General features: G+C 42.7%; 1 protein-coding gene across 1 annotated transcript; it reads right to left on the bottom strand.

Annotated features, from left to right (window-relative positions):
- Positions 1-27,532: 27,532 nt before the first annotated feature.
- Positions 27,533-69,768, bottom strand: SEMA7A (semaphorin 7A (JohnMiltonHagen blood group)). The gene is made up of 14 exons (XM_063449346.1): positions 69,625-69,768; positions 51,203-51,336; positions 49,664-49,696; positions 49,193-49,285; positions 44,595-44,682; positions 43,487-43,606; positions 42,994-43,130; positions 41,880-42,052; positions 38,136-38,244; positions 37,460-37,652; positions 35,870-35,985; positions 33,716-33,870; positions 29,756-29,814; positions 27,533-29,635 (listed from the first exon to the last, which is right to left on the bottom strand). The coding sequence occupies exons 1-14, from the start codon at positions 69,719-69,721 to the stop codon at positions 29,490-29,492; spliced, it is 1,653 nt and encodes a 550-aa protein (XP_063305416.1). The 5' UTR covers positions 69,722-69,768; the 3' UTR covers positions 27,533-29,489.
- Positions 69,769-72,089: the final 2,321 nt, after the last annotated feature.

Raw genomic sequence — 72,089 nt, 5'->3', positions numbered from 1 at the left:
AGAGAAGAGAGGGACAAGGGGGGGAGAGAAGAGAGGGACAAGGGGGGGAGAGAAGAGAGTGACGAGGGGGGGGAGAGATTGACATCCATCACACACACACAATGCACCCCTTGCACACAGAAAAACACACAACGCATTACACACACAGACACACACACAAGCAATTCAACCCTTAGATACAATGCATCCCTTACACACACAGAAACACACAATGCATTCCAACACACTCAATGCACCCCTTACAGACGCACACACTGCATCCCGTACATACACAGAAACACACATTGCAGCCCTTACACATACAAACACAGATTCACACAATGCATTCCTTACACACATATCAGGACATCCCCATCTCCTGTGAACAAACTATTTGGTGGAACATGAAGGTGGACCCTGGGGCCCAGACCATGAGCTGTGTAAAGGGCCTTTAAAAAAATGGAGCTGCTTTCCGTTCTCCCAGAACACAAACAGCCTCCAGAGAGCCTGTTCTACACCAGACGAGTGGAGCCAGACTGCAGCTAGAGCCCATCACCATCCTCATCTGATTGTAAGTAGGCAATCTAGTATATTATTCGTGGCACTAATCTCTAATTTACCTCACATTAAAGGGACACTTTAGTCCCCAGAACCACTGCAGCTTAATGTAGTGGTTCTGGTGTCTATAGCCTGTCCCTGCAGGACTTTTAATGTAAACACGGCGGCACTGCAGCACTTGCGTTAGTTAACATGGGGCATTGTGATGTCATATGGGGGGGGAGGGGGCGGCAAACTTTACTTTTGCCTAAGGTGGCAAAAATCCTTGCACCGGCCCTGTCACTATGACTGTATGAAACAACTACACACAGTGCGAACTTGATAAACGTGCTGCCGAAAAGACGGAATTGCCTCTCGCAATTCTACACAAAGTGTTTTATCCCTAGAGTTATGGTATTTTAAGGGCACTTTATTGTGTGATCATGTGTTACATGGGCACATATATTCTTGTGCCTAAGAATATATGACTGGATATAATATTTGTGTGTAATATATTAATGTGAGTGCATTTCTGTGTGCTCTGTCTGTAAGGGTGCATGAGTGTATCTGTGTAATGTGTGTGTAACTGTGTTTATCGGTACAGAATGTAATTGTGACAGTGTTTCTGTGTATGCAATGTGAGCATGGAGGAATATGTGTCTGCAATGCCAGTGAGTGAATAATAATCAATGTTAATTGCAAGTGTATATATTTTTTAATGTACCGTATATAGAATTTTTCTGAAATGTGTCCATTTCGAATATTTCTCTCTCGCAACCTCCCCTTTGTGTGTATCTCTCACAGTCCTCCTTTTGTGTGTGTGTGTGAGAGTGTATCTCTCCTCCACAATCCCCATTCTTTGTGTATCTATTACTAAAACACCTTATGTGTTTGTTTGTTTGTTTGTTTGTTTATTTGTGTGTGTCTCTCCCATAACCTTAGCCTATCTGTGTTTCTCTCCCACAAGCCTCTACCCTGTGTGTATCTCTCTTAGCCAGCACCTTTGTGTGTTTCTTCACAACTAGCACCTTTGTGTGTATCTCACAGAACACCCATTAACATTTTCAGCCCCCTTCCACTTGCTGCGATGTCCCGCTGCTCCCTAACATGCAAGTAATATCAGGGGTCTGCAGTCACGTAATGTCAGGCTATATGTATGTACTTTCAGTATGTCAACTCCAGGGATGCGTATTTTATTAGTTGCAAACTGCAGTTCCTTCCATATGGATTCGCACCATTATGTGGAAATCTCAACCTTCGTCTTCAGTTATATCTTTGTGACTTTGTGAACTTCCACTCGGCCTCAAATATGGGGCTGTTTTATGAGGTTTCTCTCAAGCCATCATATGCCATTACCACCAGCAATTAACTCTAAATTTAGATAACATTTTTCCCAACATCTGCAAGATTCAACCTCAACATGTTTTTATGTTAAGACTAATTAAAGGATGAGGCATTCTGGGTAATGGAATTTGTCCAACCACATACAACGCATTTAAACACTGATCCTGTCTCAGGATATTTGAGTTTCAAACCAAACGTTAGATTTGTTTGTCAAGCTGTTAGGCTGGAAGTGCAAAATGATAAACATAAAAAACTACTGATCCTTTGTTGGATATTGTTTTGTATTCTGAAAGTATTGTTAATATTGGATTTGAATGTAATCACCAACTATGCTATTGGTTACACAAAAATAAAGAATTGAAAGAAAAAAACAAAAAACTACTGATAAGAGCATTGTTAAAGGGACACTCCAGATCCCTAAAGTACTAAACTTGCCAAAATGCTTTATGTGTGAAGAGTGTGTCCCCTTCTTTTCATACTAAAAGTGCAGATTTCAATAGAAATTGGCACTTTATAAATTAACCTTGTTACACCCCCCTGGCTGTCAATCAGACAACAAATTATGTTGTTTCCTGGTAGTTTAGTTGAGTGGAGCTATATAAGAGATTGTCTGCGTATGACATATAGTATAAAAAAGTGTAAATGTAGTGAGAGTGTGTAAAAATAATTAATTTATAGAGGATGAATGTGTGCATCGGCTGTACCTGAACTGGTATGTGCTATCATTTGTTAAATCGTAAATACCATATAAATTTTAAAACTCTGTTTAAAATGGAGAATTACAGGGAAAAAGATTAACACAAGTTAAATGTGATTTTCAATGGTTTAATTTCCAGAGAAAACGGTTTTACTTTAAAGCACTTTCATCACTTCATAGTTAAATATTTATTTACAGAAAAGGAGACCCTTGAAACAAGGGGATCCTGAGAAGCAACTTTGGACACGGAAAAGGCACTTGAATGCCCGGTAACAGGAAAGAGAGAGAGAGTAATAGGAGAATGAACAGGTGAGAGATAATGAATCATAACCTGTACCCCCAACTTGCTTGATATATCATACTAGTACAAAATAATAGTAAAACTAGATGAATAGCCCCGCACGAGGGCTAAGAGGAGTAACAAACAAGAGAACCCCCAAAAATATCTCTCCAATAGCTGCCTAGTATAATATGTGGATACAACCACCTTAACTAGGGCAAACACACTAAATGCCTGCTACCGTTGGCAAACCGAAAAGTCACCTAATAAAAACTATAAAGTGCTACCTAAAAGTGTAAGACAAGCGTGTAAGACGAGCGTTTCCTTTACTTTATTTTTCTTATGTTTGTCTTACACTTTTAGGTAGCACTTTATAGTTTTTATTAGGTGACTTTTCGGTTTGCCAACGGTAGCAGGCATTTAGTGTGTTTGCCCTAGTTAAGGTGGTTGTATCCACATATTATACTAGGCAGCTATTGGAGAGATATTTTTGGGGGTTCTCTTGTTTGTTACTCCTCTTAGCCCTCGTGCGGGGCTATTCATCTAGTTTTACTATTATTTTGTACTAGTATGATATATCAAGCAAGTTGGGGGTACAGGTTATGATTCATTATCTCTCACCTGTTCATTCTCCTATTACTCTCTCTCTCTTTCCTGTTACCGGGCATTCAAGTGCCTTTTCCGTGTCCAAAGTTGCTTCTCAGGATCCCCTTGTTTCAAGGGTCTCCTTTTCTGTGTATTTTCTCTGGGTTACCCCCTACTTTGCAGCTTTGAGGTAGGCAATGAATGGGGTCTTTTTCAATGGTTTGCATATAGCTATGTGAATTATTGGATCTACCCTATTCATCATTCGTTTCTTCGTATAAATATTTATTTAAACTATGTTTAAATCCAGCATAAACACAAAAGATGTAAACTAACACACTCTAAAAATATTTTTTGAGGCAATTTTCTTGTCTTGCAGGACATGAGTCAGAACTTGGTGCTTAAACTATATTTAAATGAGTTATTTTGGTATACCAAAAAACAAAAAAAAAAAAAAAAAAAAAAAGAAACCATCCGCATCATTTTCTTACCAAATGGAGATATAAAAAACTTGAGATTCTTCACCTGTGACTCGTGATTCCAAATTTCCTGCTATTTTAATAATATTCTAACAATATATTCAAGCTCTATTCTTGTTGTATATGTTTATTAATCTTTAAAGTGAAGAGTTCCGAGTGTTCTAAAAAATGTATTCGACAAGTACGGAATGCTTAAAAAATAGATTTGAAAATACAGTTGTATTTATTCGTTCATTCGTTTATTCATTCATTTGTTTGTTTTTTCATTCATTCGATAGTTACCAACTTGTGATTGATACACAGAGCCCCATTTACAAAATCAGCTTATTCAGTAGTTCCACTCATTCTATGTAATAAGCAAAATTATGGTCAGGTACTAACATACTGAACTATTTGTTCCAAAGACCTCTGCTGCACAGGGTTTTCCTCGAGACTTCCTTGTTCGGTACTGACTGACAAAATGTAAATGAAGAAAGGAATCCCCTTTACTACTTCTATCATTCTAAAGCTGATTCTTGTTTGAAAAGTTCAAGAGGTTGAGCAGGGAGTGACAACCCCATCTTGTTCGGCAAACAGGGCCGGACTGGGAAAAAAATTCGGACCGGGCATTTTTTTATCACAGCGGCCCACTAAGAAGGGGGCGGGGCAGAGAGAGTGTGTTTTGTCATCATTAATGACAAACACGCCCCCTCTCAAAGTGAGCATGTTGGTTCAATGCTCTTCCAGGGCAGACCATGCGCAGAGCTCTGCTGAATAGCTCTAGCATGAGAAAAAAGCCCTGTATTTGTTCTGCACAGTGCAAGCAAATTTAATAACATGCTTGCACTGTGTTTCCTCGCAACTTGTCTCTGGTGTCTCTATAAATGGATACCAGGAGACAAAAATGCCAGGAAAGAGTATTGTCCATGTTTTTGGAGCCTGCCATTGTGTGTGTGCAGATTGAGCTGTGGTATTGTGTTATAAGGTCGGTTTTAGTCGTGTTGTGTTTGTGGTGTAATAAAATGCATATGTGGCTAGGGGCTGAAGAGAATGTGTGTATAGGGGATGTAGCAAGAGTGTGCATACAGGCTATAGTGTGTGTGTGTGAATATTTATATTTTTATATATATATATATATATATATATATATATATATACATATATATATATATATATATATATATATATATATAATATATAAATATGTTTGGAAGTATTGTGTATGTGTGTGGTGCAGTGTGTCGAGGGGGGGGGTCTGTGTGTATGTGAGGGGTGCAGTATGTGTGTGTGAGGGTGCTGAGTGTGAGGGTGCTGTGTGTGATTGATTTGTGTGAGGATGCTGTGTGATGTGTGTGTGAGGGTGCTGTGGGTGATTTGTGTGTGTGGGTGCTGTGTATGATGTGTGAGAGAGTGCTGTGTGTGAGAGAGTGCTGTGTGTGTGAGAGTGCTGTGTGTGTGAAAGTGCTGTGTGTGAGAGTGATGTGTGTGGGAGTTCTGTGTGTGATGTGTATGTTAGAGTGCTGTGTGTGTGAGTGCTGTGTGTGATGAGTATGTTAGAGTGCTGTGTGTGAGAGTGCTGTGGATGATGGGTGTGAGAGTGCTGTGTGTGAGAGTGCTGTGTGTGAGAGTGCTGTGTGTGAGAGTGCTGTGTGTGAGAGTGCTGTGTGTGAGAGTGCTGTGTGTGAGAGTGCTGTGTGTGAGAGTGCTGTGTGTGAGAGTGCTGTGTGTGAGAGTGCTGTGTGTGATGTGTGTGTGTGATGTGTGTGTGAGTGCTGTGTGTGAGAGTGCTGTGTGTGAGAGTGCTGTGTGTGATGAGTATGTTAGAGCCATGGCAACGCGCCGGATCTCGCGAGAGGAACCCAGCGGAGCTGCAAGATAGAGCTCCGCCGGGTCCTCTCCTGGTTCCCTCCCTCTCTTCCCGCTGGCGGCCGGAATATACTGTATGTGGGCCGGTGAGGGAGATCTTTGATCTCCCCACCGGCCCATCATTGAAAACAGCGGGGCCGGCGCTCGGATAGTGCTGGCCCTGCATAGACCGGCAGGGGAGATCCTGGGACTTCCCCTGCCGGCCTCGGCCCCACGGCCATCGCTGCCCACCGGGCATTTGCCCGGTGTGCCCGATGGCCAGTCCGGGCCTGTCGGCAAATGTAGGACCACGACAAGAGAGAGACTCAAGTAATGAAAATAAAATAGGTGCAGACCTTGTGGTCTCCGTTCTGCTATGTCTGTAATCAGGGGAGGGCTGGCAGCCTTAGGCCTGGGGGGCAAATTCAGTCAAGTGGCCAATTGCACCAAGAGGAGATAAAAACACCTTTCCCATGTGATTGAAAGGGGGGGCAGCCACCTAAACAGACACACTCACTGACTGTCAGGATTCTCCAGCCAAATCGGCATTTAGCGATTAGGCCCCACCTATACTTGTGATGTCATCCATTCCTGAGTTAAAAGGAAGCTGCCAGGTGTTCAATCAATTTTGTTTGGTTTGTGCCTCTCACATACTTGCTACTTTGTTGTTGCTGGAACGGAGCTCCACTATTTGATTTCCTCTGAACCCTCCTGCTTGATTCTGACTACGCTTTACTCAACTCTCTCTGACTGGATACAGACGACATTGGATTCATACCTTCTCTGCGTACTACAGGGAACCATAATCCTCACTATCCTGGAATGGACTTCAATGCTCATCATCCAAAGATGCACCCCATCCAAGGATGCGCGGCTGCCTTATGGTAGCACTGGCCCTGCGGACAGCCCTGGATTTAGAGAGGCCTGGGGGACAATTACCTCCCTGTCCCCCTTCCCAGCCCGCCCCTGTATGTAATCCGTAAAGTGCTTTTATTTATTTATAATTAAAATTAAAAAAAAATAGATTTTCTCACCCCTCCTGGGTGGTATGTTTATTCCTCATTCTTCGGTCCTCTACCAGAGGCCTGGGAGTTTGAGGGTTCTGCGCAGTATCTATGTCCCACCTGAAATCTGTTGAAGCCACTCCCTCAACTTGAGTGTGAGACCCCTGAGTGCTCCTATCACAACTGGGACTACTACTGCCTTCACTTTCCACATCCTTTTTAGTTCTTCTTTCAGTCCTTGGTATTTGTCCACCTTCTTCCTGATGTTATAGTCACTGGGTATTGCCACATCCACCATGACTGCAGTCTTTTGTTCCTTGTTTACCACCACGATGTCTGGTTGGTTGACCAGCACTTGCTTGTCTGTCTGGATCTTGAATGTGAGCCACATCCACTATCTGCAGGTGGTACACCCCATGGAGATGTTTGTCTTGCCAAGGAACCTCCTTTTTTTCTTCATCGTTGATCTGTGGAAGTCTCAGGCATTCCCTTAGCAGTTGATCTTTGGGAGCCATCTTCATGATGTACTTGTGGATGCTCTGTGTTTCATCCAGGACTGTGGCCTTGACATTCATCAGGCCCAGACCTCTTTCCTTCCGGCAGGTGTACAGTCTCTGGATGCTGGATTTCGGGTGGAATCCTCCATTCACAGCGAGTAGTTTTCTGGTCTTGACATCTATGCTGACCATTTCTTTATTTGGCCAGGTTATTATTACAGCTGGGTTCCTAATGACCGGTAGGGCATATGTGTTGATGGCTTGGATCTTGTTCTCCCTATTGAGCTGGGACTTCAGGACCTGTCTGACTCTTTGGATGTACTTGGATGTTGGTATCCTCCTTGCCTCTACCACCTGGTTGCCATGCATTTGTGGTACCCCCAGTTACTTGTAGCTGTTCTCTACATCTTCTATTTTGCCTTCTGGAACTTTAACTCCTTCTGTCCTGATCATCTTCCCTCTATTTGCTATCATCTGCCCGCAATTCTCTAGTCTGAACAACATTCCGATGTCCTTGCTGTATATCCTAGTTAGGTGGATCAGTGAGTCACTGTCTTGCTCATTCCTGACATACAGCTTGATGTAATCTGTGTAGAGTAGGTGGCTGATGGTAGCTCCACTCTTGAACCTGTATCCGTATCCACTTTTTTTGATGATCTGGCTAAAGGGGTTGAGGCCTATGCAGAACAGCATTGGGGATAGCGCATCACCTTGGTATATGCCGCATTTAATGTTCACTTAAGTTATTGTCCTGGAATTGGCTTCTAGAGTTGTTTTCCACTTGCCCATCGAGTTCTTGATGAAGGCTCTTATTGTCTTCCTGACCTTGTAGAGAGCCAAGCATTCCAGTGTCCATGTGTGTGGCATTGTGTCATAGGCTTTCTTGTAGTCAATCCAGGCCGTACACAGATTGGTCTGTCTGGTCTTAGAATCTTTTGTGACTGCTTGGTCTACCAGTAGTTGGTGTTTTGATCCTCTGGTGTGGTTTCCAATCCCCTTCTAAGCATGGCTCATAGATTGACTCATATGCCCTTGGATCTTGGAGGCTATGATGCCTTTTCATGTTGTGGGGAGGCATGTTATTGGTCGGTAGTTGGTGCTGTTGGTGTGAGGGTCCTTCATGACCAGTATTGCTCTGCCTTGTGTCTGGGTCAGGGTTGCATTTGTGTTGCTAGGCGTTCATGCTGCACTGTTAACCTCTTTATCCAGTAGTTATAAATCATGTCAGATCCTGACCAGCTCTTCATGTGTGCTACTCTCTGTTGGATATCTTCGACTGCGAAGCTGACTGGTTCCTGTTCTGGCAGCATGCAGTGGTCTGCTTTCAGGTCTAATAGCCACTGGGACTCGGTGTTATGAAATGCTCCTTACTCCCAGATATTCTTCCAGTACTGTTCAGTCTTACCTCTGGGTGGGTCTTGTGAGTAGATGTGGTGGTTACCCTGTAGCGGTGCATACACCTTGGATGGTTCTTTGGCAAAGAGGGCATTGATTCTCTTCTTCTTTGGTGTATCTGCTCAGTCTGGTTGCCAGTGTTGTCAGTCTCTGTTTCCAGCGCCTCCGGTATGGGCATATCCTTGTACTTCCGCAGCAGCCAGGATCTATCTTTGATCTTTCCACCTCTGTTAAAGGGACACTATAGGCACCAAAACGTCTTTAGCTTAAAGGAACACTATAGTCACCTAAATTACTTTAGCTAAATAAAGCAGTTTTAGTGTATAGATCATTCCCCTGCAATGTCACTGCTCAATTCACTGACATTTAGGGGTTAAATCACTTTGTTTCTGTTTATGCAGCCCTAGCCACACCTCCCCTGGCTATGACTGACAGAGCCTGCATGAAAGAAAACTGGTTTCACTTTCAAACAGATGTAATTTACCTTAAATAATTGTATCTCAATCTCTGAATTGAACTTTAATCACATACAGGAGTCTCTTGAAGGGTCTAGCAAGCTATACACATAGCAGGGGATAAGAAAATCTTAATTAAACAGAAGTTGCAATAAAGAAAGCCTAAATAGGGCTCTCTTTACAGGAAGTGTTTATGGAAGGCTGTGCAAGTCACATGCAGGGAGGTGTGACTAAACAAAGGGATTTAACTCCTAAATGGCAGAGGATTGAGCAGTGAGGCTGCAGGGGCATGTTCTATACACCAAAACTGCTTCATTAAGCTAAAGTTGTTCAGGTGACTATAGTGTCCCTTTAAGTTGATCCAGCTTACTAACTTCCTTCTGTGCTGTCTTTATCTTCACTTCCAGTCATAGTCATGGTGGGCATTGCTTCTCTTTGAGCCTGATCTTGTAGTCAAGTAGCTGGAGGACCCCTATTGCTGTGGCATATATGATCCTGTTCATTTATGTGATGGTGCAGGATGGGATTGTGACAATGCTTCATTAACTGCAGCTATTATGCTGTCTGGTGGTTGCTTTCCAGTGATCTTCGGTAGTCTTGTCCGCAGGTTAACGACTGCTAGTTTTTCTAGGATTCTTTCCTTTATAACTGTTGTTATGCCATCTTGGGGTATGGATTCAGGTTGACAATTCTTTGCAGGTGAGAATGTGGGTATGGGAATTTCTTTCTCCTCATGGTGTATGGTTGATTTCTGTAGTTCTGTAGTTCATTTATTTCCAGTTGTGACACTAGATTTCTCTTGAAGATGTTCAAACGTTGTGTAAGCAGCTGTTTTAGTGTTCGGGTAGATGATGATCTCTTATTCATCCATAGCTTCCACATACATATCATGTAGCCTCTCTCATTTTGTCTTCTGTTGTAGTAGCATTCAAGCAGGTCTAGGTTTATTTTGGGGGGGGGGGGCGAAAAATATTTACTAGATGTCTTATTGATCATAAATAATAGATGGAAGGAATGAGATCCCAGACATAATGTAACCATAACTGATTCCCTATTTGCGATATCTTCATGTGTCACATGATGTCATGTCAAATGATGACATTTTTTTCTGTAACACACAGGGTTATTCATAAAAAGGTCAATTCTCAGGAATTCAAAGGGAAGTTAACATTTTAGGCCAAAGTATTTGAACTGAGAAGATAGCTGACTTGGAGATTTTATCAATTTCTTTCATTGTGAACAAAACAATGTAATTCAATTTGAATTAATTTTGTATTCCCAGCAATTCATACGTTAGTGAATAACCTTATAGAATGCTTAGGATTAGATTGAAGGCAAGGGTAACAAACTATCTGAACACATAGAAATAAGAAAATTAAATCTTATTAGCTAGTCCTGGGCCAAAATCCCAAAACATCCAGATTAAAATCTGACCCTGATAGCATTTCTTTCTTGCAGGGAAATTATTATTTTGAATAATTTGTTTATTTCTCTGATACTATTTAATACCAATTAATGGTATGTCGTCTGAGGAGGGTTATATAATCACCCAGACCACTTTATCTCAATGACGTGGTCTGGGTGCAGTGTCCCTGTCCCCTTAACACCGCAATGTGAAATATTGCCGTTTTAGATAAAACAGGGTTAAATCCACTTTTAGGGCCTCTCAGTAAAAATTGGTCACGTGACGCAGAAGCCCAATACGAAAGCACTGATTCAAGGCTTTTCTTTTTTTTTCAATTTGAAAGTGTTTTATTTTTCTTTGCCATATTAATTGGTTGGCGCCTGCTCGCCAGGGTACAGAAAAGAAAAGGAGGAAATTGCAGGTACAGTGATTACATATAAGGGTGTTGCACATGCTTAAGATCTAGATACCATTTGTACAGTTCACCATAAACCTCTCCAGTGGTTGTCTGCTAGGGAACTCGGGTGATATCCATTGTTGGCTATCCTATCCCCATCACCACGCTACCTACTATCTGTTGGCTGCGGTGTTTCCGATACCATTATGCGACCTGGCTATTTCTACCATGTGTCCCTTTCCGCTGTTGGTTTTCCCTATCAGTGCTCAGTTTTGGGTTAGAACCTCCCGACATCACCCCTCTGTGTCACCACCCGCCTCTTGCTCTCTAAATTTTTCCCACCTCTCTCCGGCTTGGCTAGTGTGTTTTCGTGGAATGAGATGTTTGTTGACCATGAGTTCGTATTTCCAGTTCAGGGAAATTTGCGCAATCAGATTCCCAAGTTTGGGTGTCACCTGGGATTTCCAGGCTCTGGCTATTAGTGTTACTGATGAGATTAGCAGGTGGAATAACAGTCGCTCTTCTATTTTGTCTAAGGACGTGGGTAACATAAAAAGGACACACTGCTCCACCTGCAAGGTCCATGCCCTTCCGAACAGCCTCTGTATCATGGCTTGGGCCCTGTCCCAGAATGGTCGCAGGGCGCTGCATGACCACCATATGTGGGTCATAGACCCCCCATGTGTACCACATCTCCAGCATACATAAGGTGAGCCCGGGAATACCCGTGCTAGCCTCTCCGGGACTAGGTACCACCTGTATTGGAGTTTTCTGATGGTCTCCAAGTGTGTGGTGCACAGTGTATTGCCCTTGTGTATATTGTAAGCCCTTGTCCATTGGTCCAGTGAGAATGTGTGCCCTAGTTCCTTGTGCCATGCCTCTTGGTGCGTCACATTTTCTATTGGTTCGTTTTTGTGAAATGCATTGTATATGCGTGAGAGTATTTTCGGTGGGGGTTTGGGGGTTAGGCACATGTGTTCTATCTCTCGGTCCTGGGGTGTTGCTGCGGTCTGCGTGTGCGCCTCCGTAAATAATGATTTCAGTTGTAGGTACTGGAATATGGCTCTGGTTGGTGTGGTATCTTGTTTGGAGGGCCGTGAAGGGCATCAACTCCCCTGACTGATACAAATGGTCAATTGTGGTGCAGCCTCCCTCCCTCCAGGGCGCAGAGTCAAAAGTCGGTATTCCGGCTGCCAGGAGAGATATTGGGGCGTTCCTGGGGATAGCCTCTGGGGTCCCCCCCTTTTCTTTGACCTCGTCCCATATTTTCAGTGTTAGGGTCGTGGTCGGGAGGGGGTCCATGTGTGGTGGGTGTAGGTGTTTGGGGAGCCAGAACAGGTTACGTAGTTTTTGTTTCCCCGCCCAGTGGGCTTCCAGATGGGTCCACTGTGGAGTGTCCCCATCAGCCGTGGCGACTTTGACTGCCATTAGTTGTGCCGCTCTATCGTATGCGTGTAGGTTAGGTACCCCCAGGTCCCCAGTTCTAACGGGCTGTTGAATAAGTGTCATTACTACCCTGGGCCTCTTTTTTTCCCATATGAATCTTGCCAGTAGGCTTTGCATGGACTTGAGGAAGGATGTCGGCAGGAGTATTGGTAGGGTTCGCAGGAGGTATTGGAATTTAGGGAGTAGCATCATTTTTAGGGCTGCTATTCTGCCTACCCAGGAAAGATATTTACCCTCCCACCCCTCCAATGTGGACGTGAATTTTCTTTGGAGTGTGGTGTAGTTGTCCTTAAATAATTTGGCCAGTTGGGCTGGGATTTTGAATCCCAGAAATGTGATGTGGTCGGACCTCCAGTCGAAGGGGAAGGCTGAGGTGAGTCTGGCCAGGTTGTCTTTAGGGATCCCAAGTCCCATGGCTTGGGTCTTGGCTATGTTGAGCTTGTAATACGAGTGTTTCCCATATTCCGTTATGGTGGCTACTAAGTTAGGAAGTGAGACGTGTGGTTGGGTTAAAGTCAACATTTTATCGTCAGCAAACAGGTTCGCTTTATACTCTCTGTCTCCCACCTGCACTCCATGGATTGAGGGATGCTGTCGTATGGCAGCCGCCAAGGGCTCTAGGGCCATGACATATAGTAGTGGAGATAATGGGCAACCCTGGCGGGAGCCGTTGGAGATACGGAAGGTGTCTGACACAAACCCTGCATTGATGACCTGGGCTGAGGGGTTACTGTATAGGGCCCTGACCACCGAGATGAAGCCCTCCGGAGTCCCGAACTTAGCAAGGACCGCCTCCAGGAACTCCCAGCCCAGCCGGTCAAAGGCCTTCTCGGCGTCCAACGCCACCGCTATGGTTCCCTTTCCTAGGCGCTGGGCACTGAAAATAACATCCAGCACTTTCCTGGTATTATCCCCCCCTTGGCGATCCTTTATGAAGCCCACCTGGTCCGTGTGAATCACTTGTGGTAACACTCGTCCTTGCCGTTGGGCATATATTTTGGCGTAAAGTTTGGCGTCTGTGTTTAACAGGGAGATGGGCCGAAAATTCTGGGGGCAGGTAGGGGGTTTTCCTGGCTTGGAGAGTGTGATGATGTGTGCTAACAATGTTTCTGGGGGCAGTTGTTGGTTTTTAGTGGCTTTGTTAAACGCCTTTGTGAGATGTGGTGTTAGTGTAGACTTGAAGGCCCTGTAGTAGCAGTTGGCGAAACCGTCCGGGCCAGGGGCCTTGCCTGACGGTAGCTGTTGGATCGCCTCTGCCACCTCCTCGTCAGTTATATTTGAGGAGAGCGTTTGTTGTTGACTGGTTTGTTGTGTAAATGCAGGTAGGTGGATCTCGTGTCTTTGTATAGCTAGTGTCTCGGGTTGGTGTGTTCGGGCATCTCCTGCCAAGTTGTATAGTGATGTATAGTACTTTGCGAAGACATTGCTTATGTCTCTTGGGGCCGTGACTTTGTGGCCTGCCTCATTGTGGAGGAATGCTATCTTTTGCTTAGTTTGTAGTATTTTGAGGCATTGGGCTACTAGTTTCCCAGCTTTGTTTCCCTGTGTGTATTGAAGTGCTCTGAGTCTGTGGAGGTACTGGCCTTTTTTTTCCAGAGCTTGTTTGTGTATGTCTTGCGTGATTTGCATAATGTGGTGTTTTATCTCTTGGGAGGGGGCTGTTTGGTTTAGAGTCGTGAGGTCCAGCAGTTCCTTTTGCCAATTTCGCAATTGGGTTTCCGATCTCTGTTTTAGGTATGCTGCTCTTTGGATCAGCAACCCTCTGGCCACTGCCTTATGGGCTTGCCAGACTGTGTTGTGGGATGTGTTGTCTACGGAGTTGGTCAAGAAGTAGTTTTGGAGTTCTAGTTCTATTGTGCTGCGGAACTGGGGGTCCATGAGTAGGGAGTCATTGAGCCTCCAGGGGCTCCTGTGGGTAGATTCGTAGAGGTCAGTTAGGGTCACCACCACTGGTGCGTGATCCGACCAGGTGATCTGTTCTATGTTGCAGCTCCTAACCTGGGCCAATTGCTGCCCTTTCATCAATATCCCATCGATTCTGGAGTATGTGTTGTGTGCTGTGGAGAAGAACGTGTATCCCCTCTCCCCTATGTGCGTAGCCCTCCATACGTCATAATAGTGATGTTTACGTATTGCCCTGCTCTGTCTTCTGAGAACCCGCATTCTGGGTGCATTGGGCGAGGTCGTGGAGTCCATCAGAGGGTCCATAACTAGGGTAAAATCCCTGCATATTACAGTAGTCCCTTCCTGTATTGGGGTGATCTTTTCAATAATTTTATGTAGGAAGTTTCTTTGCCCTGAGTTAGGGGCATATATGTTAGCAATCGTGTAGGCTACATAGTTAAAAATGCCCACCACCATGACAAATCTCCCCTCCCTGTCGACCTCAAGGTGTTTGAGAGTGAAGGCTACATTCTTGCTAATGAGGATCGAGGCGCCCTTTGATTTAGCGGAATAAGTGGCATGGTACTGGTGAGGGTAATCTTCCCCAAACAGTGGTGAGTGTCTGTTGGTTTTAAAGTGAGTTTCTTGGAGACACACCACTTCTGGCCTGACTCTATTTAGGTCTCTGCGGAGTAGGCTACGTTTCGAGGGTGAGTTGAGCCCTTTAGTGTTATGGGTATATATTTTCATGGAGGTTTGCGGTGTTGGGCGTAGCTTAGTTGGTATGTCTCACTGTCTATGTGTGGGAAAGCCACCCTACCCAGCATCATCAAACTGGGTGGCCTGTCCCAATGGGGTGAACTGCATCTAAAAGGTATTCGGGAGTTTGTGTGCCTGGACCTTAGGATATGGCTGTATGGGGGATAACAAATTAAAACAAACAGTACGAACATCAGTACATAAACCATAACTAAACATAGAGCCTGATAATCGGCTTGGCGCCTGTGGAAGGTGCCTTGGGGGAGGAAGCACCTTGCTTCTGTGCCTGTGTAGGGCGTTTGTGCGGCTTACCTGCTGTGGGGCCGAATTGTGTACCCTGCAAGTCACAGCACTGTCCCGTTTTGGAAGTAGGGTGCCCAACCCCGGGTCTCGGTGATCCCTCAAGTCCCTTTATCAACCAAGCGTTCCCTGCATGGAGAGTAAATAAAATCATCTCTCCTTCCTCCCTTGTCAACATTTGGGCCCCCCGGGATTCGTGTGTCCCAAAGTCCGCGTGCTGTACTTGCCTCCGTCTGTCGCTCTACTTGTTGCGGGACACCCATTGCCACTGCGAAGTGGGTTTGTTCTGCTCTGCCTGGTGTGGCTTGATGTGTGGGGGTGGCATGCCCCAATCTCGGAGGGCCTTCAGACCGGCCTCCGGTGATGTGATGACTGTGAGCTTGCCCTCATGCGGTACTAGGAGCTTGACCGGGATTCCCCAGCGGTATGGTTGCTTGTACTGCCTGAGCTGTTCTGTGATGATCGAGAAGGTTTTTCTTTTCTGCAGTGTAGCGGTCAAAATATCTGCATAAATCGTCGTGTCTCTGTGGGGTGCTGGGAGAATGGCGCGCTGTCTGCTGGCCCTCATGATCACCTCCTTCACATGGAAGTAGTGCATTAGCACCAAAACATCTCTCGGCGCCTCATTAGTCAGGAATCTCGGTTTTGGGACCCTGTGGTAACGGTCTAGCAATAACATGTCTTGGTGGAGGTCGGGCGCCAGCAGTTTGAGTAGGCCTTGAAAATGGGCATGGAGGTCAGCCGGTCCGATTGATTCTGCTATGCCCCGAATCCGGAGGTTGTTGCACCGGGAGCGGTCTTCCAGGTCGGCCAGTTTATTCTTAAAGGCTTCCATGGTGCATTTCCTCCATAGTGGTCCTCAGGTCACTCTGTGTCTCCATCTGCTCTGCCATTTTTTCCTCCAGCTCGGAGGTGCGTGTCTCTAGTACCCGAAGTTCTGTTGTAAGCTCTTTCAAAGTTGTCTGCATGGTGTGTTGTAGCTTATCGTGCATGGTGTCAAACATACGTTGCAGCATGCCTTGGGTAACCGGTGCCTCTGGTTGAGAGGTGTCCAGCACCTCGACGCGCGCACTTTCGGCGCCGTCTTGCTGCGTTTCGTCCTGCAAGGCCGCAACCTTATTCTGGGTGTTACGGACGCCGAAAAAGTAGTTTTTTTCGGATTTATCCGTCTGCCTCCTGCTCTTCGGCTGTGACATCGTGTTGGGGAGTACTTGCTGTGTCGGGGTGATCGTAACGCTTAATGGGTAGGCCTATGCCGCACGGAGCTACATGATCATGCGGCTGCTTCCCTCAAGCTCCAGGCCATGCCCTCGATTCAAGGCTTTTCTATAGAAATTTTTGGATCCTCTATATGAGGCGCACTGGACATTGGTAGAGGAGTCCTTCCTCTAGGAGTCCTTTCTCCTCTGGGACATCGTGGGAGGACGTCCCTCCACTGGGACATCAGAGGAGGATGTCCCCCCACCGGGACGTTGTGATTGTGAGAGGACGTCCCATCTCTGGGACGTCGTGGGAGGCAGAAAGCTGAGCAGCACCGAGTGAGCTTCGGCTCGGAAAAAGAGTAAGTAAAACCTTTATTTTGGAAGGGGGTCAACACCAAAACATTTCTAGGGACAGGAACACTACAGCGTTAGAAATACAGATTCCTAACTCCACAGTGTTCTTTTAACTAGAAAGGAAAATATAGACTACATTGGAAATGATTAATAGCTGTGTATGATATATGGCTGCTCCGTTGGTCATCCAGGAATCAGACTATTGTCTATTGTGAAAATGTATGAATACTTCATAGCAAACTCCCAATCCATGATGTTGTATCCGCAACCCCCAGCATTTACAAATAAACACAGGAATGCTTTGATGTTCTGGGAGACAGGTCTTCTTACTAATTTCAGATAAGTTAACGAACAATGGGTAGTTATTTATATAATAAGTAAGGAGACCGTAATTTATTTGAAATCATCCAAAATGTAAATCCCATATTTTCAGGGTGTGTAGCTACATTCTGAATTGGAAAATTTGTGGAAATTAAATAGATTTACTATTTTACAAACTGGACAAGAGAACCCCTGAATTGCCAAATTATAGCCCAAATTAGAAAATTTGCCCAGATGACCTTGAATTGAGGCCAAAGGACCAAAAAAGGACCAAAAATAGAAAAATTCCATGAATTGAATTTTTTGTTTTTGTTTTTTTAAAGTCAAAATTTTGCAAAAGGATAAAATAAATTACAAAAAAAATATTCCCACCACTTCCTAATGTGCTGGGTAATGTGTGTGTTAGGAATACAACGTTGTATTCCTAACACTATAGTTACCTCTTGCCCCCACTCCTTTGCCTCCCCCACTTGCAGTAAATAAAGGGTTAAAAAAACAACAACTTTATTTACTTACCAGATTCCAGCGCCGATCTCCCTCAAGCACATTAGGCACCCAGACCACTTCAACGAGCTGAAGTGATCTGGGTGCTTATAGTGTCCCTTTAAGGAATAGGATGAGGGTCTGGACTGTTCCAGCCAATCACACAGGCTTTGCTGCTATAAATCAGAGGGCGTAAATTACTCCATGCACAGATGGATACAATAGATATAAAAGACTGGATAAATAGATGCATAGAAAAATAATCTGTATTTATACCATTGCGTTGTTTTGCTATACCCTCAGAACAACTGGGAAATCCAGACATTATAATAACACATAGTTAAATAAATACAGTTTAAAGGGGCAGTCTCAGCTCCTCACCCACCACAGCACTCCATGGATAATGTAAACGTTTTAATTAAACCGTAAACAGCAGCTGCTCCCTGGAAGTGTAGCAATTTTCCCTAGAACATATAATCAGTTTCATGGCTACATTCCTGAACTAGTCATATCGCCTTGTTAGTATTAATTTGATTATCTATTTTATTTTGATATGTTATTATGTTGTACTTTTTTACAGATATCTTCAAAAAGGCAAAATATGGCTCATTCATTGCAATGTATATTAAAATAATTTTTTTCTCAGCTCTACAAACAAGTAGTGTGTTTGTTTGTTTGTTTTTTTAAAAGGCAGGAGGTAACCGTAATTTCTTTTTAATGAAGGTCAATGACTTACAAAATGCACAGACCCAGCATTTACAGTACAGTTACATGAGATTTTGGAATCTTGGGAAACAATGGACAGTTAGTGGTTCACAACATTCACCTCCCACAAGAACCACACCAGCATTCTTAAAGACAAGGTCAACATTCTCTCTCAATGCAGTCAAGCCATTAGAAATGCTAGATAATTCATTCACTTCCTGCGTAGGAATTGGTTAGCCTGTGATGAGGGGTTTACACCATGAGAACACAAAGCGCTTTGGCATTTTATTCTGCCTGAAGGCCAGCTGTTCTTCTGATGACATATTGCTTAGTAATTGGCTACAACGTACTCTTTTTAGAGATGCTACTTTCAGTAACCATAATGTATTAATATGACCTAGTGGTCTGCCTGTACATATGAAATCAGCCCATGTTATAAGCATCTTTTACAGAAAATTCCGTGTGATTTAGAAAAAAAAATAAAAACACACTATTCATATTAATCAGTAACTCTCGTCAAGTGGAATTTCTAAACTTGAGTTGGTAGTGAGCCAATTGCAACATCTGGAATGGCTCATATCATTAAGGTGTGCACCAGGAAATTCTTCCCCTATCTTTTAATGTTATGCAATGTAAATATTTATTAAATTGTTGAGTGGATATGTGTCTTGTATGTGTAGGGTGTTTGGAAGTGTTGTAGCTGTGTGTAAGGTGTGTAGTCTTGTGACTTTCTGTGTGATGTATAAAGTTGGCTGTGTGTAATGGGAGTATAGCTGTGAGTGATGTGTGGGTAGCTGTGAATGGTATGTTTAGCTGTGTGAGTGCTGTGTGAGTGATAAATGTGGTCCACTGCGAGTGATGTGTTTGACAATGTGTGATGTGTGGGCAGCTGTGAGTAAGGAGTATTGCTATGTGTGGGTAGCTGTGAGTGATGTGTGTGGATGTGTGTAAGTAGCTGTCACAGATGACCTGGGAGATCAAACAGACCTAGGCATTTTATGGCACAGTAGCCTATTTTCTCATTTTACAAATACAACTTTTTTTTTTCTGATGTAATAATATAAATAACAAGACCTCACTAACTCACACAAGTATACACATATAGAGACTTTTGGTACTGCGGACATAACAGCCTTTACTGTTGAAAGTAAAATGAATCCCGAGGTTAATATTAAATTATGTCTGTAAAAGAGTTACTCAAACTTACCAGGAAGTGTTGTCAATAGTCCAGGAAGAACACGTGTTATGAAACATGACCCTGTGACAGAATTGGGGTAAAAAGTTTTTTTTTTTTATTATTATTTATTTTTTCTGTGCTGAGGGTGCTGTTTGTCGCCAGACGCGTCCGCGCCGCCATCTTGCTTGGGCCCCCACAGTCCCGCTCGGCTGCAGGTTTAGTCGCTTGTTTGAGCCGCGTTGTTGGGGTAGTCGACCCCCGCGAGGACCGGGATAACCCCCGCCGGTCCAGAGGGGGGGGGGGGGTAGCAGGGCAGTGTTCGATTGCCGTTTCTGAGCAGGTCCCGTGCCGGGACATCGGCCGCTTCCCCCAGGCCTCAGGCTCCGCTCTGGTGTAGGCCGCGTGGCCGGTTCAGGTGCTTGTTTCATGTTTCGGTGCAGGACGGGTACCTGTCTATTCCCTGTGTGGTCCTGTTTCATTTTTTGGGTGTCTCGTGTAGCTGGCAGTGTTTGGGTAGTCAGGATAGTCGTTTTTGTGCCTGCTGGTGCAAGAGCCCTCAGTAAGCACGTCTGGCCATCTTGGCTGTCAGGCCCCGCCCCCCAAAAAGGTTACCTTTTAAGGACACACTCTAAGTGCCAGGACATATACAACCTAATGCAGGGACTATGATGCAAAAACCTGTTAATGCTGCCTCTGCACTCTAATCTATGAGAAAAGGCAGTATTTACAATAGTCCCTAAGGACACTGATAGTGACTGTTGCTCAGACAGCCAAGAGTTGCTTCCAGGGCCACCATCAGGGGGTGACAACCATAATGGTTGTCACGGGCCTGGCGGCCCTGGGGGGCCCGGCCGTCCGGGCCCCATGTGGAGCGGCGAAACTGCCACAGGTGCATCGGCACCAGGGCCCATCAAGTGGCCCAAGCATTAAGGGCAGCGCTGCGCCGGGGAATTGCGCGACCGGGCCCCTTTAAAAAAAAAAAAAACATTACGGCTGCACCGCAAGGGCTGCTGGGAGGAAGTGACGGCCGGTCACTTCCTCCCAGCTTACTCTGCGGGGGGGGAGAGGCAGAGCAGAGGGAGAGCGGAGGAGAGGACACCAGAGGGCAGAGGCATCCACTCCCATCAACCCCAGCCACCCTCCTGCAACTTAAAGGTAAGAGGAGGGTGGCTGATAAATGAGGTGTGTGTGTATATGTATGTCTGTTTGTGTGTATGTCAGTATGTCTGTGTGTGTGTCAGTATGTCTGTATGTATGTCTGTGTGTATGTCAGTATGTATGTCTGTCTGTGTATGTATGTATGTCTGTGTGTATGTCTGTATGTATGTCTGTGTGTATGTGTATGTATGTCTGTTTATGTATGTATGTCTGTGTGTATGTGTATGTATGTCTGTTTATGTATGTCTGTGTGTATGTCAGTATGTATGTCTGTGTGTGTATGTCAGTATGTACGTGTGTGTATGTCAGTATGTGTGTATGTATGTATGTCAGTATGTGTGTATGTCAGTATGTATATATGTCTGTTTGTTAGTATGTATGTCTGTGTGTGTGTATGTCAGTATGTATGTCTGTGTGTGTGTCAGTATGTATGTATGCATGTATGTCTGTGTGCGTGTATGTCAGTATGTCTGTATGTGTGTGTGTTTGTCAGTATGTATATATGTCTGTGTGTATGTATATATCTGTCAGTATGCATGCATGTCTGTGTGTATGTCAGTATGTCTGTATGTATCTGTGTATGTATGTATATATCTATCTGTGTGTGTGTGTGTGTGTATGTCTGTATGTATGTATATCAGTATGTATGTGTATGTATGCCATTATGTATATATGTATGTCAGTATGTATTTATGTGTATGTGTGTATGTCTGTATGTATGTCTGTTTGTCAGTATGTATGTCTGTATGTATGTGTGTGTGTCAGTATGTGAGTATGTATGTACCATGTATGTACCATGTATGTATGTATGTCAGTGTGTGTGTGTATCTGTGTATGTGTATGTGTCTATGTCTGTTTCAGTATTTGTGTCTGTTAGTATGTGTGTATCTTTCTGTGTGTGTGTCTGTGTCCTTTTGTGTCTGTGTGTGTGTATTCCTGTGGGCGGGATTTGGAGGCGGGCACAAGGGGGCCCAGACCTTGAGCTGGGTTATGGGCCCCACAATTTCTGATGGCGGCCCTGGTTGCTTCCAATAACAGTCTGCAGTTTTTGCTCGTCCGACGTTTGGCCTCTTCATGCTCTGAGCTAATGAATCTCTATGAGGCAATACTGATTGGCATATAGCATGCTGCACATGGGTGTTACTCTGCATTGGTTAGGTCTACTGTGCTGAGATACTGGGCCTTCTCCACTAGTTATTTAATTCTCAGCATAACATATGCCGCAAGATTAGAAATTGAGTTTAGTTTCTAAGCAGGAACTTCCGTTAACACTGTGGCTGAGAGTGATCCAATAATAATAGTCCCGTAGTTGGGTGTGGGATGGTTAAAGAGTAACTACTCTACTAAGAAACCCACATATCACAGTGGACGTTAAATTGTAACTGTAACTTCAGTAAAAAAACATACACAAGTTCATTCACCAACTTGCGAGTCCCTAAAATGTCCCAATTTCAGCAGGACCATTCTGATTTCAGACTCCAGTCCTGGCAAGAATTTGACCCCAGGCAACATAGCATGATGACAGCATCATTAGAGTTGCTCGCCCTGTGATAAGGGCTCTAGGATCATGTAGAGAGCACTTCAGCAACAACTCAATAAGGACTGCTCTGAGTGGGCCTAACCAGGGGAATCTGTCAGTCAGCCCGGCGTGTGTTCACTCCAGGCTGACACTCCAATTCTGTGTTTGGCTCATCTCCTTTCCAGGTGGGCTGCTATATTTAGGCATCTCACTGAAAATGTAGGTAAAATGACCGTGATGTGACTATAGCTGATTAGAATTTTGACCAATCAGATCTGTTTTCCTGTATCTTGCCATTTGAATTTCAATTTTCTGCAAGTCAGTGTTTAGTAAAAAAATAAAATCCTTATACCGTGTAGAAAACAGAAAAATCAGAACTTGAAATCACGGTATAACTACACTCAGCATCCATTGGGAAGTACAAATGGGAAGTATGTCTCGGTCTCCTGTGTTTTATGTCTATGTCTGTGTGTGGTAGAAACTTGGCTGGCTAATTGAGAACTACAGCCAAAAAACAAAACAAAAATACTTTTTCAGATACACCGCATTTTACAAAGTTATAAATAGGCTGACAAAAAGAATTGGGTCCATCAAGTTTGACCTTTCTATCTTAGTAAAAAGATATCTCTACACAATGACTATTTGATTTTGATTGAATCACTGGGAGGATGGTTCAGTATACATAGTAGTCCACTTCATGATCAGCTAGTGTGACAAACTTCCGACTTCCTTTACTTATGGTTAAAAAACACCCTGTGATTTTCCATTTACTGGTACGTAGGCGTTCATTATTTAGGTTTACTGAAGTTACTATATACTTATATTGTGTGTGTGTGTGTGTGTGTGTATGGGTTAGCTTGTTCTGTTTTTGAATAAAATAATGATTATCTCTGTATACACGGAGTTATCACTAACGCAAAAATGTGTATTCTTTACCTTATCTTTTAGTATTTTTCAAGTTTAGATGACAATTTTCCCTCAACCTACTGATTTCACTGTACACACCTACATACTCATGTCTGGCTTAGTCAAATAAAACCTTTTCGCCAATATGCTTTAACTTGTTCAGAGGGTATTTTACGTCCCACACGTTTCTGTTATAATCGTAAAAAAAAAAAAAATGTCAGTGAGGTCAATTTATATCACCATTTTCAGCAATACATAGATATTGGAAGTGGTACTATAAGATTAACAAAATTCCACATTGCATACTGCTGTCACACACACATGTTTTTTTTCTACAGTCCTTATTAAGATTCACTTTGACATTACTCATGCAAAGTTGCTATTTGGATACAGATGTGAGTTTATGTGTATAACGGGCATACTGTGAGATTAAGATCAGAGGCAAATTAAGAGAAAATAATTTTGTGTAAAAACAAATATACTGGGAGAAACTCAGGTGCGCAACGCACGTACAAAGTTACTGTAAGTTTTGTTTTATATTTTTGTGTCGTCGTCCCCCACCCCTTCTGGCAGGTGCAGGTTTTTCCTTTTTTGTATTTTTGCATAATTGCTTTTTTTATTCTCTAACCTCTGATTCCCCTGAGGGAGATAGAATCTACATTAATTTACATGTGCTTGAAGATTTGGGATATTCTTATTCTGATATTATGATATGTTGTTAACCATTTTTCTACAATAAGATATATGCATTTTCCATGATCTACCTGGTGGATTACTCTGAGATCTTTATGAATGTGGACTGCAGGCTGGTAATGAAAATAGGAAGGTCATACTGCCATGCCATCACTGGTTCCTGGGGATTACCACAATTCCAAGATGGGTGGAATACACTGTGGGGTATATCATGTCTTCCTTGTTAGAACCACTAACCCAAACCACCACCCATAGTGTAAGTAAACAGGAGTAGGCCACATGCTTCCTACCCCAGTTAACAAGGGATCATAGAGACCCTTTGTTAGATGGTGGAGGACAGATGTTGTTTGGGTATCTAGTATCTCCTTTATCATCTTTTGTGAACTATTGATTTTGATTCCCTCCTCCAACCTCCTTCATTTAAGTCCCTTATATTGCACATTCTGAGGTTTGAGTGAAAACATCCTTTTTGGAAAGAAAAGCAGATGGCAAGCTCACACCACGAGGGAAAATTAGAATGGAGGACAGTTGTCTGCCCATACCGAAGAACATAATGAACGAACATAAGTAGAGAATAAAAGTTTTTTAAAAATTGTAATACTGGCCATGTTGAAGGAAACAAAAATGAGAGTTGCAAAGACCATTTACACAAAACAATGAAGCCAATAATTTGTGCAGCTTCAAAGAAAACACCCAAAGAGACCTGGGTGTATCACAAAGGAAACATAGATGCTGATAAAAACCCGAATATTAAGGTCACCACCTATCCATCCAAATTGCACTCTTCAAAGAAGTATAGCACTCAAAGAAGAGTGCTATTTGGAGGGACAGGTGGAGGGTATATAGGAGAAGACCATGTAGAGGAGGCCATACAAATCAGTGGATATTGTATTTTGTTAATTTTGGAAGATTTGAGCATCATCTGATGCCTCACCATGTCAAAATGTATCTTTATCCTTGTGTAAGGGCTAAGATTTATTGAGGAATGGTAAGAACTAAAGGCATCACACCACAGCAGCAAGAGTTACAACCAAAACCTTTAAGGTGAGTTTGGCCATGCTAATGACATATTCCTCAGAAGTCTGAAGCGGACGAATTTAACTCACCTACTCTCTCTAACTCACCTACTATAAAACATGCTCCATATGGCCCCAGTATACACAGTCCCCACCTTTTCATCTTGTGTCACACGGAAAACCCTTGATCCTTGCTTAACCCCTTAAGGACCAAACTTCTGGAATAAAAGGGAATCATGACGTGTCACACATGTCATGTGTCCTTAAGGGGTTAATAACCTGACTCCCTAGTAGTGATGATTAGTGACAATATGTGATGGAAGCACTAGACTCCACCCCTGAATATGATTCTAATCCCTATTCCTGTAAACTCCACCTCCAGACCTGTTGAACTCCAATAATTTAACATCTTGTGCTCCACTTCAGACCCAGTGAAACATTTTGTCTTATAAAAATGTTTTTTTTTTTTGTTTTTTTTTTAAATGCCCCAAGATCTTGACATGCTAACCTGCTCTCAGCTTCTCCAGACAGAAATAAATCAAGTGGAGATGGAAACTGCAGAACTGCTATTACAAATGAGAAATATACAACAAATTATATCAAAGGTGCAAGTTTATTTTGTTATGTAAAGTTTGATGAAAGTTCCCCCCACCCCTGGAAAAATATTGGTAGATTTTATCACTTTTCTTAAAGTATTTACTTTATTTAAGATTGCAATAAAATGTTGCCCCATGTGTCTCTATAGAAGATCTTCCTTTGCTACCTGGTAGGAAGAGTTCTACAGTTAAATTTAGTCAAGTGATAATACACAGTTTTACATCAAATAGATTAACTGAATGTTAAATATGTTTTAGTGATACATTTCTAATTCTTCAAGAATAAAATAGAGCCGACTACAAATGCAGTAAAAAGAAAGGAATGTTTTATTGGAGAAATACACTAATCAAAAAAAGGAATGTTTCAGATGTTAAAGCATTAAGTATGAGTTTTAAATACAACACATGAATAAATACTAAATATACCAAAAAGTGCCTGAACAGGTGGTCCGCCATAAAACGCCACCTCATCAACGGTCACCAGATGCCATCAATGCTCAGCAACTTACACACATACTGGTAAACATTGCAATAAATAAACAAACAAGGAATGCAATCAGAGATACTTACATCAATAAGCTTATAGCCACAAAATCATAAAAATAGATAATACTAGTTAGAAAACTATACAAGACCTATTTGTGCGGATAGAAAATAGTCTTCTAAAAGAAAGATATGTTTTATTTTTCCCTAAACAGATGAGGCATTATAATCTGATAGATGCAAACATTTAAAAAATGTTCAACCCCTCTATATGCACAGCGACTAACACATAACAAGAAATAAATCCAGGTTTAATCAAATGTTTCAATATGCCATGGAGCTTGTCAAAACGTTGTTAAATACTTTGTACATTTAGGACAATTAGTCAGAAAAAACTGAGTCCAGAGGAAAGTGCATAGAACGCCACTGGATACCTTAAAGTACATTACTGCCAAAATACTTACTTCTCGGAATTGCAAGTCAGACCTTCAATTATGGCAGATTAATTATCAACTTCAACCCCACATACCAGTAGCTAAAACTCAGGTACTCAGACATAAGGCAATCATTAACAAGGCAGGACAAAACTCAGGCTCCCCCTCCCGCGCCACCCCCACCCAACCTTTCCTCCGCCCCGCATTCTAAATACACACACACACATTCACTGACAGATACGCATACACTAGCTAACAGAAACACACACACACTAACAGAAACACACACACACACTAACAGAAACACACACACACACACTAACAGAAACACTAACAGACACACTCACACTCAGTAACAGACAAACACACTCACTAACAGACACACACTCACTAGTAGACACAAACTAGCAGACACACACACACTCACTAACATACACACTCACAGGCAAACTCAGTCAGACACACACACACTAACATACACACTCACAGGCAAACTCAGTCAGACACACACACACTAACAGACACACACACTAACAGACACACACTAACAGACACACACTAACAGACACACACTAACAGACACAGACACACACACTAACACACACACACACACACACACTAACAGACACTACCACACACACACACACACACACTAACAGACACACACTAACAGACACTAACACACACACACACTAACAGACACAGACACACACACTAACACACACACCCACATGAACACATTTTTTAAATTTTATTTAAACACCCCCCCCCCCCCAGCCTCCTTACCTTTGGGAATGCTGGGGGGGGGGGGGTCTCTTCCTCCCTGGTGGTCCAGTGGCTGCTGGGCGAGCGGGCGGCTGGTGAGGGAGCACTTCCTCTGAGCTGTCTGCTCAGCTCCCTTGCGCGCCTCAGAGTGATGCTGGGAGCCGGAATATGACGTCATATTCCAGCTCCCAGCCTCACTCTGCGGCGCGCGAGGGAGCTGAGCAGACAGCTCAGAGGAAGTGCTCCCTCGCCAGCCGCCCACAAGCGCCGCCCAGCAGCCCGCCGGCAGCCCAGCATGTCTGTTAGCCGCAAGGCTAACAAGGCATTTGCCTTGGGCATTTGGGGGCGGCTTTTTTGCCGCCCCCTGGAAAATGCCGCCCAAGGCAAATGCCTTGTTTGCCTCGCGGCTAATACGCCCCTGACTACATCCCCCATAATGCTCTTACACCCATAATGCTCTTACACCCATAATGCTGGCAAAGCATCATGGGAGGTGCAGTCCAAAACATCTGGAGTGGCGAAGGTTGCCTATGCCTGTCCTAAAGGTATCTTTATTTTTATTTTTTTACAGGACTATCCATATTAAAAAAATAATAGTTTTGTTCACTATAATAAGTAGCTATTGGCTACCTCAAGCGATCCAGGATGCTGTGAATTGATTCTCCCATCACGTTCAGCCATACCGTGACTATGTGTACTGGTGTTTGCTGTCCAACTAATTTGGAATGCAGAGACAGGGTTCACATACTAGAAATACATAATCAGGTTTGCTCACTTGGGGTTCGTAATCCAATTTCAAAGTGAATGGCAAAAAGAGTTAACTCTTATTCTGCACTGATTTGAAGATATTTAAATCTTGCCACTGAAAGCCCTGCTTGAACTCAGATGGCGTTGCCAAGGATATATTTCAACTCTGAGAAGGATTAACAGAATTTGAACATTCTGGATTCCAAAAGCTAATTTATAAAGTTCTACAAATGTCCCTGACTGTGCTTGCAAGGCATGTGATTTGATAGCTCTGATCATTTGTACAGATATTGCATTTAATAGTAGAGAATTGTAGGGACGTAAGAACACCAAATCTTGGCGTCCTGCTGGTCCATCAGTAGTGGAACACACTATCCTTTAAGTAGATTGTGTTGTTAATAGGCATCTCTGGTTAATGGAAATGTTTAAAGAAATTTAATTCCAGTCCCATGGTATTTATTTTTACAAAAAAACATAAAATAATTTAAAGGTTTACAAAAATAAAATTATCTTTAAAGCCCTTGAGCTGCAAATCGCCAGGAAAAGCAGCATCTGCAATAAGCTATAACTTAACCAAGAATTGGCCAAGCAGTTAAGCTTCTTGGAATCTCAACTTTCTAGGTGCAAGTGCTAAGAATATCCCCCTTTCCAGCAGGGTTTAAGGATACAGAGTTAAGCATCCTGTAGCAGTATGTTTCACGAAAAGAACATTGTATTGCCAAATATCACAGATAAAATGAGGTAACTTTTAAAGCTTGGGTTCCAAGTAAGTAGTTTTTCTCCAGTAAAACAGCTATGGTGTTATGGGTAAATAGAACTGATTCGCAAAAAAAGCAGTTAAAGGAAAAATCAAGCACCATAACCACTACAGCCTACTGTAGTGGTTATGAAACCAGGAGTGCCCTGAGCACTGTTAAGGAACAGTTTGACTACTTAATCTGGGAACATGCAAGGGCACTCATGATCGCAATGGGGATATATCTTCTAAACAGTGATTTGTATCGGGTTTTTTTTTTTTTTATTTGGGCAGTAGAGTGTCCTTTTGAGCATTTACAATGAATTGTAGCAAGCTGAAATAAAAAAATAACATTGAAATTTAAGTTTTGGCCACCCACCCTATTTGTCTAGCAGGAGGATGGCCTCAACAGGATACACTGGGAACCAGGCAGAGACATGGGTTACTTCGTCTCTCCTGCAAAGCTTCCTTCTTGTGTTAGGAGGAAGTGATCTGACATTACTTCCGCCTAGTGTTGCCATACAGGAAAGGAATGGTGGCTGTCATTACAGAGTGGCAAGGGGCCTGTGCCGTCACATGTCCATAATGCAGTCTGGTTACAGGAGATATTTATATACCAACTAAGCTGCATGTGAGCCATAGTGTTTAACCACGCCCCTTAACGAGTACTGGCTGTGTTCCCCAGGCATTTCACAGTATCATACATAGCGGTTTGGAGATGACACAGTGTGCTGGTCAAGTATTTAATGCAATAGCAGGCGCTGCTGGTCCCAGAATATCAATCCAACCAGTCGAAATTAAGGACTAACTCAGCATCAAAACCCTTTCACACTGTGACCTTAAACTCCCGCTATTGCCATGCAAAATGGTCCACTAGTGTCCTTTAAACTTTATCCTTTGTGGAAGAATACATATTCATTGAAGGCATCACATAATTGTCACGGTAAGTAATGCTATCCACAGCAGCCATCCGATGGAATGCCTGGATGTGCCATTATCCACGTTCGTTGACTTATGCTCTGGCTGAACCCTTTTGTCACTCACGGATTGGCTAACGGATTGGCGGATTGGTTCTGAAAAAAACGAGAACAGAGAGAATGAGTGTAATTAATTTACAGCTCAGTACAATTCCATAAGGCACAACAAACTTTATAAACATGTGTTTGGGTACTTGTATTATATCATATACTTACCACTCGGACATCCACTTGCATCTCCATGTGTAATATTTTGCAAAATTGGAATCGTTAACCTGTTGATAGGAAAACACAGAGAAACCTTAATATAACAGTGCGGTTTGTTGCTGTTTAGGTGAATTTTAGATTATCGCACTTCAGATATTGAGGACTATATCTCCCCTGATGCTTTGCCAGCATTATGGCTGCCAGAGCATCATGGGAGATTTAGTACACAATATCTGAAGTCCCGAAGGTTGTCTACTCCTGATTTAGATGTTCCACCCACTTGCTATCATATTATTTTTTTTTTTTTTTAAATCATAAATTGGCATGACGCATGGGGCACATAGTACATAAACCTGGGATAAAACAGAACTTTTGTGTATCGATTGTTGCTCAGTTATACTTAGAATATAGAATTATAGAAATTTATATAATTCTACTTTATCGACTATTTATTCAACCTTCATATAAATATCGGGGCACAAAAATAATTTGTAATAATGTTATCCCTTATATTGGGACATTGGTTGAAGCAATTACATGGTGTCCCTTATTTTGAAATACTTTAAAGGGGATGTAAAAATGTTTGCGTAGATGCAGAAATACCATTTTTATGTCACAAAATTAGGTAAGCACAGTTACATCAAACATCTTTTTTGACACAGGCGTTTGAAGGCTGTCATTTCAGCCTGCAATGAATCCTGTGACCGTACTCAGTGGGAGTGAAATTTCTCTGCAGAGTTAAAGTGGAGTTGCAGAATAGAAGTACGTGTGAGTGTTAATGGGCCACAAATCATTTGCATTGCTTTTCAAAATAATATAAAAGTTAGATCACATGCAAACGCTGTTGTGGGAAGTGGATAAAGAGCAGTATGCCCTATTAAAACTTTTTATCCCCAATCCCCAGATGTTTTAAAACTACAGCTTCCATGATGCTTTGTCATTCTAATAGCATTCTAAAGGCATGCAAAGCATCACAGGAGTTGCAGTTCTACAACATCTGGAAACCTACCTTTTATGCACCATTGCCTTATGGTATATTATGTAACACAAGGTGTATTAAATATAAGAAAAAGTGAATTCTAGAATAAATATATGCATAATTTGCGTTTGTCTCGCAAGATAATTTTCCCCCTCCTCCCTACACTACTTGTATTGCTTTTTAAAATATATATATATATATATTACACCTCCTACCATCCTTCTTATCCCCCTTCCCTCATCCCTTCACCCAGCGCTGGTTTCCAGGTGAAGGGATGAGGGGAGGGGCCTTATTCATAGTGCCCAATAGGGCATTTTACACCGAGTAACTCTTTAAGAAACGGTCAGTGAGATGTCTACCCACTGTGTTTTCAGGGGGGTGGTGGTTCTTATTAATAAATAACTTTATTTTTTATTTTTTTATTACAAGATAAATTAATAAATGTAATTCTGGTAAATGAATGGCCTTTGTCCGATGCTAGAGATATACTTATCATCTAACAGAATATATCTCATAATGAAATATAGAACATACAAAAATATCCCTTTAACATCAATAAGATAAACATTAAGTGTGCTTTATTATATAATCTATGCTGGTTCTAACAATTTTTTGACTGGATAAGGTCTTGAAATCTGGTCAGCACCAGCAGCCGACATCACAGCTATACTCTCACACATGCGCGAGAGTACAGCTTTGAGGTCTATGTAGGGTCCCACTATACCACGGGACCCTCAATAGACAGAGCCAACTCCCTGCAGCCGGCACTGGTGATGGCTGCGGGGGATTGATGCTGGTTCAGTCTAGTCCAGGGATAGGCAACCTTTGCCACTCCAGATGTTGTGGACTACATCCCCCATAATGCTCTTACACCCATAAGCATGGCAAATCATCATGAGAGGTGCCGAAGGTTGCCTATGCCTGGTCTCGTCCCTACTTTGGCTCAGTATATCTCGTGACTGGGTTGGAATTTCAGTGAAATTCAAACACAGTCAAAATGAGTATTTCATAAAATTCTATCGTTATGAAATACTCACTTTCTCTTATACGCAATTGTTTCTGAATACGTTTGTATATAACTATTTATTAAATCTACTACTGTTTCAGTTTTGCTATACTTCACTCTATGCATTCTTTATTCTTTCCTTTATATGAATCTATCCTTTACGGGTCTCTGCAGTTTGGAAGACACCCTAAGGTGGGGTTTCCCCCCACACCCAATATCTGTAGTAATTAGTATTTCTCAGTATGTTTGCCTTCACACTTGATTGCATGCAGATGTAGTTTCCAGAGCATGAGATAAATGGTGCAAGATATTATTCAAAAAAATTATATATATATATATACATAGAACTGAAAGAAGAAGTTGAGTATTGAAAAGGTGGTACGAAAACCCCTTCTTCACAGAAACAACACATTTCCCACCAAGAAACTCTTGAATTTGAAAGTCTACCAAGGGTAAAATAAATTAAAGGAAGATTATTTGAACTTGCTATATCAGCACATCTTCTAAATTGCTTTTTTAAAATGGGAGTACATTGTTGTTTTAAGGAGAACAAACATTTTTTTTTTTTTAAACAAATTAACACTATATGCATTTTCTTAATTACTTCATAAAGACGTTTCAAAGGGCAGTGACCTTATATACTGTTACTCAAGAATTTTGACGCCAGTTTTTATTGTGTCAATTGTTTTGCATTTTGTATTTAAGCAACACATCCCAATGACGGTTCCTCAATTTGTCCCCTAACATGTGCTTCCTGCAAAACTGCTGGTATATCATCATTTATTTTAAACAAAAACTAAACAAAAAAAATTAGAATATATGTACGGAAGAGTCAGGGAAAGGGAAAAAAAGAAAATATGTCAGTTTCTGTAAAAAGTAGAACAGTTTAAGTGTGTCAACAACGCTATTGCTCAAAGAGAAAACAGATAGATAATCATAGTGTTTTGCATTATTAATAGTTAAGTGAATAAATAAAGGGCCTTAATCAATTATTTAAACACGTAAGAACCTGCGTTTAGACGGCACACAGGTTACTATAGAAATTGTGGAAAACAATGCAATATAATGCACACTATACAAGCAATATCTAAAAAGAAAGCAGAGTTTCACACCCAAATAGCACAAAATACAACCAAGCATTATCCTATTGAGAAAGGCATAGGCTTGCTGAAACGTTGAGGATTTATATAACGCTGCTCTCAGCTCTGGTACTGTAAGTTGTGATTGCTCTCTAACTTTTGTAAAGTACTGTTTGTGCTTTTTCTAACTCTATGATTAAACTGGGCCCGACTATGTATTTACATTTTTGTGAGTAAATAACAGTTATATTGTATGCTATTTTGGTGTGAACTTCTGCTTTCATATTTAGTCTTAAACATTCAGCACTGTTACAAGCAACCATACTTGTCAATAGTCCTGAATTTGGCAAGCCAGTCCTGATTTAGATATCCCAGTCTTGCCAAACGTGTGCTGAGATAAGGATTACAGGGTATTTCTGCCCTTCTCCTAGAGCAGGCATAGGCAGCCTTCGGCACTCCAGATGTTTTGGACTACACCTCCCATGATGCTTTGCTAGCATTATGGGTGTAAGAGCATTAACGGGGATGTAGTCCACAACATCTGGAGTCCTCAAGGTTGCCTACCCCTGCTCTAGAAATTCAACAGTGATTGGCATACGAGAAGTCCTGCTTAGCCACTCAGGCTGACATCCAGGCAAGCAGTGTGGCATATTCTCTATGCAAAGTCGCAAATTAAGTGACTGGCATACACCCAACCGGTCTTTACTCTTCTCCAGTCTGGGCAGGACGATCATTAGCTTGACATGATTATCATAACAAGAGGTAGTAGAGTAGTTACAACATAATAACAAAATATATAGAACTCCTGCTAGAACGTATTGTAACTACTGACAGTGATGAGTCTAATGGGTTTTAGGGATCAAGGGAACTAACAAAAAAAAATTTTTCTGAGTGATCAGACTGACCTTTCATGTTTCAGGATAGATTGGCAACTTCCATTAGCCCAGCCGCAATAGGGGTCCTGAGCCTTAAGGCAGCTTTCACAACTTCTATAGTATGCAGTACAATTATCTACAGGAAGTCTGGCCACTTCCCGTGTTGTTCCCATGTATAGTAAACACTGCAAAATAAAAGCAAAAGGTTGAGTTACATTCACTGTAAATATTTACAGTGCTCGGTTATTTTGTAAAAAAACATATTTTATGTGTATCTCTATAAAGGAATGCTACCACTAGATAAATAGTCTGCCAATGCGACTGTATATTCACACTGTATATTCACACTGTCTGTAAACCACATTGTAGAAAAACAGACTAGAGGTTCCCTTTTATTTTGTAAAACGATCACCACGTTAAAGGGTCACTCCAGACCCCCACCAGTACTCTAGCTGGTTGAAAAGCTTTGCATGTGAAAAGTGTGTCCGTTTTTTTTTCATTATACAAAAAGTGGAGATTTCAATAGATATTGACACTTTTATAAATTCACCTGGTTACATCTCCCTCTTGGCTTTCAAGCAGGCAACAGGTCCTACTACTTCCTGGTTTTGTTAACTCAGTGGATCTAAACTCAAGAGGCAGAAATTGCTCAGAGCACCTGCCTTGCAAAGACTTCTCATTGAGCTGCATTGGGAAGTCTCTTATTGGACAGCCACAGAAAGTGTGGGTGGAGTTAGACGGGGAGGACTTGGAAAGGCAACAGACAAGAATTCTGCAGTTTTTGCAAGCTGTTAGATATAGCTCCAATGAAAAAATACATAATTAAATGCATGCTATTTTTTAGACAGTGATTTTTACTTATTTTGTATTTAGGCAGTGGAGTGTTCCTTTAATGCTGTACCTCTCATTATTACCTCAGCTCCCTCAATTCCTCTCATTACATTATTTCATTTTCTTGCTGCCATTCACACAATATTAAAGGACTAGCAGTAGACTTGTGCACAATTCTCCTTCAGCTATGTTCAAAGAATCAAATGCCTATCAATTTATGGACGTACTAATAGACTAGTTCATGGGTTGCTTAATGATTCAATATATATGCCCATGTATTGCCTGGCATCTGATCCGTTCTTTGCCAGCTGAAAGGGATTTGTGCTCAAGTGTATTGAGCAGTAATAGTTCATCTGTTATGAGTTGCAAGAGGATTCAGGGTGGGAGCACCTTTATTACCCTGGCACTAGGCCTCAGCTATTTATATGCCAGCCCAGCGACATATAGAAAGGTTTTGTTTTTTATAAAACCTTCATTTTTGTTTTATCTGGACCTTGTGACCTGCTCAATTTCTAAAATTTGATAAGCGCCCACTGCATGGTGACTTTTAAACCATGGTGCAGAGAGGTTAAACGAAAGGAAGCCACAGAATTTGTAGATAGGAAACTGTGTTCTTTCAACGTGCTGCCATTTTATTTTCCCACAAGTATGACTCTCTCCCGCATAGTACAGGAAATAGTTATGGGTCAGTTGTGTAGTGGATGTGGTGTTGTGGTTTGTCGAAGCAGTGGAAAAGATGCCAAATATTTTGTGATGTAAAAAAGGAGGGAACATGAAACTATTTTGCAAACTTTGTGTGTGTGAACTTGTGAAGAATGTACGTGTGTCATGAATATCCACTAAAATGTAAATGGTCAGGAAATCAAAGTGAATTGTACATTTAAATCCGAAACATCCCATCTGTAAACATAGCTGACTTTTTCAAATCTGATATTTTGACCTAAAACGTTAAATTCACTTTGAATTCTCAACAATTCCCACTGCTCAGCAGCTGCTCAGAAAGGGCTTTAATCGAGAAAACCATTTAGCATATTCAGATCCCCCCTTTCATAATGTTAAGTGTATATTTCATTTTATTTGTTACTGGCATTTATTTCAATAATAGTGAGAACTTATCTTATCGAAATATTTCGTGTATTTATAATACCTAGCCTAACAGTATGCTTAAACCACTGCATGCGCACAAATTCGAATTGTTTCTCTCACCATTATACTTGATTACTTAATGTTTAATGCACAACCTGGCCAATAACCAAGTGAGATACTCTAATAATCCCTAGGTCTCAGTCTTTTAAGTATATAGATCTTTCGTGAGGCATATTTCGCAACATTCCGTTTTGTCCATTCCCTCACCTGTGTAGGATCCAGTTCGAGGTATCGGATTCTTTCTGGTTGCTGGAGTGGACTCATCTGATGCACGAATATGAGTTTACCATTTATCTCTAACATCTTGTCAACATATCCGTCATCTGCAGTAAAAACATGTTAATAGACGGATGAAATACTTTTCAGAATTTGTGGATATAATGGAAGCATTTAAATGTTAGTACATTTAACAGAGGAATCAGTACAGGAACGGTCTTACTGTGAAGCAGGAGAGAAGAGATGATAAAATCTAAGGCAGCCGTTTCTTTTAAAAAGATATGCAGCCAACACAATTTATCGGTCAAATTAATTAAAAAAAGTGCCCCCCATGTCTAAAATAAATATCACCCGTAGATATAGAGCAATGCACATTTAATAGCACATTTAATATCAACCCAGAGTGAAAATTATAGAAAAATCTCTGACATGAGAAATGTGTAAAATAACAGAGGGTCTAGAACAGGGCTGTCTAACCTGTGGCCCCCCAGATGTTGCTGAACTACAACTACCATGATTCCCTGGCTATCTGTTCCATTGAAAGAATCATGGGAGTTGTAGTTCGGCAACATCTGGGGGGCCGCAGGTTGGACAGGCCTGGTCTAGAAGGAGAACTTAAAGGGACACTATAGTCACCCAGACCACTTCAGCTCAATGAAGTGGTCTGGGTGCAATGTCCCCCAGGTTTTAACCCTTCAGGTGTAAACATAGCAGTTTCGGAGTTTGGGGTTAATCCAGCATCTAGTGGCTGTCTTCCGGACAGCCACTAGAGGCGCATCTGCGACGCGCAGTGCGAATTTCGCATCTATTGCGCAGAGCGTCCATAGGAAAGCATTGAGAAATGCTTTCCTATGAACACTCTGAATGCGCGTGCGGCATGCGTATTTGGCTTCACTGACGTCGGAGGGGGGAGCTGACGTTGGACGAGGAAAAGAGGTCACCAGCGCCGAGGGAGCCTGGCGCTGGATTAAAGTAAGTAACTAAAGGGGTTTTAATCCCTTCAGCACCCCGGGAGGGGACCCTGAGGGTGGGGGCACCCTCAGGGCACTATAGCATCAGGAAAAGTGCTTTGTTTTCCTGACACTATAGTGATCCTTTAATCCCTTTCAAAACACCTTATGTTATGTATAACACTGAACAATGAATGGACACTTTAATAGATATATAAATGAAAACATGCATGTATTAAATTATGCATTTTCTAAATGTGGTTTCATATCTAAGAACAGTTTGCAAAAGGTGCGGTTCTCTTGTCTGAAGCCCCCCCCCCTTCAAATCAAACTCAGACTTTCTGATGCAGGTGCTCTGGGTAATTACCTCACTATTGAGTTTAGCTCCATTGAGCAAAACAAGCCAGGAAGTAACAGGACTGGTTCTCTGCTTGAAAGCATGGTGTGTAACAAGGTTCATTTTGAAAATGTTTGTAAAAAGAAAAAAAGAAGACACGATCTTCACATATAAAGCATTTCATCAAGTTAAAATGCTATAGGGGTCCGGCGTGTCCCTTTAACTATAGAAGGTACAGTTATGGCGACTGGTTGGCATGGGTCTAGTAAGGCTAAAAACAGAAATGTCTGTTACCTGTAGCCAGAAAGAGAACTCTGTAGGTCTCATTATCTACTGCTGTCACTTTATCCACAACGACATTGGTGTAGAAGACCAAACTTTGGTTCAATGCACTGCCTCGTGATGGCATCACCCAATCCGTTATCTCTGGGTTATTGGCGACCTCAGTAAATGTATCCATTGGTGTCCGCTTCCCAGATTCGAGGCACTGAAAGGGCAAAGAAGATTGTTAAGATGATATAAGCACGGCGTTTGGTCTAGACTGGTGCACTTGATGGATTACCAAAGGTTTGTGGTGAGAGAAAGAAAGGGAAACTAAAGGGAGACTAAAGACAAAGATGGAAGAAACAAACAAAAACATAAAAATGACAGAATGAACAGGTGGCACAAATAGGTAAGTAACAGTAACTAAAGCAAGCATAGTTAGCATCAGCAACAAAAAGAATAGGAAGTAAGTGCCTCTCCACCTATTTTTTTTTTTTTTTTAGCATAATGGAGACAATATACACATTATGGATCTGTCGCCACCTAGAAAGTTTTCTGTGGACATGTCTGGACATGGATGGCAAACTAGGGAGATGTAAATCCAAAACGACATGCAGACTAAGGCAGCGTTGAAGTCATCAAGGGTGTAAATGACATGGAGAGACAGCACACAGACACTATGTGTTCAGGGCACGGATTATCTCACCGTTCCTGGACGAATATTGAGGCCTGTTGTCTTTGATTGAAATAAAGTAGAATTTTTGAAAGTCTGCTCAATATTCAGAACACTGTATGAGCAGACAGCAGTCCGATTCCTGGAAAGAGAGATAGATATTGGATGGATGGATAGATAGAATCTACAATAAGTTGGCTACAATCACTATATCAAGTGTTTGTTATTTACTTAAAGATAAAGTGCACCTTAAGTGTATATAAAATACACAGTATATATACGCACTGTATAGGTTAAGACATATAGAGGTTTGCCAAACCGGATACAGCACCATGAGTCAAAATGAAAATCTTTTGTGTAAAGAGTTTAGATATCTACTTTGCACAGTTTTCCAGAAAGTCCCATAAAGATCAATGATGTTTAGGTCTGGGAGGCCACGAAAAGCATTTCCTCTTGTCCTCGTGTTCATCAACCATAGTCTCCACTTCGATTAGTCTAGCAGTGTGTATATAGACCAGGGGTAGGCAACCTTTTAGCAGCACTGTGCCGATATAGGGTTGTGATGTCCCGTAGCGTGCCGGTCCAATTTTTTTAAATTGAGGTGTGTGTGCTGCCGTATTCTGCTTGTGTTATATATACTGTAATTGCTTTGTACCGTTGAATATTTGTGCGTATATGAGCTATTATAATGTGTATGTTCAGGAGTAGTTTGTGGTATCGTGTATGATACATATGAATGTGGGCGGTGTATGGGGGCTGCTTGTGGAATTGTGTGTGGATGGATATGTCACGTTGTGTCTTTGGTAGTGTGTGTATGTGTGGGGGCTGTTTGGTGTATTGCATGTGAGAGACTGCATGTGGGGTTGTGTGCATGTATGTGGATTGTTAGCAAGTTACGTTTCTGCGGATTGTGTGTATGTTTGTGGGCTGTTTGTATTATTTGTAAGAGGGGAGGATTATTGTGCATTTCTGTGTATATCTAGCAGTGCGGGTGGCTTCCCTGGGTTCCAGTGGGGACCAGGCTGGCCAGGAGCTGCAACAGCAGCTGCAGGCTGCTCTACTACAGTGTGGATTCCCATTCACAAGTGCTGGAATGAAGTGATCTGAGATCACTTCCTCTATGTGCTGCAATGCATAAATTAAGGATTGTCCTTCACCACCTTTTTGTATTAGCAGATATCTGAAGTTTCACTGGGACTCCTAATAGGCCATAGCCTGTTTGGCTCTAGCAGCCTTGAGGGCCGTGCAAAGACACCTTGAGTGCCGTGCAAAGACACCTTGAGTGCCGTGCATGGCACTAGTGCCGTAGGTTGCCTACCCCTGATATAGACTATGGTAATATCACGATGGAACTGTGTATACACAGCACACAGGGGGTCAGGAGTTACTTGGTCAGAGCCGTTAGTCCAGTATTAGAGGTCAAAAGTGTTGATCGTGACCATGAAAATGTTTATAAAATACAAATTAACAGAGACAAAAAGAAACGTGAGGATTCAGAGAGCACTCTGGGAGGTGTAAAACAATCTTCTCATAGTAGCAGAACCGGAATATGATAAAAGCATTTCTCCAGATGTTAAATGTTGGCTCTTCTAAACATTAATTTTTTTTAAAAGCACTTACAGATTGGGACAGTTTTATCGTTTTTCCAAAGATCAATATGTGGAGGTTTGTTTTTATTGGTTATTTCTACAGATCTACAATTAAAGGAATGTTGGTTTGTGCCAACTTTATTCCTATATTCTGTTTAAGGAGGGACAAGACTACGACACAAGCCACAGAGCTATTTTGATACTATTGATTTTCAGAAATAACGATCAATTCAGGTAATGGAGCTTTTATATGTTTCTTATCCTTCCTAACTATATTTAAAGGGAAACTATAGCCACCAGAACAACTACAGCTTATTGTAGTTGTTCTGGTGAGTAAAGCCTGGCCTAACTGGCTTTTTGTTGTAAACACTGCCTTTTTGGTGGAAAAGGCAGTGTTTACGTTACAGCCTAGAAACAACTCTAGTGGCCACTCCTCAGATGGCCACTAGAGGTGCTTTCTGGGTCAGCACTGACGGTTAGCATCTCCACGCTCTGCATAGAGACGCTGAACGTTATCCTTAGAGATGCATTGATATAATGCATCTCTATGAGGAGATGCTGATTAAACAGGGAGGTGTTTGGCTCCATCCCAGCCTCCTTGGCTGAGAGCATGGGAAAGCATTGTGATTGGCTGAGATCATCAATTCAGATGCTGTCAGCCAAGGAGGCAGATCGTAAGCGGGGACAGACATAAGGAGCTGGAAAAAGGTGACTAAATCACCTTTGTCACTGGAATTCATTAATGATTATTATTATTATTATTATTATTATTGCCATTTATATAGCGCCAACAGATTCCGTAGCGCTTTACAATATTTTGAGAGGGGGGGGATGTAACAATAAATAAGACAATTACAAGAAAACTGACAGGAATAATAGGTTGAAGAGGACCCTGCTCAAATGAGCTTACAGTCTATAGGAGGTGGGGTATTAGAAACATTAGGATAGGAAATATCAAGTAGGAGTGAAGCAGAGCTGGAGGAGAGAGCAAAGCACTATTCCATAGGGACAGGTATGTAAGGGAGAGATTACTCTGGGAGGCCATACGCTTTCCTGAAGAGATGGGATTTAAGGCCCTTCTTAAATGATTGAAGGCTAGGGGAGAGTCTGATGGCAGTAGGCAAGTTATTCCATAGGAGAGGAGCCGCCCGTGAGAAGTCCTGCAAGCGTGAGTTGGCCGTACGGGTGCGAGCAGCGGTCAGGAGGTGGTCGCGGGCAGAGCGGAGGGTACGAGGAGGGGCATACCTCTGGATCAGTGAAGAGATATAAGAGGGGCTGGAATTGTTCAGTGCTTTAAATGTATGGGTTAGCACTTTGAATTGACTCCTATAGGATACAGGGAGCCAATGTAAGGACTGGCAGAGGGGCGAGGTGTGAGAGGACCGACTGGATAGGAAAATCAGTCTAGCTGCAGCATTCATTACAGACTGTAGCGGGGCAGTACGGCTTTTGGGGAGACCAATCAGGAGAGGGTTACAGTAATCCATGCGGGAAATTACTAGAGCATGGACAAGCTCCTTGGTAGCATCTTGCGTAAGAAAGGGGCGGATGCGGGCTATGTTTTTGAGTTGGAACCTACAGGACTTGGCAACAAACTGGATGTGAGACTCAAAGGTGAGACCAGAGTCAAGTATGACGCCAAGACAGCGCGCTTGTAGGGATGGACTTATGTGGATATCACTGACTTGAAGGGAGAGTGAGAGAGGAGGATCAGTATTAGGAGGAGGAAAGACAAGGAGTTCAGTTTTAGAGAGGTTAAGTTTGAGAAAGCGTGACGACATCCAGTCAGAGATGGAAGAGAGGCAAGCAGTGACACGTTGCAGGACGGCCGGGGAGAGGTCCGGTGAGGAGAGGTATATCTGAGTGTCATCAGCGTACAGGTGGTAGTTGAATCCAAAAGAGGCAATAAGTTTTCCAAGAGAGGCAGTATAAAGAGAAAATAGAAGGGGACCAAGGACAGAGCCTTGGGGAACTCCAACCGATTCACTGAGCCATTTGGGACGTATGTTGTAATAGTTTTGTTATACTATTTTTCTTATTAATTTTATGATACCTTAGATCTGTTGCACATTACACAATACACAGATGTGAATTTTAATTTAAAAATGGCAATGTACAATTTATATGCAGCCCGTAGACAGGTCTAGTGAAATGAGTTGGAATAAAGTCATAATTTTGAGGATCTCACCATGCATTTCTGAACAGGCCATAGATCAGGTCTCCTTCCTTTCTCTTCAGCATAAAAATATCTTGTAGGTATGGAAAATACTGATTTTTCGTAGGATACCCACATACTAGTCTTGATTTCAGTGCTGTGCTAAAAACATTGTAATTGTTGGTGTCATCGGGACCAATCTCATTCTGAGAGATAACATAATGAGACAAAGGAGATGTTAAAAATAAATAAATATAAAGTAGCGAGAGAGAGAGAGAAAGAATAAGAGAGAAAAAAAAGGGGTGTGAACCACCACTAGTGGCATCTGCTTTCAGAACTTATAATGTGCCCTTTTTAGCTTGAATAGGCTGAGAAGTACTAGGAGCCTTGGCTAGTGTCCTTTGTAGTCCAGCTAGCCATAATAGCAGAGCTGCAGAAAGTGCTGCTGGTCCCGGCTCCTCCAGTGTCTGTGTGTGAGGCTGGACAGGAAGTGGAAGGGATCACTTCCCATCTGCCTCCTAACAACCTCTCACACAGAAAATCTCTGACTAAACACTGGGTCCTAGGTGTCTGCCTAAAGTCACCTTGTAGTTTTGTATGATTTGCAACAAGATCTCCTGTCCCTGACCCAAGATTTACTATCGTAAAGATGCCAAAACCTGCAAAATCTCCGCAGCTATTACTCAATTCCCTCATTCAGAGATCTGATTGGGGAAATCCATACAAATCATTATATTGATGTGTGTACACAAGATCCCACCTCCTCGGACACTGGCAATTTCCTATATGGAATCATCCAATTTACAAAAGCTCAGACAAGAGTACGTTTTCATAAAGAAGCAGGAAATCTTTATTTATAACAATTTTTGTGAAGTCCTCATGTCTAACTCATGTCTACATAGACAACAATCAATTACCCAATCAATTAATTAATCAATCCATCAATAATCAGTACAGTTTTTGCTTTATTTATGTTGGTGCCGAGTAAAACGCACATGTTAGTGATGGATATTTAACACTCTAACTGTTGATTCTTATATTCACAGTGGAAATACATTGCATCCCATTTCTTGATTATAATATTTTAGAATCATTATCTCCCATCCCCCAAAGAATTTTCATGACAGTAAATTGTAATTTCGCTCACCTTACACATTTGGGCCACCATGGACAGCCTTTTCTCTGTAGTACGGGACAGACCACTATCCTCTATGAAGAAGAGTAATATTTTATCTTGATCCCTTGATTTACTCTCCACCACCAGAGATTTTACAAAATGAGGATCTAAAAGGGAAAAGTGAAGACGGGAGACGGTAGTAGAGGGTGATAATTATTTAATCAACAAGACAACACTAGAAAAGGAATTTCGAGAGAGCGTTAAAAATAAAAATGTTGTCATAATTCTCTCTTTCTCCATTTTTCTTCTTCTTTTTTTCCTGACATTATGTTTTTCTGTCTATATGCTCACCATTTAATACTCTTGTGTCTTCTGCCCACGTAATCACCCTAAAACTAACTCCCACACTAAATCGTAGCCTTGATTTAAAGCTTTTTGCACCTTTGCCTCGTTCTCATCCCTCTTTTTCCATCAATCCGTTGCTTCCTAAACCCCATATTTTATACTTTCCTTTGCGACTTACTTCTCATAAGGTTATCTCCAGTGTACAGCATCGGTTTGGATTTATAACTTTTGTGAAATCTCGGCTTCTTTGTGTTGCCATTGGTAGTCTGTCGGACAACTGTTGAGTAAGCATCATTTCCTAAAATGGAGGGAGTCACGGAGGGAATACATATAGAGAGGCAGAATTAATAACAGTAGCCATCATTAAATAGGGAATAAGGTAAAGAGAAAACAGTGTAGACAGATAAGAAATGAACAGATACAAAAGCAGGAGAGATAGATTGTAAATGAAGAAAAAGGATGTTGGCGAGGATTAAAAATATTCAATCAAGGAAACAAAAGCAGGACGTAGATTAAGTGTACTCTACTTGCCTGCCCTTCCTGTCAGTGACAGTAACTAGCATCACTGTGATTATCTCCATGGCAACTTGACGTAGGACCCTTAAAGGACAAGTCTCACCCCGAAAACTATTTTTAACATTTTAATCCTTTCAGTAAGTTTTTAAAGGAAATAGATTTTTCTTTTTTGAAATGACGTATATTTAAAAAAAAAAATAAAAATAAAAAAATCAAGAACAACATATCCCTACCTTTAGCCATAAACATGCATCTTTGGTCAGACAGTGTTTGGAAACAGACATTTAGTCTACCCTGCTTTACTTAAAAAGGGCCAACTTTAAACCAGGGATACTTCCTTTTGTCCAAAAACGACTTAAGTGGCATCGCACAAGTTGTTAATCTTTAAGGGACACATATATCTATCTTAATACTATTTACTTCTGCATTGCGTCACGTAAAAAACAAATCATACTCTCCTTAGAGAATGCTGACTGAATGCTTAACAGTAATGTTTCAGGTTTTCATTTGCATGTTGGTGAGTTTGAAAGGCAATGAAAATGGATCTGACATTGAGTGGTAAAGAGATGAATGTATACTTTCAAGTGTTAATAGTGTGCCCCTTCCATCCCATAGAAAACATATTTCTGACACTAGCATTGAGTTATTATTGTGGGTTTTTGGTATGCGTTATACGAATATGTTCTAGAAAGAGTTTATGAGGAGCAATAGAGGAAGCCTGGTGGTAAGTCAAGAAGAAAGAGGAATTTAAATAGAGTATTTAAACCTACCTGTAATTAAGATATTAAAATTGGCATTTGGCATATGAGGGGAGAAGCCCTCATTCAAGTCGGATCGTTTCTCCAGTGTTCTGTTGTCCTGGAAATTAGAATCAGAATTTATTCCTAATTCAGCATAATTCTTCCAGACTAATCCTTATGAACCAGTTGTTATACCCTCTGTGAAAAGAAATAACTTAAAGGGACAACTTTAATGACGCAGTTTTAGTGTATAGATTATGCCCCTGCAGTCTCACTACTCAATTCTCAACCATTTAGGAGTTAAATCGCTTTTGTTTCTGTTTATGCAGCCCTAGCCACACCTCCCCTGACTGTAATTGGCACAGCCTGCATGAAAAATAAGTAAATCCGATGTTAACTTGCTTTATGTTTACTTTTAAGTTTGTATCTCCTGCTCTGTAAATTGAAATTGAATCACACACAGGGGGCTCCTGCAGGGTCTAGCAAACTATTAACAGAGCAGGATATAAGAAATTCTAAATTAAACAGAATGTGCAATAAAGGAAGTGTAAACATTAGATGTCGCTTTACAGGAATTGTTTAGGAAAGTTGTGCAAATCACATGCAAGGAGGTGTGACTAGGGCTGTATAAACAACGTGATTTACCTCCTAAATGGCAGAGAGTTGAGCAGTGAGATGGCCGAGGCATGCTCTGTACACCAAAACTGTTACATTACGCTAAAATTGTTTTGGTTCCTTTAGTGTCCCTTTAACTTGCATATTCCTTGTACACACACTCTTATTTTACATAAATGCCTCCACAAGAGTTACTGGAAACTTGGTTTAGCACGGCTAGTTGATTCAGCATCATGAAATGCTGACTATGTTTTGTGAAGGCAACTGAGGCAAACTGTTTAGTTTGTTAACCTCTTGCTCTGGTGAGTACTGCTGACTGTGGGTTTACTCATTGTTCCATGCTTGGTGGTGGGGGACAGCTGATGTTTGTCACTCTTCTATTTAAACATTCTATGGTTCTCTGGAGCTGAGCTATGCCGTTTCTTATTATAGCAAAGGGTACAAAATGCTTCATGAAAGAACAGTCACAACTATACTTGCCTTTTGTTAGAAGTTAACATTTTTTGATTCATTAAATGAAACTTAATTATTTCTTTTAAAGAGGAAGTAGTAGAATTTTTGAGAAAATTTAACTTGTTTTTTTTATGTGGCTGAGCAGCAATAACATTTCTATAAAAATAAAATGATACAATGCTCGTGCCTTAAAGACTAATTATACAGTTCTATTAATATCATAAGAGGACACGGTAGATCTGTAGAATAAAATTACATGAAAAATAGTCCGATACAAGAAGACCTTTCTGGACACCGTTATAGTCAATACGAAACTGAAAATGTATTGTTAAAATGTGAACGAAAAAAGCCTGATCTCGTGTTGGAGTCTGAACCCCCTTCCAGAATCTTTCCCCATCTTGGCAGAGCCAGATAACGAGCCCATTGGGCCCGGTGCTAACAATTACAACGGTCCTATTTACAGAAACATCAACAGAATACACTAAAACCATCATACCTCCCAAGGGTCATGTATCTGATGGAGGGGGTGCTGGAGGACACTCATAAGAAAACACATACAGTACACTAATCTCTCACTTCCATCTCTCAAGCAAATCCATACCCTCTAACAGCAACATCCAGTGATGCAGGCTAAAAGGGTGGGCTACTGACACAAATCACTTAACCAGCACTGCCCAAAGGGGACAGGTCTGCCTGAAGTATTGGAAGGTCAGCTTGGTGTGAATGGATGTCAGGTTTCCCATCAATCACGCAGGCTGGCCAACTAAGGGCATATTATGCAGACAGCGCACTGGGCTTGGCAAAAATGCGTCTAATGTTGCGCTTGCTCTACACTGCTCTGAGAACTGTCTGCCAGGAACTAACTTGTTCTCTCCTCTCCTTATCGTCTTACTAGCAGACTGAAGCTCCTTGTTTGCAGTCTGGGACAGAGCAAAGGCAGATGTAGTGGATGTATAAGAAAGGGGACATGCTGCAGTGTTAGAGAGACTGAAGAGCATTTGCACAGTGTGAAAAGTCAGCTTTACCTTAACTAATTTCATAGTCACTAAGTTTTGTTTCCCTACATCCCTCTTAAGTTTCCATTCTTAATTCCCTCTGCACAAAGCAAGAGCATGTGACGATTAGTAAAAAAAAAAAAAAACAGAAGTATTTTTTTTTTGTAATCATTCCCAATGGCCCTATTGTATGGGCATGTGCCTGTAGCTTCAGCTCCATTAGCCCCTATGTTAATCCAGACCTGCTTCTCGGTTGGAATTCTATTCTCCAGCCTCCGAGTATTTCTGATTCTCCTGTTATCTAACTAACTGCTGCTGCAGAGTCCCACATAGCACACAGAGCAGCAGGAAAGTTAGGTTGAGCAACAATCGGTCAGATAACAGTAGATTGTGAATTACTTGGAGACAGGTGGCAAATCCACTTCCTAACGCTCGAAATAGCATTCCCACCAAAAACAGGAAAGAATCAGAAGGTTTTCTGAGCTTAAAGCTTTTTTTTGTTCATTGCTTTGACAATGCATTTTAATTTTTGTTTTGGAAATAATCCACAAAGATATTCTTACATTTATAACATGTCATTTTTCCTGTAATTATATTATACGGATCATCTGTTTCCTCTTATTATATTAATGTAACTGTATTATTTGTATTGAAGGCTCAAGGAAGGTATCATTTTATTTTTCTAAGAATGTTAATTCTGTCTTGGAACTTATATCTTATTATTTATTTTACTAATACTGCGAGAACTAAAATATATTAATTAGAGAAGAATACAAGTAAAATACAGTTTAGTATTGTGCGGTGTTCTCTACATACTAGTAGCCCAAGAGGCAAGTGCACCCATTGCCAATCCTCCTCTGATCACATGTCTTTCTGAATTTACTATTTTAGTTTAAAGAACAACATTGTTTTCACCCGACCAACACATTAAATATGTATGATTTTTTTAAAAAAGCATTTGTAATTTCTCACAGGGGAAAAAAAATGGACACCATGGAATGTAAATATATTATGGAGATACAATTTATGTGATATGGAAGAATGAACCATTAGACATTTTCATTTGTAGGCTCGAAAGACAGAACTGCAAACTGGATAGAAACTGATGGGGTAGCGGATAGAATTCCTTCTTGAAAAAGGTATGCTGGCAAAACAGCATAAAATTATTTAACGATTTGTTAATCGTGCTGGTCAGTTGGAATGTTGTTTCTACAAGCATATCATTAATCCTACATTTTAATACTATTTTGTAATAATGTTCCTGTTGCATACTTTTTCTCTCTTCCCGGCGCTACCATTTTTTCCACGATTATGAAATAAATGCAGCAGATTTAAGCGTTTTCTAGAAGCACAAATTAGGGAACGTCTTCATCGATAAGAAAATTGACACAACAATAATAAGCCAAGAAATATGGATTTCTTGCTCCAGGAAGAAAAGTGAATTTAATGATGCAGCTATCAGTAGATGTCAAATTATGTTTTGATGCTTCCAATGATCACCACGTGACATTATAGATTACAGCAGGGTTGCCCAATAGGTATATCCCAATAAGTATTAGAGACCTACTACACCCATGATGATTTTCCAGACTTTAAATGGCAAAGCATCATGGAAGTTGTAGTCTAAAAACAACATTTTGGGCATTCCTGGAATTAGAGCCTATGTTTGTAGAATTCGTATGTACTGTTTGTTCTCGCAATTCTATCACGTCCACGTTTGTCACTCTAGATAACAACTAATGTGACTAAGCTTTTCTTGGGAACACGATGTGTAACAGACATGTATATCATAACTTTACAATCTCTCATTCTAAAATTAAAGAACGCTATGTTGTCTACATAGTATTTAAAATGTATATCACAAATGTTCTCTACTGTAAATTAAACAAAAATAAAATAAAAATAAATAGATAAAAATAACTGACTGAATTATGTAGATAGTGCATTCTCATATACATATATATCTATTTTTTTTTTATTCAAATTTGTTAAAATTCTTTATTTTTCTTGCATAGATGATACAGGTAACATTTTTCTAGCAATGCCACACCAGCTATCGCCATGAATTTAGTAGACAAGTAAAAACAATTGCATGGCATGTGTAACAGTGCACATTTTTATATTTGAGAGGAGTAGTTAGTAGTGTGGTGCGGTTCTTAGCGTGTGTGTGGGAAGCTGTGGTGCGTGATCCAGACCCTATGTATAAGAGTTGTGTGGGCTCGATCTATCATGGTCTGTGTACGTAGTATGGCAATATTCATCCCTGTGTGAAGGTCTTTAACCTGCTTAAGTGTTGCTTCAAGTTTATGAATATGTGTGGTATCTAAATAGTCAGGATGGTGTCTGCGTGTTTATGTATGATAGAAGCATGCAGATAGTAAGAGTTAGAGTATGAACACAACAAGGCATACAAACCAGGAGACATCTATGTTTTTTATAATATTTTTTTATATATATTTTTTTTAGTCTGGTTACTCACTTTAATATGCATTAACATTGGCTAAGTGTCTGGACCAGTTCACACCATAGATGTATTAAATACCAGTAAGTGAATTATATCCTTACCAGATTCCAGCACGTTGGATTGTTACCATTGGTCCCACAGACAAGAATCTTTCCCTCTAGCTCTTCAACAATGGTAATATGATTTACACCATTCTAAGACATAGTACAAAAGTGATAAAATAGATTTAGTGCAATTTTCTCTTGACAGATTGTAATACATAGCTACTTTCTGGCACTTAGCAAAAACTTGATGTGACGGCAAAGTCCGTACAAGACAGTGAAAGAGTATGTGACATATATTTAAAAACCAACATTCTGTAAAATTGTGTTTACGACAACGACTGGGCTCTATATATATATATACACACTTCAGAACAATGTGTAAACAAGTTTAAAGTAAGCATAACTTCATATGGGGGCAATGTGATAGTGATGGGCTTGTAAGGCACTACGACTAGCATAAATTAGAGGTATTGAGGAAAAAAAAGAAAATAAAGTTAATATTTTCAAGTGTCAAACTTTAACTCTTACCTTGCTATTCACATCCTCTGATTTGTGTTCTATCTGTAATAATGCAATAGAGATAAAGTTTAGAACCCGTAGCTGGGTTATATATGCAAAACGTAGACATTTTAATACTCATTTAATGACATCATGTTCTTTATGTTGAATTCATATGTATTATGTGAGTCATTTTAATTGTTTTTAAACCTTTAACATTATTTTAAAAGCTGGTACTTGTTTATTTATTGTGTATTTGTATTTCGATTTCACTGATAACCTGCTCATTAACAGGACTGTACAAAGAACAAGAGGCCCTCCTTTAGTTTAGAAGAAAGAAGATTTTGTCTAAGGCAGAGAAAGGGTAATAAAGATGAATAATGATCTGCCTAAACCTCTCTTTTATTAGAATATAATAAATGTTTTATGTTTTCTGTTTGGCATGACAGCATCGAGCGCAGGTAATACTTCTCTAACAGTCATTGGATTGACAAAGCATGGGCAATGCTGCACATGTCCTCAAAGCTTTCTTTTGAGAAAAATCTGAATTGGTGACTTTACTATCACCAGAGGAGGATTGGGCTTAGAAAAGGAGTCTGGAGTATTCCTGGATTACATGTAAGTTTTATGGTAATTAACCCCTTAAGGACACATGACATGTGTGACATGTCATGATTCCCTTTTATTCCAGAAGTTTGGTCCTTAAGGGGTTAAAGGGACACTATAGTCACCCAGACCACTTCAGCTCTATGAAGTGGTCTAGGTGCCAGGTCCTTCAGGTTTTAACTTTTCAGATGCAAACATAGCAGTTTCACATAAACTGCTACATTTACATTTGGGGTTAATCCAGCCTCTAGTGGCTGTCTTCCGGACAGCCACTAGAGGCGCATCTGCGACGCTGGAGGCATATTATGCCTCAATCGCGCAGAGCGTGCATAGGAAAGCATTGAGAAATGCTTTCCTATGGACACTTTGAATGTGCGCGCGGCACTTGCTGCACATGCGCATTCGGCTCCGCTGACGTCGGACAGGGGAGCTGACGTCGGCAGGGGAGGAGAGGTCACCAGTGCCGAGAGAGCCTGGCGCTGGATTAAGGTAAGTAACTAAAGAGGTTTTGAGGGTGGGGGTAACCTTAGGGTAACCTTAGGGCACTGTAGTGTCAGGAAAACCGCTTTGTTTTTACATTTATTTTTTACCATGAAGGGGCTATATATCGAACAAGAATAAGGAATAAATGTCTTTTAAGAAAATAATATAATTTAATTACTGTTCCTTTAAGCTACCGACACAGATAAGACATATTCCAAAACAGATGTTACAGAAGCTCAATGGGCTCTGAGCTGTATTACTGTATCCAGTTATGTGAATTTGAGTTGGATTTGTTTTGGGGTCCTGTTATTAATTCTTCTACACAGGAACATCCAGCACCTAGGCTTACTCTACAAGGTGTGCCTTTGATTTGTATACAATACAATGGATACCTGGCTGGCAGTGTGTTATGAAGGCAGTATAATTCTAGAATTGTATAAAGTCATCGTGGTCAAGAACAAGCAGCCATCTATCATTTACCTGTAGGGCTTCCGTAGTTTTGAAATCAAAGATATAAAGAATTTCCTGGCCTCCAACGTATAAAACATTTTCATTGGTCAGATGAAATACAGGATTTTTCTGTTGATGTGAAAGATTAAAATGTTGACCAATACCTGTGGGGAAACAAAAACAGAGAGTTAATGTGTGTGAGTTAACGAGCAACTAGCAGAAAACATGACCGAGAAGAGAGAATTAATGGCCATATCGGCTTTATACAGAGATCATACAGTTCCAGGCAGAAAAGCCATATTAAAGTGGGTCTGTTGCATTGCATGCAACTTTGTTTATTTAAAGATAGAGGAGACACATTGTGTTAGGAGAATTTCTAAACAAAAATGTGAATTTTCTTAATAAAAAAAGCATAAAAAGATATGCTTCCTCCAATCCATTAATTCTCGGCACAGAAAGCAATGACTTAAAGGGACACTCTAATCATCAACAAAACTTTATCTTACTCAAGTGATCTTGGTGTATAGATCATGCACCTTCAGATTCTCTGCTCAATTCTCTGCCATTTAGGAGTTAAATCACTTTTGTTTCTGAAGCCCTAGCCACACCTCCCCTGGCTGTGACTAGCATGAATAAAAATGGTTACATTTTCAATCAAATCTTACAGCACCGTGTGTTTATTTTAGAAGTTACTGTCTCGTGTTCTGTTAATTGAACTTTAATAACACACACACTGAACACACAGGACTCACAGAATCCTGCTATAGACTCTAACAAGCAATTAACAGAGCTAGAGACAAGACATTTTAAATAACGCTGATTGCCCTCATCCACTGGTTCTCTCTCATCTGTACTGGAGGCAGTGAGCAGGGAGTGGGCGCCAGTGTACCCCAGGTAGAAAGTCTATATTCACCTACATTTGGGGACACTCCAGCGTCATAATCATTACAGTGTGCTGTGGTGGTTTTGTTGCTTGGAGAATCATTTAATGACACTTGCTTTCATTTACAAAACAACAGATTTGTTTTGCATGCATTTGATGAGCGAGTTCTGCTTAGTACTGCATTGTCTACTTTCTATTTACTCTATGGTCGGATTTACAGGAATTAAACAAGACAATATATTAGTTTTCAAGAGACAATGTTCATGGGAATGAAAGGACTACTAATAATTAATACTAATAATTAAGTATGAGTAAACACATTACTGTGTCTCAATGTCCTTATTATACCTAAGCATAGATTCGAATAAACAGGATGTGAATTTAATTTACAGGAATAAAGCACGTATTTTCCCTTACTACATCTTTAACGAAACAAGATCTCAATACTATGTCTCATTGAAAATGACCTTTCTAGACTGATAGAGACTGTAGCAATATCTGTCCTTCTATTATGTTTTAATGGACAGTGCTTAGTCACAGCAATTAAACTTGACTTATTCATTTATTTTGCACAGAGTATACTGTAACGACTGTCCAGGAAATATACAGTGCTGCATTCTAATTTGTTTAGTCTATATTATTATCTACTTCCTGTATATATTCTATAAATAATTGTTATAAGTCATACATGACATTTGTCATCTCTGAATCCTATGAAAAAGACTACTGATTTGTCCAATGCAATATAAAATACAATTTAAAATATCATCTAATGTTTATGGAGAACTGGTAATTTAGGTGAATTCCTATACTGTACCAGAACAGTATCTATTTATGCTACCTGTCTGTATATATACACCTACACACACACACCCCGTGTGTTAGGCAATTTTACTTCTCTATTTTTAAGAATTTGCAACCATTACTAAACCATTACTAAACTTCCCCAAACAATCAGAGATAGACCTTTCAGAAAGCCACAACACCATATATGCAGAACGTGTTAATGTATTTCAGTAGTACAGAACAACACATAAACAAATAATAAAAATATTTTTCATCCAAGCAAACTATATATAGATAGAGTAGTTACGTATAATTAGCTGAAGACATTTATGAGTCGTAAGTGAGTATTTGAATTAAGACGTGATGACGCTTCGAATTATAAATGTTGGATAAGCTTTCAAATTATTTCAGATTTTTGAATACATTTTTTTTTATTTAAACATTAAAATATAAAATATCATTAAAATATATTTTAAAAATACATAAAATAATATTTGACATTTTTTATATTTTATTCTAACATTATTTTAAAAGTTTATTCAAAAATTTGTTGTTGTTTGGAAAGCTTTTTCAACAATATTGAATCAAAGCCTTAGTCCTTGCTTTAATATTGTTGGATGAGCTTTCCAATTGATTGGAATTTTTTGGATAAACTTTTAAAATTATTTTTTCAATAAATTAAAATATCAAAATATTTATATCATATTTAAACAATATATCAATATATCAAAATATTACCAAATTTAAAAAGTTTTCATAATATTAATAAATTTTTACAAGTTTGTCTAAAACAATTAAATTATTTAGAAAGGGGGGGCGGGGCCTAACTGCAGAGCTGAACAGACGTGCTTGTCTGGGGCTCCAGCACTGCTAAGCCCAATCTTGTGTAATCCGCACTGACAAAGGCCAAAACCGGACTCAAATTGCAGCCCAAACGACAGATGACCGGGAGTACTATATGTAGATACCAAACATGTGGTGTTACTCACCGGACCCATGAACTTGGAAGCCACAGCCTACCAGCAGGGATGGTGTGAGGGAGACGGCCGCTCCCCAACCAGCACACCAAGCTGAACATGCCCGTGTGGAACGCCGTTCCCCCCCAGCCCCCCATGGACCGGCGGGGGTCATCCCGGTCCCCACTGACCAAAAGCACACGACTATACCGCATCCTGCCATCCCCCGGGGAGCCGATGGGAACGGCACCGACACAAATAAAATGGCGGCCGCGTCCTGGTCGGTTAGGCCAACTCCTCAGCCTCTAGATGGCAACTACGTGGAAGATGCGCTCAAACGCCTTGACAAGATATTCAATGACTTCTGATATACAAGCGATTGGAACAATCGCCACCCCCAACAACCCAGGAGTAGTGATGTCCCGAACAGTTCGCCAGGAACCGCCCCCTATTCGTCATCATTGAGTAAACTTTGACCCTGTACCTCACAGTCAGCAGACACATTCCAGTCAATCAGCAGCAGACCCTCCCTCCCAGACCCTCCCATCTCCATGACGAATAGGGGGCGGACCGAACATCCGCGAACACGCTATGTTCGCCGGCGAACGGTTCCCGGTGAACTGTTCAGGACATCACACCATGAGCACACTTCATCCCCAAGCTCCTGCTGTACAAACAGACAGCTCACCCAGTTGTAAGGGTGGCAGAGGGCCCACCCCGATGTACCGCACACGCCGCAAGCGAACCCCTCGCCACCAGAGGAGACGAGCTCCCAAGCCCATGATAAAAAGGCCTCTGAGGAACACACGGAGAGACGAGAGGCACCGGACTGGACCCGCGAGACGGACCGACCGGGCCCAGCAGCCGAAAACACCGGGGCCGACCCAGAGCCCTGTCGGACTACAAACCCCTCACAGGATGCTACAGCCCCTTCTGCAGGTACGAGACCGGACCGGCATCCTTACCAAGCACTGCAGTGCTGCTCCATGCGCCAGCCTCAGACCCAGGCCCCGAACGGGCATAGGATGACTGGGCAGTACCATGACTTTGGAGGGCCAGCACCGGGCTTTATGGACTCTAGCCCACCAGGAGGCTACAGGACTCACCCACCGAATAGCATTGGCAACAATACCCGGCAAGCTATGGCTCCTGAATAGCATTGGCAACAATACCCGGCAATCTATGGCTCCTGAATAGCATTGGCAACAATACCCGGCAATCTATGGCTCCTGAATAGCAGTCGCAGAGATACAGCACCCACGGACTGGTGATCCTTAAGGTGCAGCTAAAGCCACTTCGTCTATAGACAGTCATAACAGTTAACCTTTCCACATCCTATACATGTCGCAATGCATAGTCTCTGAGAGCGGTTGATCACGATTCATACTAGGATGTCTTCCATGTTTTAGTGCAAACTAGTCTAACTACTAATATAGTTGAAACATGCTACTTTTATTCATGCCAGACAACCATAGTTAACCACCTCAGACATAGATAGCCTCACCCTGGTTCTCAGTATGTAGATTTATATACTCACGCACTGCTTAATATAACGTATTCACTATGACGTAAGCTTAAGCCTGTTTAAATTCAAAGATGTTCTTAAATTGTCTAAGCCTGTCTAAACACTACCAAGTTGTTGAATCTGACTGACAAACCTTATAATAATTTAACATATAAAATGTGCACGTATTAACATATACCCTATTGCAGTGATGGCGAACCTTTTTGAGCCCGAGTGCCCAAACCGCAATACATGCCAACTTTTTTTTCCTTAAAGTGCCAACCAAGGCAATTGCGTGTGTGTGGGGGGGTGCGTGTGTGTGGGGGGGTGCATGTGTGTGTGGGGGTGCTGTGTGTGTGGGGGGGTGTTGTGTGTGTGTGTATGAGGGGTGCTGTGTGTGTGTGTATGAGGGGTGCTGTGTGTGTGTGTATGAGGGGTGCTGTGTAAGTGTGTGGGGGGTGCTGTGTAAGTGTGTGGGGGGTGCTGTGTAAGTGTGTGGGGGTGCTGTGTGTGTGTGTGTGTGTGTGAGAAGTGTGCTGTATGTGTGTGTGTATGAGGGGTAATGTGTGTGTGAGAGGGGTGCTGTGTGGGGGTAGGGGTGCTGTGTGGGGGTAAGGGTGCTGGGCGGGGGTAAGGGTGCTGGGCGGGGGTAAGGGTGCTGGGCGGGGGTAAGGGTGCTGGGCGGGGGTAAGGGTGCTGGGCGGGGGTAAGGGTGCTGAGCGGGGGTAAGGGTGCTGGGCGGGGGTAAGGGTGCTGGGCGGGGGTAAGGGTGCTGGGGGGAGGTAAGGGTGCTGGGGGGGTAGGGGTACTGTGTGGGGGGGTAGGGGTGCTGTGTGGGGGGGTAGGGGTGCTGTGTGGGGGTAGGGGTGCTGTGTGGGGGTAGGGGTGCTATGTGTGGGGGGTAGGGGTACTGCTGGGGGGGTAGGGGTACTTTGTGGGGGGGTAGGGGTGCTGTGGGTGGGGGGGTAGGGGTTCTGCTTGGGGGGTAGGGGTACTGCTAGGGGGGTAGGGGTACTGTTGTGGGGGGGTAGGGGTACTGCTGTGGGGGGGTAGGGGTACTGCTCACCCACCGAATAGCATTGGCAACAATACCCGGCAAGCTATGGCTCCTGAATAGCATTGGCAACAATACTCGGCAATCTATGGCTCCTGAATAGCATTGGCAACAATACCCAGCAAATTATGGCTCCTGAATAGCAGTCGCAGAGATACAGCACCCACGGACTGGTGATCCTTAAAGGACCACTCTAGGCCCCCAGACCACTTCAGCTTAATGAAGTGGTCTGGGTGCCAGGTCCAGCTAGGGTTAACTAATTGTTTTATAAACATAGCAGTTTCAGAGAAACTGCTATGTTTATCAATTAGTTAAGCCTTCCCCTATTTCCTCTAGTGGCTGTCTCACTGACAGCCGCTAGAGGCGCTTGCGTGATTCTCACTGTGAAAATCACAGTGAGAGCACGCAAGCGTCCATAGGAAAGCATTATGAATGCTTTCCTATGTGACCGGCTGAATGCGCGCGCAGCTCTTGCCGCGCGTGCGCATTCAGCCGACTGGGAGGAACGGAGGCGGAGAGGAGGAGGAGAGCTCCCCGCCCAGCGCTGGAAAAAAGGTAAGTTTTACCCCTTTTCCCCTTTCCAGAGCCGGGCGGGAGGGGGTCCCTGAGGGTGGGGGCACCCTCAGGGCACTCTAGTGCCAGGAAAACGAGTATGCTTTCCTGGCACTAGAGTGGTCCTTTAAGGTGCAGCTAAAGCCACTTCGTCTATAGACAGTCATAACAGTTAACCTTTCCACATCCTATACATGTCGCAATGCATAGTCTCTGAGAGCGGTTGATCACGATTCATACTAGGATGTCTTCCATGTTTTAGTGCAAACTAGTCTAACTACTAATATAGTTGAAACATGCTACTTTTATTCATGCCAGACAGCCATAGTTAACCACCTCAGACATAGATAGCCTCACCCTGGTTCTCAGTATGTAGATTTATATACTCACGCACTGCTTAATATAACGTATTCACTATGATGTAAGCTTAAGCCTGTTTAAATTCAAAGATGTTCTTAAATTGTCTAAGCCTGTCTAAACACTACCAAGTTGTTGAATCTGACTGACAAACCTCATAATAATTTAACATATAAAATGTGCACGTATTAACATATACCCTATTATTACAATTGTTACTTGAAAAGCATGAGGAATGCCGTTGGGGTACCACATGCTCATTTGTTATACCTCCATGCACTACAAAAATAAAGAATTAAAAAAAAAAATGATTTAGAAAGATTCTCCAGCAATATTAAATGGAGGCCTTAGTTTGGTATCCATAGTATATATCAACGTAAGGTCCATAGCTAGTATTCAGGAATTAGATCCACTGAAAGCTCTCACATAATGAACACTATTTAAACAGTTTCCAAAAGTGAAAAATAAGAATAACTGCAAAGTTAGCATTTTCACAAACTCGGAAAAAAGAGGTAGACATTAACACATTTAATTGAATTTATTTGTTCATTTTGAGGATAAATAAAGAGACAGAGAGATATTCTAGATCAGATATTTAGAAATAAAACATATCTCGAACGTTTAAAAAATAATGGAGGGGAGATCTCTGCTATGAACAGCAGGACCTTCCTGGCGGTGAGTGGAGTGGATGGCCGCCGCTCCGCTAGCCCGACACGTAGCCCGACAACCACACTGCATCTGTGCGAACCCGGTCCCCCCATCCTCTGGGCCAGGGGGGTGATCCCGGTCCTCACCACACAGCCATACTTGGAGGTCATATCACACCAGGCCGTGGCGTAGGCCCGAAGCCCAAATCCAAGATGGCGGAAGCCACACGAGGAAGAGCTGACCCACAGAGCCCAGAACGGACCACTGATCCTTACTGCCCTGACACGCGAGAGAACAGACTGCCAGTAAGCACCGCAGGGCCCCAAATAAACAACTACCATCAAAGGCCAATGGGAAAAGAGGAGGGGAGACACAAAACAAATGGCGGCACCACAAACATCGCTTCCGGCGCCATGGACCAAACTACTTACCTAATGAAAGAGCTAAGAGGCCAGAGCCCGAGGCACAACGATGCGCCCCACTCCAACACACCAAACAGCACCACCCACCCAACGGTACCTCAGAAATGACACCCTGAAACTATGGACATGCAACAGGTCAGTGAAGTCCCCACCGGAAGCACGGAGCGAGCCACTGCACAGGGGGAAAACGAGCAGACACACCGCACCCGCACTGGCTAACAACAAGGCTAAGTAGACCTAAGAGAATTGCATATCATCTACGACCCCACCTCACGGAACACACTCATGATGAGGCAACACACCGGCCCATTAATCGGGACTATCCCAGGCCCAGCCGCGGCTGAGAGGCCATATATACTGACACCAACTGTCTTGGGCAAGATTAGAGACACTCAGAGACGCTAGCTATCCTTTATTAACTACAGTGTTCGGGTGTACCTAATTATGCTGGTGACACTGAACGTTTGGGGGTTGTTATTACTTAGATTTTCATGGTTATTATTATCGTTGTTACTTTCTCTATCATCTTCAATAGCGCTCCTCATACCACCGACAACCACTATCATACCCTCACGCAACTGACATGTCCGCGCAAACACACACAGTCCAGAGGGCACAGCTTACACCAAACGCCTACACTAGGCTCTGCACAGCCACACACCACGGCAGACTGCTTGACCACTCAATCTTATACACGCGCAGGGGCAGTGGCGGCTCTAGACTTGGCGAGGCCTTAGGCGAAATTCATACATGAGGCCCCCACTAACACCATTATTGGAAAAAAATTGCAGTTGACTTGTGTGTGTGTATAAGAAGCCGTAGATATATTGAAGGGGAAGCTTGCAGTACTGGATATAGAGAACTAGTCTTTGTATACATTGTTGCATTGTCTACCTGTGTGTGCCTGAGAGTGTGTGTCTGCCAGTGAGTATCTTTGTATATGTATGTATGTTTCCCTGAGCATGTGTATGTTTGTGTACTGCCTGTGGCCTTTATTAAGTTCATGGCGACGCTATGTTTTATGACAGTGTGTAGAATGATTGCCTTTAGGGGTTACAGGGTGAGTAAAGGAGTAACTGTGGCAGGGTGAGTGTAAAAGAGCAGGAGGGTGCCAGAGTGCGCAGAGTGGTGCCCGTGTGTTTAGAGGGAGCGATAGTGTGTATGGAGGTAGGTGACAGAGTGTATGGAGGTAGGTGACAGAGTGTGTGGAGAGAGGTGACAGAGTGTGTGGAGAGAGGTGACAGAGTGTGTGGAGAGAGGTGACAGAGTGTGTGGAGAGAGGTGACAGAGTGTGTGGAGAGAGGTGACAGAGTGTGTGGAGAGAGGTGACAGAGTGTGTAGGGAGGTGGCATAGTGTGAGGGGGTGGCATTAGTGTGAGAGTGTTACATTAGTGTAAGGGGGTGACAGAGTAAGAGGGGGTGGCATTAGTGTGAGAGTGTTACATTAGTGTAAGGGGGTGACAGAGTAAGAGGGGGTGGCATTAGTGTGAGAGTGTTACATTAGTGTAAGGGGGTGACAGAGTAAGAGGGGGTGACATTTGTGTAAGGGGTGTAACAGAGTAAGAGGGGAGAGAAAGAGGGAGGGTGACAGCATGAGAGGGAGGGTGACAGAGAGAGGGGGGGAGACCTGGTGTTAGAGGGGGGAGACGGTGTTAGAGGGGGGAGACGGTGTTAGAGGGGGGAGACGGTGTTAGAGGGGGGAGACGGTGTTAGAGGGGGGAGACGGTGTTAGAGGGGGGAGACGGTGTTAGAGGGGGGAGACGGTGTTAGAGGGGGGAGACGGTGTTAGAGGGGGGAGACGGTGTTAGAGGGGGGAGACGGTGTTAGAGGGGGGAGACGGTGTTAGAGGGGGGAGACGGTGTTAGAGGGGGGAGACGGTGTTAGAGGGGGGAGACGGTGTTAGAGGGGGGAGACGGTGTTAGAGGGGGGAGACGGTGTTAGAGGGGGGAGACGGTGTTAGAGGGGGGAGACGGTGTTAGAGGGGGGAGACGGTGTTAGAGGGGGAGACGGTGTTAGAGGGGGGAGACGGTGTTAGAGGGGGGAGACGGTGTTAGAGGGGGGAGACGGTGTTAGAGGGGGGAGACGGTGTTAGAGGGGGGAGACGGTGTTAGAGGGGGGAGACGGTGTTAGAGGGGGGTGACGGTGTTAGAGGGGGGTGACGGTGTTAGAGGGGGGTGACGGTGTTAGAGGGGGGTGACGGTGTTAGAGGGGGGTGACGGTGTTAGAGGGGGGTGACGGTGTTAGAGGGGGTGACGGTGTTAGAGGGGGGTGACGGTGTTAGAGGGGGGTGACGGTGTTAGAGGGGGGTGACGGTGTTAGAGGGCGTGACGGTGTTAGAGGGCGTGACGGTGTTAGAGGGCGTGACGGTGTTAGAGGGCGTGACGGTGTTAGAGGGCGTGACGGTGTTAGAGGGCGTGACGGTGTTAGAGGGCGTGACGGTGTTAGAGGGCGTGACGGTGTTAGAGGGCGTGACGGTGTTAGAGGGCGTGACGGTGTTAGAGGGCGTGACGGTGTGAGAGGGCGTGACGGTGTGAGAGGGCGTGACGGTGTGAGAGGGCGTGACGGTGTGAGAGGGCGTGACGGTGTGAGAGGGCGTGACGGTGTGAGAGGGGGTGACGGTGTGAGAGGGGGTGACGGTGTGAGAGGGGGTGACGGTGTTAGAGGGGGTGACGGTGTTAGAGGGGGTGACGGTGTGTGGGGAGTGACAGGGTAAGGTGACAGAGAAAGGTGGGTGACAGTGTGAGAGGGGGTGACGGTGTTAGAGGGGGTGACGGTGTTAGAGGGGGTGACGGTGTGTGGGGAGTGACAGGGTAAGGTGACAGAGAAAGGTGGGTGACAGTGTGGGGGGTCACAGGGTGGGTGGCAGAGTAAGAGGTGGGGTGACAGGTGAGGTGGCAGAGTGAGAGGGGGTGACCGGTGAGGTGGCAGGGTGAGAGGGGGTGACAGGTGAGGTGGCAGGGTGAGAGGGGGTGACAGGTGAGGTGGCAGGGCGACAGGTGGGGTGGCAGGGTGAGTGACAGGGTCAGATGTGGGGTGAGAGAGGGTGACAGTGTGAGGTGGGGTGACGGTGTGTGGGGAGTGACAGGGTAAGGTGACAGAGTAAGGTGGGTGACATAGTGTGGGGGCTCACAGGGTGGGTGACAGAGTAAGAGGTGGGGTGACAGGTGAGGTGGCAGAGTGAGAGGGGGTGACAGGTGAGGTGGCAGGGTGAGAGGGGGTGACAGGTGGGGTGGCAGGGTGAGTGACAGGGTCAGATGTGGGGTGAGAGGGGAGGCAGGGTGAGGGGGGTGACAGGTGGGGTGGCAGGGTGAGAGGGAGTAACAGTATTAGAGGGTGACAGGTGGGGTGGCAGGGTGAGTGACAGGGTCAGATGTGGGGTGAGAGGGGAGAAAGGGTGAGGGGGTGACAGGTGGGGTGGCAGGGTGAGAGGGGGTGACAGAGTAAGAGGTGGGGTGACCGTGTGTGGGGAGTGACAGGGTGGGTGACAGTGTGGGGGTCACAGGGTGGGTGACAGAGTAAGAGGTGGGGTGACAGGGTGAGAGGGGGTGACAGGTGGGGTGGCAGAGTGAGAGGTGGGGTGGCAGATGGGGTGGCAGCGTGAGAGGGGGGTGACATGGTGAAAGGAGGTGACAGGTGGGGTGGCAGGGTGAGATGGGGTGACAGGTGGGGGGCAGGGTGACAGGTGGGGTAGCAGTGTGAGAGAGGGGTGACAGGGTGAAGTGGCAGGGTGAGGGGGGTGACAGGGTGAAGTGGCAGGGTGAGAAGGTGGTGAGAAGTGGGGTGGCAGGGTGAGGGGGGGTGACAGCGTGAGGGGGTGACAGGGTAAGATGGGGTGACAGGGTGAGATGGGGTGAGGGGGGCGATGGGGTGAGGGGGGGGCGACAGGGTGAGATGGGGTGCGACAGGGTGAGATGGGGTGAGGGGGGGTGAGAGGGGGTGAGGGGGGGTGAGATGGGGTGAGGGGGGTGATGGGGTGAGATGGGGTGACGGGGTGAGATGGGGGTGACGGGGTGACAGGGTGAGATGGGGTGAGGGGGGGTGACAGGGTGAGATGGGGTGAGGGGGGGTGACAGGGTGAGATGGGGGTGAGGGGGGGTGACAGGGTGAGATGGGGGTGAGATGGGCTGAGGGGGGGTGAGATGGGGATGACAGGATGAGATGGGGTCAAAATGTACCTTTTCCCTGGTGGTCCAGTGGGGTCAATCTGTCCCTGGTGGTCCAGTGTCCTGGATGGCTCCCTGGTGGTCCAGTGGGCTTTCCGGTCTGCAGCTCCGCCGGATGCAGAGCTGCAGACCACATGGGCAAAGTCTCGCGATCTCCATTCAGAGCGTTGCCGTGGTAACCCGCGGTAACGCTCTGATTGGCTGGAGATCGCGAGACCTCAGTCTGCAGCTCACACCCGGCGGAGCTGCAGACTGAGGCTGGCTCTCTCCCTGGGCGGCCTGACAGGAGGGGCCTCGCACCCGGCGGCATACCGGGCAAGCCGCCGGGCCCCCTCCTGTGTCGGGTCCTCGGTCATAGACCGAGAACCCGACATGTCAGTCTGCCCTCAGGCGATTTAGGCGGCCGCGAGGCCCCTGACTGCGCGAGGCCTTAGGCGGCCGCCTAAATCGCCTAATTAGAGAGCCGCCTCTGCGCAGGGGCTCCTGCTACTGAGGGCTTGGGGTGACCGACTTAAGCCACTGACCCACTCTACCTGAAAGCAATAAGTTTATACAAAGATGCGTAATCGACTAACACTCATGACATAAAAATGTGCATAGTATAGCGTTCAACCAAGCCTGATATACATTATAAAAATATGCAAATTTTCATGCCACTGCCTAACTATTGTAAATCTTGAAACACGCTGTTGTGGCGGATGTCGATACCCTGTAACCCTGTCGATACCCTGCACATCAAAAATAAAGAATTTAAAAAACAAAAAATTAAAAAAAAATACTGAATTGATTGACCCTCAAAAAATTGAAGACTGCAAAAAGGAAATAAATAAGTTACAAGATACAGTTAAAGGGTTGCTCTAAGCACCATCACAACTTTTCAGGATTCCAAAGGTAATGGTAAATACGGCATCCTGAACCTACTCTCAGCTCTGATAAAGACTTAGCAACTCTGCAAATTATAATAGTCTCAGCTCCAGGTTACCTATATAAGTTGTGTCCAACTTAGACTGAGCTCTCTTTCCTTCCAAAAAGAAAACCGTACATGCGCAAACGATGGCTCCGCCAATAGTTGCATGACTGCTACCTGTTTTTAGGGCAGTTCCACTCATCCAACTTGATGAATGAAACAGCTTTTTGGGAACAAACAAAAACACCCTTCTAGACAAGGGTTTATAGGATTAAAAAGACACCAAAATGAGAAGCTGAGTGGAACATCTTGAATAGGTATTTGAGAGGTGTAATTGCAACTGCAGGCAGAAGAACTTTAAGATATTTCTTTGGTTTGTTTTTTTCACATCGATTCATTGCATAAATGAGAAGTAGAACGCAACACTGACGTCCTAGTTAATGACAAAGCTCTAAAGACGATATGACACAATATAAGCTATTGTTCCCTATTTAGGAATAAATAACGTCTTTGAGATAACAATAAATTCATGTCATCATACCTACTAGGGGAGAGTTTATAAAGGAAGGGCAAGCCAAATAAGGAAGTGCTAAAAAAACGTTATTTAAATCCCCAAATAATAGGAGGAAGCAATTACACTAAAGTATGGGAAAGAACCCTGAATTGTTAATTATGAATAAAGTCTAGTACGTCCTTGAGTTTGGGATTTTCTTGAAACACTAAAATCATTGTATGAATAGCATTAAAACCCAACATTTTTTTTTTACAAAATTTTAATTCTGGTCGAGGGGCCCCTATGTGGACCTTTCTACTCCCTATACGGACTGCACCACTGAGTGTGGAAGGCTGCTGTTCTGAGATTCGGAGAGAAGATGGGGGGACAGTGGAATGATCTGTATTTTGTACCTCACTTTCTTAACTTGCACCTATGGACTAGGTGTAGGGAATTATTTTTGACACCAGAATGTATCTGGTTTGTTCATGTTTATTTTGGGTCGATATACAGTGACGGGGGTTATATATATTACATATTATATATCACAGACTACTAGAACATCAGTATGTAATACATCTGTCGAGTTATAGATCAAGCTAAAATGTAATTCTGTATTTTCATTAGACACAGTAAGCACGCAGCATCGTTAGAGAGGTTAAATAGCCCTGTGCTCAGTGCTTAATAGAGGATATCTGGGAAATCCACTGCAAATTATTGGTTTAAGTAGATACGGGGAAGCGAGTAAGAGGATTATAGTAAGGAAATAAAATAGAATGTACTGTTTCTTTAATGGTGTAGTACCTTTCCATTACTGTGTAATGTTAAATACCAGAGATTTAGGAATCTGGGCTTGTTCATTCTCTGCTCAGTATATTTCCAACATTGGGCGCTGTTCTCCCTAAACAATCATGGATTCTGGATCTGCAGTCCCGTGTGTTACCCACATCTGACACCGGACGCAGTACTACTATAGCTTTTCATCTCTCTGACATTCGCATCATTGGGCACTCCTTTGACACCAGCAAGGACTCAGCTTCAACATACTGGGGGACACCGGAGTGTCCCAAATAGTTTCCATATTTAAACTCCCTTTAGTTTTACTCTGTGCCATTTCGGGGTTCTTTCTTGACCTAATAGCGCACTCCGCTGTACTTTGTGATTTCCTGGTTTTCACTCGGCTTGTCCTTGTGTTTGCATTCTCCTGGTGTCTTTGACCCAACCTTGATAAACTGTATTTGGGATTCTCTTATTCCCTGAGACGTAGGCTTTGTTTCTGAGTTAGATCCCTCTCCCGTCAACGGAGGTTCCATGCATTTGAGGAACACTACTGCATTAGAAATATAAACCTGAATACCTAACGCTTTAGTGTCCCCTTGTCCCTGTGTATATTCAGGTGTCCTCCCACCAAGTGCATTAAAAATTAAGAAAATAAACGATTTACCTACTCTTTTCCAGCACAGAGGCTTCCTCGGCCCTGCATACTTTTCTGCCTCCCCTGATGACATGGCCACCTCTATAGCTGATCCAATACAATGCTTCTTACAATAAAGCAAAGGTGACCTGATGTACATGCGCAGCCACACACACATCCAAGCTTCCCCTTAGGAAGACATTGAATCAGTGCTTTTATATGGGGGCGTTCACATCACATGACCGAGTCTACTCCGTTTCACTCAGTTCCACTGAGTTTTACTCAAATCCACGGAAGCGCCTCTATAAGAGGGGGATTTAACCCCGCAATGTAAATATTGCCATTTCTATAAAACTGTAATGCTTTGTAAATATTGCCATTTCTATAAAACTGTAATGCTTTACATTGCAGGGTAACAAACACTACTACACCCAGACAACTTCACTGAGTAATCCTTTAACCCCCTTAAGGACCAAACTTCTGGAATAAAAGGGAATCATGACATGTCACACGTCATGTGTCCTTAAGGGGTTAAGCCAGACATTCCAAGTGTCGCTATTACACCTCTATCATTTTCCCATCATCTAGTCTTGATCCTCACCTGCTTGACGGATTCCTGACTCACACACCTTGTCATCCTAAACATGTGCACTTCCTCAAATATTAGTAATGAGGTGAGCTGTTGTCCAGCTGTGTCACAATTTATAGTTGACAAATATGACTTGATGAACAACGGATATGATGACATTATTATTACAACAAACGGATAAATGTAGGAAGGAAATGTAACAATTTATGAAAGACTATAACATGAATAGGAGGCTATTGTCCAGTAAGCAATAATACTTACAGGGTTGTTCGCTAAAGTAAGAATTCAAAGTGAATTTAAAATTTAAGGCCAAAGTAGTTGAACTGTAAGCATTGCTGAATTAGACAATTTTTCCAGTTCAACTATTATAACCTTAAATCTGGAAATGTACTTTGAATTGTCGTTTTAATAATTAAACTTGATACTTTATGCTCTATAATGTCCAGACGGACTGACAGAGGATTCCGTTTACTTACGTTTATGTAAAAAAAGGGCAGCTGAGCATTAGTCCCTGCCATTAGATACACTCAGCGCCACTAATTACTGCAAAGTATGCTCTAATGCTGGATGATGATGGCCCAGCCTTATGCTAAGAATGAGCCTTTGAAGTGTGAGATCAAAAGAACGATCATCACACTCAGAATGCTGACGTCTTTTATGTGACTGGAGTCTATCATTAAAATTTTTATTTAATTTAAAAATTTGGGATTTTCATAAATTCTCGCTGAAAGATCTCCACAGCTGGGCTTGTGGCTCCAGCACAAAGACGTCTCAGTGAGAAGCCACTGATTGGTCAATAGATCTGTGTCACGTTTAAAAAGAGGAGGGCTTACAAAGGCTGCAGACAGCAGATCTGCAGCTATTGCTAGCTGATTTTTTTTTTTTAACCCCCTCATGTTTTCTTTAGGGGCACATTTTCTAAATAATGGGGAAGACTATTTTCCGACGCAGCGTTATGTTATATCCAGCATTTGTGTTTCTATCTGATTAGCATGTTTCTCGTTGCAAGTACAATGGCTTGAGGCAGACTGGCCTCCATTTTATTCCTTCATCCGTGCTGTGTGGATTTTAAGCAGGCGTTCAGATTGTCAGGCAGAAACACACCCTTCTGAATTAATTATACAGACGCTGCTGACACAAATGGGGGGGGGGGGGGTGGTTGATACTAACAGGAATGTAAGAAGCTAGCGTGAAAAAGACAGAATGTAAGGGAATACGACATTTATAATTCAGGATGAGTACTGAGAAGCCATGAAAAGATGACATTACGCATACCTTAATGGCTTGTTATTGACGACAGTAAGGGGTAAGAAGAACGTAGAATCAGTGAGGGGCAATGGTTGGGAACCTGATATGAATGAGGCAGGTACTTGATATAACTGAGGCAGCTCTCCCCTTAATTCCTCGTCCCTTACTTCCTCCATCTATACTTTTCCCAGTTACTGTGCTCCTTCCTTCCAAACAAGCCCCCAACAGAATTTAGTGTCTGTTTAGTTTACCTGTTGTACAGCGCTGCGGAATATGTCGGTGCTATATACCGTAAATAATTTAAAATTATAACGGGATGGATCACTGGAAAAATGTGAGGGTGGAGGCATGCTGTATGAAAGGAAGAACAGGTGGTATTTTATAGAAAGGCGTGCTATGCCATGCATGAGAACTAAGAATAGGGTGGGATTTGATGAGGTTGAGGGGGAGGCTGCCATTAACCATGTGTGGTTTGTCATGGATGAGAAGAAGTAAGTGCTGTTTATAGGGTGGTAGATGGCATGGATGAGACGGTGCCAATAAGAGGGTATGAGTTGGTGGGGATTAGGGGGATAGCGGTCATTAATACAATAATAAGATGAAGGAAAATAGTCGCTGTCATTTATAGAGTCGCTGCCAATAATAGATTAGCTGCCATTAATAGAAAGGGCGCTGCGTAAATACATTTTTTTTATAGTAAGCATCTGTCAACTACGCTGATTATGGCAAAACTAGGATTTGAACATATTGCATTTCACAAGTGACGTCCAAGATAGAATGCAGTTACTGATAAAATAACTAAAAATGCAACAAGCAGAGTCATTCAGCACAGAATGGACTGTCGGGAATTCAAACGTTGAACCACCTATTGCGCTGAAACACAATACAAAATCCACCCTGCCTCCCCTCCACGCCAGCAGGGTGAAACACACAACAACCAGATTATTCACTAAAGTGAGAATTTGGGGAGAATTCCGTAGGCAAATTGGAAGCATTTGGACTTGGGAAAAAAAATCAATTTTGGCTATTTTGGCCTTAAATTTAAAATTCACGTTTAATTCCCAATAATTCTCACTTCAGTGAATAACTCTGTAAGCTATAGTATGTGAAATCAATATTCTATATTGTTATTTCGTCACGGTGTCTGAACTCACTGGAGGCATGGAATGGGACAGCTGGTTACCGACAGAAGAATCAGAATATACTCTTAACATTATTTATAATCTTTTGTCTTTTCCAATACGCAACAATATATATTTAAAAATACAAAAAGAGAAGTCCTGCGCTTAGTCCCATTACTGCTGGGCCAGCTGCAATGACTACAATACACATCAGCCCCATTATATAGTAAAAACCAAAGTAAAGAAAATGTTACTTGCGCTTTCTCCTTAATCCCTATGTATATTTAGACAAATGGAGGTCATTTAGTTGCTCCAATGGCCATTGGAGGTAAGGCCCGCCTGCCAACGTCAAGGCAGACCCCCCTAAGCGGGTCCTAACACTGACCCTTCAGCCTGCTTCCTTGAGCTTCTGGCAAAAATATCTCTAATGAGACAGAAATGGGTATTTTTTATATACACCCCTTTACTTATTAACCCTTAATAGGGAACACATGGGATGGGCAGCAGCATTGTAACCATACCCATTTCTGTCTCATTAGAGATATTTTTGCCAGAAGCTCAAGGAAGCAGGCTGAAGGGTCAGTGTTAGGACCCGCTTAGGGGGGTCTGCCTTGACGTTGGCTGGCGGGCCTTACCTCCAATGGCCATTGGAGCAACTAAATGACCTCCATTTGTCTAAATATACATAGGGATTAAGGAGAAAGCGCAAATATATATTTAAGTGTCAATATTAATGAATATAATACATTTAAATAACTTAAGGGGGGAAATGGTTAAATCAAAGTCTACGCTTCTCCCTTTAATAATGTAATGAATAATTTAACGTCCTTAAATTATATTTTTTTTGTTGTAGAGTTGCGAGCACAGAGATTCTCTTTTAATTAAGTATATCTGTGTATTTGCAAGTCGTGTGTATGAAGGTAGGTAGAAAGATTATTAATAATGTCATTTGAAAAAGAGTCGCTGTAGGATTATGCCATGCCAGGTGTATGATACGGTGTGCAATAAAAAAACATAAAGACAGTTTTACAATTTCAGAAAATATACTGGTCATTATATCAGAACACACATTGTTTCCATAGCTACTAAGCTCCTACTGCCCAGCAACCTGATTAACCTAATTATATTACCCTGGGGTGGGGGGTGCCATCTGTTCCTCCAAACTGGAGAGACTTCTGGTAGAGTAAGGTCATAATAAACAAACACAATATTATAAAAACAATGTAATATTGTTAATAATACTAAAAGAGATAGCAATATTGAAGACAGTAAAACCAGTTTAAATAAAACCTCAACATTACTATGAGACAGACATGGATTGGTACCCACAATAAATGATGGGGGATGGCTCTTACCTTCCTTGGAGCTGATGATCCCTCTTTTAGTAAGGAGCTGTCCAAATGTGGAGCATAAAAGCAAATAGAAATATGGTATTACACGAAGTAAGTCCATGGCTGCTTGCTGGTGCTGTCAAACCCTCTGACTGAATGAGAATGCTGAACTATCACTAAATATCAGAGGAAGATTCATTTTCATTTTAACAGTTACCGCCCTCTACTGGTCATCATCAGGACGGAACATTTAGCCCTTCTCTAAACTCTCTTCAAGAGAAAAAAATATCGATATCTACATCCTCCTATTAGCTCTATCTATATATTTGATACTAATATATGAGCCCATCATTTATTACTTTTTTCTGGCATTTCTCTTTCTTTTTTAGTATCTATATGACTTAGAGGATTTTTATAGTGGTAGTTTATTGGGATTGTATCCCTATATCTATTCCCTTTTTCCGTCCCTATTTGATATTGAGTCCTTATATATATTGGAGAACACCTCTGAGCATGATTCATTAAAGCTCATTTTTGGTGCTACATTTTGTTCATAGACTCATATCTAATATCAGGGTTCTGGGATAGATGTTGCTTATCTATCTATCTTTTTTTTTTTTTTCACAAGGAGTGTAAGATATTCTTTTATTAGTTTATATTTGTGTGACTACTTTATTTTTTCCAGATCTATACAGCTTGATACACCTGCTTTTTGCGGCTGAATCTTTCTGTGTTTTTCATTTTTTTCTTTTGTAAATAACCTGGGGTTAAGCCCCTTGAGACCGCTGGAGTCTCCATTAGGTACTGGGTAAGTCTCCCTGTACCAGTAGCGCTAATTTTGTTCAGCTCTACATGGTATTTACTTCCCACCAGTGGCGTACTAAGGGGGGGGTGGGGAGGGGGGCGGGCGGCCCGCCCCGGCTGCCACTGACTAGGGGGGTGCCATGACTTTCAGTGACATGTGTCACCCCCCATCATTACGCTGTGCACAGCCGCAGCACCTTTGCGGCCCGGCGGGACTTCCTTCTTCTATGAGGAGGAGGGGGAGGAGCGTTGCGGGCCGCAGCATCGCGCAACTTGATGACGACGTGCGCAGCGCCGTCAGTCCGCCTTCACGGATCTTCAGCGGAAGGATCCATTTCCGGGCAGTGAGGCACCCAGTGGTCGGACTCGGCGGGCAAGCAAGGCATCATCAAAATGTAAGTAGAAAGTAGCTATTTTATGTCTGGGGTGGATTAATTAGAGGGAGTGGATTAATTAAAGGGGGGTGGATTAATTAAAGAGGGGGGTGGATTAATTAAAGGGGGGTGGATTAATTAAAGGGGGGGGGGGTGGATTAATTAGAGGCAGGGTGGATTAATTAGAGTGGGGGTGGATTAATTAGAGGGGGGGTGGATTAATTAGAGGGGGGTGGATTAATTAAAGGGGGTGGATTAATTAGAGGGGGGTGGATTAATTAGTGGGAGGGTGGATTAATTAAAGGGGGTGGATTAATTAGAGGGAGGGTGGATTAATTAGAGGGGGTGGATTAATTAGAGGGGGTGGATTAATTAGAGGGGTGTGGATTAATTAGAGGGGGTGGATTAATTAGAGGGGTGTGGATTAATTAAAGGGGTGGTGGATTAATTAAAGAGGGGGGGTGGGTTAATTAAATAGGGGGGTGGATTAATTAGAGGGGGTGGATTAATTAAAGGGGGGTGGATTAATTAAAGAGGGGGGTGGATTAATTAAAGGGGGGTGGATTAATTAGAGGGGGTGGATTAGGTAAAGGGGGGTGGATTAATTAAAGGGGGTGGATTAATTAGAGGGGGGGTGGATTAATTAGAGGGGAGTGGATTAATTAAAGGGGGGTGGATTAATTAGAGGGAGGGTGGATTAATTAGAGGGGGTGGATTAATTAGAGGGGGGTTGTGGATTAATTAAAGGGGGGTGGATTAATTAAAGGGGGGTGGATTAATTAGAGGGAGGGTGGATTAATTAGAGGGGGTGGATTAATTAGAGGGGGGTTGTGGATTAATTAAAGAGGGGGTGGATTAATTAAAGGGGGGTGTGGATTAATTAAAGGGGGTGCAGCACGGGGTAGGTTTATTTAGAGGGGGTATGTTTAATTAAAGGGGGTGCAGGTTTTTTTTTTTAATTAAGGGGGTTGCAGTATTTTATTTATTAAGGGAGGATGTGCATTGCAGATTTTTGTTTTTTATTAAGGGGGTGTGCAGGGTTTTTATTAAGGGCGGTGTGTATGTTTTTTGTTAGGGGAGTTGTGCAAGTTTTTTTTTATTAAGGGGGTGTGCAGGTTTTTGTTTTTTTAAGGGGGTGTGCAGCTTTTTTTTTTTTATTTTTATAATTTGTATTTTATTGAGTTATTCTCAGCATTATACAACTTTTCCAATATATGTATTGTAATAAGATCAAAAAGGGAAACAAACAATAATGGGATTATTCAAGGACAGAAGGGTGCATATTTGCATATTTGTCCTGTGTATATGTCA

The sequence above is a fragment of the Pelobates fuscus genome, chromosome 3 (genome assembly GCF_036172605.1).
Source record: "Pelobates fuscus isolate aPelFus1 chromosome 3, aPelFus1.pri, whole genome shotgun sequence".
NCBI lineage: Eukaryota > Metazoa > Chordata > Amphibia > Anura > Pelobatidae > Pelobates > Pelobates fuscus.
Note: the sequence above shows the minus strand (reverse complement) of the source record. Positions and strands in the feature narration are given on the sequence as shown.

Coding starts and splice junctions, on each gene's coding strand:
- SEMA7A (XM_063449346.1), bottom strand. CDS start 69,721: ATGGACTTACTTCGTGTAATACCATATTTCTATTTGCTTTTATGCTCC. Junction 35,986..37,459: donor AGTTCTCTTTCTGGCTACAG/GTAACAGACATT, acceptor TTTTTACTGCAG/ATGACGGATATGTTGACAAG. Junction 29,636..29,755: donor TGCAAGTGGATGTCCGAGTG/GTAAGTATATGA, acceptor CGTTTTTTTCAG/AACCAATCCGCCAATCCGTT.